The sequence below is a fragment of the Vigna umbellata genome, chromosome 3, assembly GCF_029865625.1.
Source record: "Vigna umbellata cultivar VRB3 chromosome 3, Vumbellata_1.0, whole genome shotgun sequence".
NCBI classification, from domain to species: Eukaryota; Viridiplantae; Streptophyta; class Magnoliopsida; order Fabales; family Fabaceae; genus Vigna; species Vigna umbellata.
The window spans coordinates 33621275-33693363 of NC_142167.1; the positions used below are offsets into that span (position 1 = coordinate 33621275).

At 39.8% G+C, this 72089-nt stretch overlaps 4 protein-coding genes, 2 long non-coding RNA genes and 1 pseudogene across 6 annotated transcripts; 1 reads left to right on the forward strand and 6 right to left on the reverse strand.

The window, feature by feature from the left end:
• Positions 1-8408: 8408 nt before the first annotated feature.
• On the reverse strand, positions 8409-10318 carry LOC148202304 (uncharacterized). The gene is made up of 4 exons (XM_088108401.1): positions 9686-10318; positions 9378-9601; positions 9021-9278; positions 8409-8922 (listed from the first exon to the last, which is right to left on the reverse strand). The coding sequence occupies exons 1-4, from the start codon at positions 10316-10318 to the stop codon at positions 8409-8411; spliced, it is 1629 nt and encodes a 542-aa protein (XP_087964527.1).
• Positions 10319-12946: 2628 nt separating this feature from the next.
• On the reverse strand, positions 12947-17320 carry LOC148202305 (uncharacterized). Its single transcript, XM_088109586.1, has 2 exons — positions 15207-17320; positions 12947-12989 (listed from the first exon to the last, which is right to left on the reverse strand). Exons 1-2 carry the CDS (start codon positions 17318-17320, stop codon positions 12947-12949), a joined length of 2157 nt encoding a protein of 718 aa, XP_087965712.1.
• Positions 17321-21145: 3825 nt separating this feature from the next.
• LOC148202306 (exosome complex component RRP41 homolog) lies at positions 21146-26824 on the forward strand. The gene is made up of 12 exons (XM_088108261.1): positions 21146-21601; positions 22744-22809; positions 23644-23690; positions 23776-23836; positions 24005-24040; positions 24131-24198; positions 24972-25050; positions 25136-25172; positions 25292-25408; positions 25533-25618; positions 26587-26676; positions 26777-26824. Exons 2-12 carry the CDS (start codon positions 22756-22758, stop codon positions 26822-26824), a joined length of 723 nt encoding a protein of 240 aa, XP_087964387.1. The 5' UTR covers positions 21146-21601; positions 22744-22755.
• Positions 26825-28299: 1475 nt separating this feature from the next.
• LOC148202307 (uncharacterized) lies at positions 28300-29311 on the reverse strand. The gene is made up of 2 exons (XR_015785296.1): positions 29070-29311; positions 28300-28954 (listed from the first exon to the last, which is right to left on the reverse strand). It is a non-coding gene; the product is annotated as an uncharacterized LOC148202307 (long non-coding RNA).
• Positions 29312-29393: 82 nt separating this feature from the next.
• On the reverse strand, positions 29394-31352 carry LOC148202308 (putative glucose-6-phosphate 1-epimerase). The gene is made up of 5 exons (XM_088109587.1): positions 31326-31352; positions 31175-31249; positions 30653-30709; positions 30114-30570; positions 29394-29493 (listed from the first exon to the last, which is right to left on the reverse strand). The coding sequence occupies exons 1-4, from the start codon at positions 31350-31352 to the stop codon at positions 30397-30399; spliced, it is 333 nt and encodes a 110-aa protein (XP_087965713.1). The 3' UTR covers positions 29394-29493; positions 30114-30396.
• A 1962-nt stretch (positions 31353-33314) lies between these two features.
• LOC148202309 (uncharacterized) lies at positions 33315-44853 on the reverse strand (annotated as a pseudogene).
• A 20346-nt stretch (positions 44854-65199) lies between these two features.
• LOC148202310 (uncharacterized) lies at positions 65200-66193 on the reverse strand. The gene is made up of 2 exons (XR_015785194.1): positions 66024-66193; positions 65200-65934 (listed from the first exon to the last, which is right to left on the reverse strand). It is a non-coding gene; the product is annotated as an uncharacterized LOC148202310 (long non-coding RNA).
• Positions 66194-72089: the final 5896 nt, after the last annotated feature.

Sequence of the window (72089 nt, forward strand, 5' to 3'; positions counted from 1 at the left end):
AATCTTGAATCTCTCTCCCAAGGTCTCCTTGAAATTCCAGAGCTCTCCTCTCACTCTTCAGATTTTTGCAGCAAAACTCCAATTCTTCTTTTCCCGAAATTGCAGCAAGCCTCTCCCTTCTCCAGATGCAGCATCCAACCCCTTCAATCCACGATTTCTACCTTTAAGAAGGAAGAAATGGTGCTCCCCATAGCCACTCCTCAGTGCTATGCCCACCAACAAAGGAGATGATGGTGTCTTTGGTGGCTGGAGCACTTTCAAAGTGGGAAGACCCCACCATCCACCAGCTGCTGTTGCCACTTGAAGCGCCCCCCACCACTACACGAACGTGCAGCCAGCCGCCCACTTCCATCGTGCAGCCGCCCCCTTCCACTTCCAGGAACGTGCCTCCCTTCCCCACCACTTCTCTGTTAGGTAGCCGCCCCTCCCACTTTCAAAAGAAAGTGGGACGTGCGGTCTTTACATTCTCCCCAACAACAAAAATTTTCGTCCTCGAAAATTAGGCTTTATCAGAACAAGTGTGGGTAGGTTTCTCTCATCTCGTCCTCTAACTCCCAGGTAGAGTCGCCCGTTCCACTGTTCCAGATAACTTTGACAAGTCTGACAGTTCTTCCTCTAAGTTGTTTGTTTTGACTCTCCTCAATCTTTATTGGTTGCACTTCAATTGACAAATCTTCTCTGACTTGCACATCGTCAACTTCAAGCACATGAGAAGGATCAGACATGTATTTTCTCAGTTGAGATACATGGAACACTGGATGCAAGTTTGCCAACCGAGGTGGCATGGTTATCTCATAAGCTACGGGTCCTACACGTCGTAGAATCTGGTAAGGACCAAGATATCTAGGAGATAGTTTCCTAGCACGAATGGCTCTTCCTACACCGGTAGTAGGAGTCACTCGTAGGAACACATGATCCCCAACTGCAAATTCTAACGGCTTGCGCCTCCGATCAGCATAGGACTTCTGTCTATTCTGAGACGCCCGCATCCTTTCTTGTATAAGCTTCACCTTCTCTGTAGTCTGCTGAACTATTTCTGGTCCCGTCAAAACTGCTTCTCCATCCTGAAACCAACAAAGAGGTGTTCTACAGCGCCTCCCATACAACGCTTCAAACGGTGCCATGCCGATACTAGTCTGATAGCTGTTGTTGTAAGTGAACTCAACTAGTGGCAATATCTCATCCCATACCCCTAGGTGATCCAAAATGCAAGTCCGCAACAAATCTTCAAGCGATTGGATTGTCCGCTCAGACTGTCCATCCGTTTGGGGATGATAAGCCGAGCTCATCTGAAGTCTGCTTCCCATCTCACTCTGAAGAGTTTGCCAAAACCTGGATGTGAACCTTGGGTCTCTATCTGATACCCCATGTAACCTCACTATTTCCTTAACATACAGTTGCGCCAACTTCGCCATAGACATCCTCAAATCGATTGCCAAGAAGTGGGCACTCTTGGTCAATCGGTCCACTATTACCCATATTGCATCATGTCTTCGAACAGTGCGTGGCAAATGGGTAACAAAGTCCATAGCGATGCTATCCCATTTCCATTCTGGAATTTCCAATGGCTGCAACAAACCTCCTGGTCTCTGATGCTCTATTTTAGCTTTCTGACAAGTTAAACAAGAGACAACAAACTGAGCTACATCTCTTTTCATACCAGACCACCAAAAAGACTCCTTGAGGTCTTGATACATTTTAGTCATGCCAGGATGCATGCTAAAACGGCTTTTATGACCTTCCTCAAGGATTAACCTCTTCATTTCTGAATTGCTAGGGATACAGACTCTGCCTTTGAACCTTAAGATACCATCAGCCCCCAAGGCAAAATCCTTTCCCTGCTCAGTCCCAATCAAACTAGATGACGTTTGGAGCTCAACATCCTTCGACTGCTCTTCTTTAACACGCTTCAACAAGTCATTGGACACCACCAAATTACTGCATCTGATGCTGTCAGCTTCAAATTCTACCTGCAACCTCAAATCTCTGAAGCTTTCTACCAACTCTAACTCTCTGACCATTAAGGCTGAAATATGCACTGACTTCCTGCTCAATGCATCTGCCACCACATTAGCCTTCCCAGGGTGATAAAGGAGATCAAATTCAAAATCTTTAAGAAACTCCATCCATCGCCTTTGCCTCATATTAAGCTCCTTCTGATCAAAGAGGTATTTCAGGCTCTTATGATCACTGAACACCTGAAATTGCGCGCCATACAGATAGTGTCTCCAAATCTTCAAAGCAAATACCACAGGTGCCAACTCCAAGTCATGAGTGGGATAATTCTTCTCATGAACCTTAAGTTGTCTTGATGCATATGCCACTACCTTCTTCTCCTGCATCAGTACGCACCCTAATCCCTGATGAGAGGCATCACAAAAAACCTCAAAAGGTTTATCTGTGTCAGGGATAACCAAAACTGGTGCACTAGTCAATCTGTTCTTTAGCTCTTGGAAGCTAGTCTCACAACAGTCTGTCCAAACAAAAGGTTGATCCTTCCTAGTCAGTTTTGTTAACGGCGCCACAATCCGGGAAAAGCTCTCAATAAAACGACGATAGTAGCCCGCTAGACCCACAAAGCTCCTGATTTCTGTAACAGTCTTAGGTCTCTCCCATTGAAGTACTGCTTGCACCTTAGCGGGATCGACAGCAATTCCTCCAGCTGAAATCACATGCCCAAGAAAAGGAACCTCTTCCATCCAAAACTCACACTTGGATAGCTTGGCATACAATCTTCTTTCCCTCAGCACTTCAAGCACTGCCCTAAGGTGATCTTCATGTTCTTCCCGAGTTTTAGAATAGACAAGTGTCGCAACCGGAATCGCGACGGGACAACGATCCGAAAAAGAAAACGCAGGGGTTTGAAAAAAAGATTTTTTGGGAGTCGCCACCATAGTTTATTCTGGAAAACTACAGAAAAATCATGAAATGATAAGGCATAGTCTGCGAAAATGAGATTCTAAATTCGGGAGTCGGTTACGTGTAGGGAAGGTATTATCACCCTACAACGCCTGCCCTAGGGCAGTACCTTTAACTAAATATGCGAATGTGATGTGGTTTTCAAAATGTTTAACTATCCCCTAAAATAAAAATTCTAAAGAAACAAAATATTTTTTAGTTTTTTGTGCTCGACAAAGATTGACCTTGCTCCTACGTATTCTCATTCAGAATGAGAAATCAGGGTTATGTAGTTCTTGTAGAAAACTGCTTGAAAATTTGTTTGCAAATTGTTTGAAAGATTTGTTTGATTGATTATGGATAAATTTGGATTTTTGGGGAAATGAACCTGACAAGGACTAGCCTTGCTCCTACGTATCTCCACTTTTGATGGAGAATCAAGGATCACGTAGTTTTGGCCAGAAAGATTGTTTGTTGTTTGAAAATGTGGATGTTTTTGGTTTTTGAAGATTTTATATTTTTTTGGTATTTTTTGATGTAATATTTAAATTTTTGCGTAATGAGCACTAGGCTGATGCGTACGATCGCACGAGCACTCACACGGCTTTTTTCTCTTATTGTTTGCGTAATGAGCACTAGGCTGATGCGTACGATCGCACGAGCACTCACACGGCTTTGTTTGTTTTATTTTATTTTTTGTTTATATTTTTTATGAACAAACCCAACAAAATATAAGATGCAATATACAAGAGTGGAGTTATAACACAAAGGGCTACATAAAGAAATAAAAATTTAAGAACAAAGCGAGAGAAACAAACCAACAAGAATAGGGGGTGCAGAGATAAAAACCCGGAGTGCAGAGAGTAGATTTGAAGCTCCTTTGTCTGTCAGGGGTGTAAAAATGAAAACAGAAGGGCATCCTGAAACGTGTGTCAGATCCAATTCCCCTTTCCTTTTTCTTTTTTTTTTTTATTTTGTTTGCACATAATGGGCTTAAGCCCAAACAAAAACGGGGTGTGAAACATGAAACCGTGGGTGCAGATAAAGTTATTTTTTTTTGTTTAAGGGTTTGGATGGGTCTGAGTCCAGGGAATGGATGCGGGGGTGCGCGGGTGAGAAAATAGGGGGTGCATGAAGGAGGAAAATGTTTTAGTATCATTATTTTGTTTTGATTTATTAGAGAGAGTTGGGTCGGAAAGAAATAAAAAAGAAAAGGCCCAAGGCCTTTCCATTCTTCAGCCAACATTCCTTGGGGTCTCCTTCATTCCACAATCTTAACTCAAAACAGAGACCTAGAGTCTTCTTCCAAAGTAGCCAACGGAGGTATCTCCACCCCGTCACGCACGCGCGCCACTGTCTCAGCCAGAAACGGCTGCCGCCAGCTGCGGCCCAAGCCGCCGCCAGTACGCCGACCACCCAGGGAGGGGTTCGTCTCCGATGTCTCTGTGCCGCGTCTGCCTAACTGGCCGCCTGATGGACAAATTTGTAAGCACCAAAATATGATGTCACAAACTTGTTTCACAATCGGCAAGTATGACCGAATCGTTCAAGTAATAAACTTGGTAAGACCAAGTATCGTTCTTCCCAAAGGACTCACGACCTAGTTTAGTTATGTGATTTGTTGATTAGCTAAGACTTACAAACAAAATAATTGGATTTTAATATGCAAGACGAAAAATAAACATGTATGCATGAAGTTTGATCAATGGCAAAGACAAAAGATAAACACTTTCAATGGAATATATGAATATGTTGTTGGGGGTCAATTTCATCTCATCCACTCTCATACATTTTAGGAATTCAACATTCAAATCATCATTGTTAATGCCACTCTCTAAAGTACCATTCTAGATGGCTTCTCCCTAATCACGAGTTCATACAATTCCTAGCATTCCTAATGATTAGTTCATAAGCGCAGGAGCTTAACGACAACCAATATAATATTGGGAGAAATTCCCCGGATCTAGACTTCCCCGTACGTGCCCGTATCGACAAAACCAATAATCATGCATTAGAATGAGTTAAACAATGCAAGCATTAAGCAAAGAGGAAAAACCCTAACTAATGATGAAAGAAAGCATATATCTTAATTCAAAGATGCAAGCATAAATTCCATATATGAGAGCTTCAAGAGATTACATTGATTCCCCAACAAACATACAAGGTTTAGTTCACCATATTCATGGTGAACCTAGATGAATTACAATGAAAGTATGAAAGAATAAACCCAATAAAGGTGAAGAGGTAGCCTGAGCATCCAAGATCCTCCTTCAAAGGGGTGGAAGAGAGAGTGTTAGCCTCGTTTCTGCCAAAGATACTAATTCTAGGACGTGCAAGTCCTTATATACTAATTTAGAATTACAAAAGATTACAAAAGCCCAAGTCCATAAAAGTGCCGCTCAGCGGTAAATACCGCTCAGCGGTGATTGCGCTTCACGTTTCTTCCCCTCAGCGGCCAGTTTGCCCCTCAGCGTGACTCCCGCAACCTCCTGAGTGCCGCTCAGCGGTAAATTGCCGCTGAGCGGTGCCTTCGGCTTCTACTTTTGCACTCTTTCTTGTCTTTTCTAATGTCATCTCTCTCCTTCTTCACTTCTTTCACCAAATTCACCTCAAAACCTGCACAAAAACACTTAAATCAAGCATAAACCTGTCCAGCTCTCTTATTTCTGAAAATATGGATAAAAGGCATGATTTCAAGCTAGTTTCTAAGTCTAAAGGTTGCTTTTAGTATCAATTTTAAGCATGAAAATAACAGTTTTTCAACTGTTATCACCGCCGCCTCCTCCAAGCAGACCGCCGCGAGTTGCTTCTGGTCTCTCTCCCTCTCTTCTATCTATTTTTTGCTTCTGTGCTTGATTGTTTTGATTGGGTTACTGTAACATCCCAAAATATAGTAATTACCATAATTCAGAATTAATTACAATTAACAATAACATAAACAGTCTTTGCATTAACTCAGTGTTTAAAAGCCGAACGACAACAGTACAAAATATAACGCACATCAGGCAAAATAGAACGAACGTTTTAAGTACATGTTTACAATAGATAAGGACGAACGTCCTCAAAAGCTAACATTTACAATCTATAAGTCTACGATCGCTCTAATCAAAATGAAAGACGGACGTCCTACTGCTCCGCTTTCACTTCCATTTCAACCAAGTTCTCTTCCTCAATAACGTCCTCCAGGGTAGCCTCGCCTTCTGCTCACATCCACACGGATGATCATTGCAAGACAGGACGAACGTACATAGATAGGAGACAACACAAGGAAAACGCAAGGGTAAGCTTATAATATTTAATTCATACAAGGTTTAATGTCTCCGTAGGTCCCTATTTTGGTCATGAATTTCAAATAGGTCCTCGTCATTTTCGGCGTATCAATTGAGTCCTTGTTTTTGTAAAATTGAATCAATTACAGGCCTGCCGTTAACTTGGACAAACGCCCGTTACGGTATTGGTTAGGTGGCATGGTTGAGTGCAGTAACTAATCCGACGTGGCATTTAAAACGGTTTTTGTATTAAATAATTGGTATGCACGTGTGTTTATTCAGTTTTGGGTAAGGGCATACTAGGAAATTTGAAAAAATTCAAGGCCAACAGGTTTTAATTGACGAATGCACATGAGATTGGGGGAAGAAATTGAGGGTTTTTAATATTAGGGTTCGCGTGAGAGGCCAAAAATGGGATCCTAAGTTGGATCCAAAAATCAGGTGTATCTTTGTTCGATTGGAAGTGGGAGGGTGCGCGTTCTTTGTTGGATTCGAAGTGGGAGGGTGCGCGTTCTTTGTTCGATTCGAAGTTGGAGGGAGCGCGTTCTTTGTTCGATTCGAAGTGGGAGGGTGCGCGTTCTTTGTTCGATTCGAAGTACGAGGTCGAAGTTGTAGTTTTGCGACGCAGCTGGGTGTAGTACTAGTTGTTCGAAGAGAATGTCGAAGGAGCACTCTTGGTGTTCATCGAGTTGCAGTGCCAGGCGGAAGGAAAATGGTACGCCTTCACCGATCTGCTACTGTGGTCAAAGTTGTGTGGTGAGAACTGCCAAAACTACGAAGAATCGGGGCAAGCAATTTTGGGGATGCTCCAAGTATAAGGTATGTTAGATTCAACTCAACCTAATCAAGTTCTGGTACTGTTTGTGAGAAGAAGGTGGTACTCCCTAATGAAGTTGAATGCTGTCTTTACAGAATGGTGGTGAAGAAAGTGGTTGCAACTTCTTCGAATGGTGCAATGATATTGGTGGTGACGAAAGGGGAAGTTTGTTCAACAGTGAAGGAAAGAAAGAAACACTAGTGAAGAGTGAAGACATGGATAGTACTAGGAAAATGATACTGAATTTACAAAAATCAGTTTTCATTGTTGAAAAGTTGATGAAGGTGGTGATGTTGTTGGTGTCTGTTTTATGTGTAATACAGATAGTTTTAGTTTCAATGTTGATGACGAAAGGATGATTCCTTGTAACTTTGTTGTAGGTTTTGTCTGTTGTAATGAAATGAATGAAATGAATGAAATGGAAGAGTTGTTATAAATTCAGTCCATATACTGTGTACAAAATTACTGCTAAATTAAACAATTGTTATAATGGTAAATCATATTTATAGAATAAGCAGTTTGATTGATGAAATGCTAAATTACAGCATTGTTATCCTGATCAGACCACAATTTGATTGTTACATTGCTGAGATAGTATTGACGAGCGTCCAATGCGGGTCCTATCTTGACGAGCGTCCACTGCGGGTCCTATCTTGACGAGCGTCCAATGCGGGTCCTCGCTGGACGAGCGTCAACTGCGCGTCTTCGCTGGACGAGCGTCAACTGCGCGTCTTCGCTGGACGAGCGTCCACTGCGCGTCTTGGCCGGACGTGCGTCCACTGAGCGTTTTTTCTACCGTGTGTATCGCTCGTCAAACTACGTCCCTGTTCCCTAGCGTTCGGTTTAGTCGTCCTCCCTCGTGTACCGCTCGTCCACCTACGTCCGTGGTCAAGACCTTTCGGTGTGGTCGTCCTCCCTTGTCTAGCGGTCGTCCAACTACGTGCGTGCTGAAGACCGTTCGGTGTGGTCGTCCTCCCTTGTCTAGCGCTCGTCCAACTACGTCCGTGCTGAAGAGCGTTCGGTGTGGTCGTCCTCCCGTGTGTAGCGCTCGTCCAACTACGTCCGTGTTGAAGACCGTTCGGTCTGGTCGTCCACCCTCGTGCATCGCTCTTCCAACAACCTCCGTGCTGCAGAGCGTTCGGTCTGGTCGTCCCCTATCGTTGTATATAAGACGTCCGTCCAAGAAGGAAATCGTAATATAACCAAAACATTGACAAAGTAGTTCCTGCTCATTGTAATACATCCAAAACAGTGTAATACATCCAAAACCATACATAGTTGGCATCATTGTAATACATCCAAAACCATACACACATCTATAGTTCAGCAAAATTACAAAGCAGTAAAACAATCAACCTTGTTCCTTAGACTATTACATAACCAAAGTTCCTTAAACTTGGCATCGTTGTCATTTATACAGACATCTATAGTTCAGCTTGCTCATCATTCATACACACTTCAGATAATTGCGATGATGGCATGATTGGTTCTTGGGTTGCTTTCGGGCAACGACTCCTGTTGTGCCCAACCTCCCTACATATCCCGCATCTCTTCCGCAAACCACCCTTGCTCACTCGTGAATCATCCTTTCTGATCTCCCACTGCTCCAGTCTTCTTTTCCTTTTAGGTCTTCCAGGCATAACCTTTTTCCTAGGAGGCATGACATCCGGATGTGGTGTTAGGTCCCACATGTTGTTGCCGTTGATGGGATATACGATTGATGCATAGGTTTCTTCATATGTGGACTTTAGAAAGCAAGCCGGAATGAACTGCTGGCCATCAATATTAAGAAACTTCATTGCGGCAAGGGAGTGACAACATGGAATTCCTGTGATGCTCCATCTCCTGCACGAGCATGAGAACTCGTCTATGTTTACAACAAATTTTTCTCCACTTTGGGAGACGTGTCTTACTTCAAACAGTTTGTGTGCTGACCAGCTATAAAGAAATAAAAAATTTAAACAACACATTTAAGTGTATGACATAAAGTTTACCAAGGAATGAATAAACATTTATGAAGTTATGAAGAAAGTTACCTAGGTATCCAATTCTTGGTTGCTTGGGATTCCTTTGTAAATCTGGCCTGGATCTTTGGACAAATTGGTCCTGAAAATGATTGTATCTTATCCCTGTTTTTTGCCCATCTTTGCATTATGTATACCCTAATTTCTTCCAGCATTGTTATGATTGGTTTAGTCCTGGTGTGAACCAAGACACTGTTGAAAGCCTCACTGATATTGTTGACCAATGTGTCACATTTTGGTGTTGGACTGAATCTGGACCTTGACCAATATCTACAACAGATGATATATACACATGTTAAAACTGCAACTAATATGGACAAACATAAAATAATATACAAAGGGCAAAAATAATTAATACAAATTGTCAACCTTGGAGGGATGGCAATCAAATGCTTGAATGCGTCTTCATTTATATCTTTAATGTTTCTCATCTCCCTTTCCCAGTTTTGTGGATGAGTGGCAGTAGCTGCCCTCCACATCAGCTGTTTCAGATTTTTACCAGGAAACTTTTTCCTAAAGTTTGAATATAAGTGTCTGACACAAAATCTCTGGTCAACACCTGGGAGTAACTGTTGTATGGCTGGTAGTAGACCCTGTGGTGTTAACGTAAATGATTTATCACCATATCAAATTAATGAACCAATATACGAAAGAAGCAATTTAAATATGATTATTACCTTTTGTTGGTCCGAGACAAAAGTAATTGAAGAACACACTTCTCCACCACCAAGATCATCAATTAAAAGTTCCAAAAACCACATCCATGAATCTTTGTTTTCGACTTCTACCACCGCATATGCAATGGGCAACATTTGATCATTTCCATCCCTCCCAACAGCCGTCAACAGCTCACCACCATACTTCCCTTTCAAAAAGGCTCCATCCAATCCAATTATTGGCCTACAGCAGACAAAACTGTCTTTGCATGCCTTCAGACAACAGTAAAATCTCTTGAAAATTAACACACCCTCATTATTCTCAACATGGACCTTAACTGTAGATCCTGGATTTCTTTCCAACAACTCATGCGCATAATCATATATCCTCTTATATTGTTCATTAAAGGACCCATCAATTTCATTAGAAGCAATAGCTTTGGCTCTATAAGCCATAGACCTTGATATACCTATGTTCCACTTCCTTTGAACTTTTTCACGAATATCAACACCCTTCATCTTAGGATTTTCCTGAACTGTTTTCACCAACTTTTTGCTCAACCACTTGGCGTCAACTAACTTCAGGTTGAACTCCCTGCTGCATGTATGAATGTCTTTTTTAGTTCTCAGCTGCCATGATTTTACAGCCTCCATATAACCAAAGTATATGGTCCATGGGCATTCTCCTTTTGCACCAAAGCACTTCATCCTCAATATGCATGGCACCTCTGTCATCAATCAATTGTTCCAACCTATTTTCCAACACTAAACCCCCTCCTAAACAGTACCATAAATCTTTAAAATTCTCATATCCTAAACTTTTCACTACACTGACAATCACAAAAAAACTCCACGTGTCAGGGTTAAAGGACAAAGTTGTTGTCTCCCCTTCATACTTTAGGGTACTATCATTAATGAACTTTCCTCCATGGTGGAACACACACACAATAGCGTCCTCCATTACGCACAACACACAATAAATATATCTACAGACCTATTATGAAAACATATCACGACAAAAAAAATATATATTAAAACAGGCACAGAGATCAAATAACTTTAAACATACGCACTCAGACAAAGTCAAATAACTTTAAACATACATGGGGGACCACCAAAATGCAATCAAAACCAGAGACCAAACCATACAGCAATGGGGGACCACCACAAGTGATTGTAGTTTCGATTGAATCAAAACGAATACAATAAAGCAGAAACACTTACCTCCACTGACCACGTGCTTCAGCTTCTTGCTTCCAACAACAAAAGGACCCACAGACACCGCCCACTGCATGCACTCTGCCGCTTCAGTCTCGAACTTACGATCGCGATTTTTGGCCTCTCACGCGAACCCTAATAATAAAAAGGTTTAATTCTTTCCCCAATCTCAGTTGCCCAATCTCAGTTGCCCTTATAATTTTTTCAAATTTCCTACTTTACCCTTACCCAAAACTGAATAAACACACGTGCATACCAATTATTTTATACAATAACCGTTTTAAATGCCACGTCTGCACTCAACCATGCCACCTAACCAATACCGTAACGGGCGTTTGTCCAAATTAACGGCAGGCCTGTAATTGATTCAATTTTACAAAAACAAGGACTCAATTGATACGCCGAAAATGACGAGGACCTATTTGAAATTCATGACCAAAATAGGGACCTACGGAGACATTAAACCTTCATACAATTAACACATACATTTAACATTCCCATTCACACATTCAACATATAACTTAACAATGAACAACATAGAAATATATATATATATATATATATATATATATATAAGACAGACCGTCCGGACTGTATGAACCATGTAGTTACAAGCGTCCTTGCACCCGAGTGGTGTAGTAACTGATCTAATCTCACAGCTGCCACTCGAGGTTAGTCCGTTCTTACGTCGCCCATGTTAACTTATGGACTAAGGACCTCCTGCCGTTCCCACACATGACTACCCTCCTCTACATGAAGATGAGCATCACGGAACATCAGGATGGACAGCGAGTCTTAACTTATCCATGTTCATACTTTACCAAATTTAACATTTAACATATCTGAGACGTTCCTCCTTGGAACGCTCGTTCAAATTCCACAATCGTATAACCAGTTAATACAGTGTTCGAACATCTTAACATTTCATGTTTATAATATTTTCATTCTATGTTCCACTCTCTGATAAAGACGAACGTTCAAATTTCTGAAGGAAGAGGACGAACGTTAAGAGCCAGATTTAAAAGAACCTATTAAAATGAGACAGACTCCAGAATAATAAAACCAACTCCAGAATATTTTAAGTACCAAGAGGTCAGACTAACTCAACTTGGATGAAGAGACGTCAAGGAGAATACTTAACTACATAGGGAACCTTTTATTCGAAAAGAACTGGCTGCCAGTCAATGACCGAACGCACCAATACTCATTTTACTAAATGTTTGAACGAACGCTATTTACGTTCGGTAAGGAATTAAAGATAAGGACGAGCGTTCAATCTAAGACCGAACACTTCATTAAAGCGAACGCTAGGTAAATGACCGAGCACCAATCAGGACGAACGCTTGGTATAAAACCGAGCGCTATTTAGGACGAACGCTTCGGTATAAGACCGAGCGCTATTTGGGACGAACGCTTCGGTATAAGACCGAGCGCTATTTAGAACGAACGTTCGGTATAAGACCGAACGCTATTTAGAACGAACGTTCGGTATAAGACCGAACGTTACGTATCTTTAAAGTTTAAAGTATTATATATCGCTGAGCTGAACCGAACGCTCAGATATTCAAATGGGGACGCTCGTTCTCGAGCAGAGTTCTTTCCAAATGAAAGAATTCCATTCTAAGTTATTTTAAGAAAAACCGAACGGTCTAAGACCGTACAGTGACGAGCGTCATTTATCAAAGGGCATGATTTAAGTGCAGATTTCTCAACCTTAACAAATTTTCCAGATTTCAACATTTTAACTTATACTTTATACTTCAGATGATTCTCAAATTTATGAACTTTATAACTTTCACTTCCAAATTTATTCACGTTCAACAATCAACATATTAATAACTCATACATTATAATATTCATCCATCATTCATACGTATCAAACCAACATGCAGTTCAACAACCCAGAAATCATATCCGATATCAGTGAACAATCATAACAGCTCAACCATCATACTTTTCACACATGCAATTCAGATCATACCACATGCAGGTATAAATTAAACATATAAGCTTCCCTTACCTGGATAGCAGTGTACGCCCTAATGCAAAAGTTGGGTTCGTCTCTTACGGTGTTCTACCCTCAGTTTCACTAACACTCTCACTTGATCTAAACATCAAAATCAGAGATGGCTCAGATATAGTCCATGCATGAACCGAGAATATGGTCTCGCATGAAACCCTAATGGACAACTACTAGAGAAGGGAACTTACCAGCTTGGATTCCAATTCTGTTCGGTCCAAAAGGAAGATAACAGCTGGACGAACGTTCCTACGGTGCTGAATGTTAAACGGAGAAGAGATGAATGAGTAACAGTAGAGAGAAGTTTTAAGGTTTCTAGAGAGAGGTTGGAGAAGATGAAGAGTTAAGTTCAGAGGTAGAAGATGAGTGGTGCAGGTGAGAGGAAGTGTTTTCGAAAATCTAGTTTTTATTTAACTCACGTTCGTTTGAACGAACGTCTCCCGAGCTGACACCTGCACACCAAACTCTGAATTGGAAGCTTCCAACGTGACAAGTGGCGTGTGTGCATGCACAGTTTGGTGCGTTTTAAAACCCTGCGCGTGTGACGTGGTGCATTTTTCAGTGCACAGCAGAGATGAATCAGAGTTGGGAGTGGTTTTAAATGGGATAAGTATGGATGTGGTGTGTATTAATTTGATGTGACAGGGAATTATGACTACTAATTATTTAGGGTTTCACAGTTACAATGTAGACAAAATGGTGATGCTTTCGGTGGTGGGTTTGTCCGAGTGGTTCTTGATGATTTCCAGTGAATGCAAGTGAGTATTGTGAGGGGTGGAGAATTGAATTTTCAAGTTTTGATGTTGGGGAGATGAAGTGGAAGTTGGGTGGAAGGATGGTGATTGAAGATTGTGTGGTGGCCGTGAGGTCTGGATAAAATGATGATGGGTGTTGGCCCTGTTGACAGAGAATGGAGGAGGATTGAGTGTTGTGTGATGCGGAGATGATTCTGTGGAGTGAATGGGATAGGAGTATGTGTGGTGAATCCTGGTTTGGTGTTTGGCCGTGGAGTTGGGAGTGAAAAGGAAATGGTTTGCTGTGGTTACGGCTGAGAGGAGCCAGTGCCCCCCAAGGCTGTGGTGATGAGGTGTTGTGATGGCTGTGAGGATGAAGAATGAGATGAAGATGGAGATGGTAACGGGTGAGGGGCTCAGAGGGAGCCAATGCCCCTCGGCCCTCTTCCCCCTCCCTTTCCTCGTGTGAATTATGTAGGCTTCAGCACAGTAAGAGATGAGAGTGTCGGTAGCTATGATTGGAGGATGAGGAGTGTCGGTAGCTGCGATTGGAGGATGCAGAAATTATTGGGTTGGTGGAATAGTTGGAAGCATAATTGGATGGTTGGTGAAGTGGGAGAAGGTAGAAGTGGACCGTTGGCAGATTGTGGGAATCATTACTGGGGCCGGAGGGGAGACACGAGAGAGTGATCAGGACGATCGGTCAGGACGAGCGTTCAGGACGAACGGTATACGGCGGAGTGACCTGGACGAGCGGTAGAAGAGGAAAATGGGGTAAGGACGAACGATAGAATGACGAACGACCATGTAAAAAAATTATTACTGTTTGGGCGAACGCTAAAACAGGACCGAACGTTCACGAACGTTCAACAATAAACACTTTAAAACCGAACGTTCTACAACATCAAGACCGAACGTTCAACCACATTAAGACCGAACGTCCAATAGCAAGTAAACATGACCGAACGTTCACTAACAAATAGACCGAACGTTCAACCACAGACCGAATAGCTGAACAATTTAGGATGAGCGACCGAACGTCTTTGGGGTCGAATGGTTCGAGGCCGAGCGGCCGAACGCAATTGAGGTCGAACGTCCGTGAGGCTGAAAGTGTGGACACGTGAGACCAGTAAAGGACGAGCGTCTTGATATTGTCAACAACGAACGGTTACGCATGGTGGAGGACGAATGGTCTCTCAGAGTAGCGGACGAACGGTTGTGCAGAGTAGAAGACGAACGGTCGCTCAGAGAAGAGGACGAACGGCTCAGTCGCACAGCAAAAGGCCGAACGCTCTGTTCTTTTTTTTTATTTTATTATTTTGTTTTATTTTATTATTCATTATTTTTCATTTTTTTTATTTTTTATTTTACACTCATGATGAAAATAAAATACAGCAAACCTATTAGTCCATCCGGACGAAATTGGGTGTTGACAACAAGTATGTCATCTATAAACACCACCACAAACTTGTCCAAGAAGGGTCTGAAAATTCGATTCATATAGTCCATGAATATGGCTGGAGCATTAGTCACACCAAAAGGCATAACCACATACTCATAGTGGCCATACCTGGATCTGAATGCTGTCTTCTGCACATCATCGTCTTTCACCAAAATTTGATGGTAACCCGACCTCAAATCAATCTTGGAGAATACCGTAGCCCCGTGTAATTGATCCATCAGATCATCAATCCTTGGCAAGGGATACTTGTTCTTGATCATAAACTTATTCAGCTGTCGATAGTCAACGCACAACCTCGAGCTACCATCCTTCTTCTTTACTAGTAATACTGGCGCACCCCACGGCGAAGCACTCGGCTGGATAAACTTTTTCTCTAATAACTCTTCAATCTGCTTCTTCAACTCAACCAGCTCAGCTGGAGCCATCCGATAAGGGGCTATGGATACTGGTCCTGCTCCTGAGACCAGATCAATAGAGAACTCTACTTCTCGCGGAGGAGGTAAACCAGGAACTTCTTCAGGGAAAACATCCATGAAATCATTCACAACCAGAAGGTCTACACTCTGGTTCACAAGCGCTGAAGAATTTAAACTAGGAGTCCCGTCCTTATGGAACATGATTAGGAAACAGCTGGCACCCTCGAAGATGTCCTTCCTCAATACACCGAGCGATAATGACATGTCTTCATCTTCTTCGGGAAATATTAGCTTCTTACCACCGCAATCTAAAAGAATACGATTGGCTGCTAACCAATCCATTCCCAAAATTACCTCTAACTCCTGCAGAGGTAAGCAAATAAGGTTCACTCTGAACCTGCGACCCTCTACCTCAATAGGACACCTGGAGCACACATTAGATGTCCTGACTAACCCAGCTACTGGTGTAGACACCACCAGATCACACGGAAGCTCTCTGACAACTAAACCAAGCCTCTCCACACAAGCTTTAGACACAAAAGAATGTGTCGCCCCCGAATCAAACAACGTCACACACGAAGCTCCAAATAACAAACAACTGCTGACAATTAAATTACCTGCGCTGGCTGCCTCAGTTCCGGTCAACGCATAGACTCTCCCTGCTGCTTGAGGTCTGTGCCCACCCCTCTGAATAGATCTGCCAGCCTGGCGTGGCTGTGGTCCTACCCTCCTAGTAGTAGGACAGTCTCTGGCATAGTGTCCTTCTTGCCGGCAGATATTACACCTCCTATACCCTTCTAACTGAGGGCAGGAATTCTGGAAGTGTGGTCCACCACACCTGAAGCATCTAACGGAACTGGCAAAACTGGATTGCCCCGATGACCGAGAGGAAGAACCCCTGGATCCGGAGGAAGAAGGTCTAGAGAAAGGGGTCCTTCTAGAAATGGAGCCTCCCCGGGATATCGCAGGTCCACCAACCTTAAGTGGTTGGCTCTGTTGTTTCTGAGGCCCTTCTGGTTCTCCCTTAGTCTTTTCCATATCATGGGCCATCTCTACCAAAGCAGAGAATTCTCTAATGCGCAATCCCTTCACTAGTAACTTTATATCCTTTCTCAAGCCATTCTCAAACTTGCGACACTGCCATTCTTCATTTATTGACATGGTGTAGAAGCGAAGCAGGTGTTTAAAACTATCTGCATACTCCGATACTGATTTGTTGCCCTGAGCCAACTCAAGAAACTCTATCTCCTTAGCAAACCTGACACTGTCTGGGAAGTATTCAGTGTAGAATTTAGTTCTGAACAACTCCCAAGTGATAGCAGTCCCGTTCCTCTCCAAGATCGTCTTCACACTGTTCCACCAATGTCCAGCTTCACCTGTCAGCAAGTATTGGGTGTAGGCTAGCTTCTTCTCATCAGGACATCCCTTGGCTTCGAATATCCTCTCCATGTCCCCGAACCAGTGATCAACTTCATCAGGGTTGCACTTGCCAGTAAATCTTGCTGGGCGATGTTGCAGAAAGCTCTCCAAGCTCCACTCTTGCGCAGGAATAACAACAGAAGAAACACTTGGAGGAGTCCTAGCATTAGTCATCATTTCCATGAACTCCCTCTGAGTGTTCTCGGAAGACACTCTTGCGTTCTCTGCCGATATCCTTGCGGCTTCAAGATTTTGTAATGCAAAGGTATTCTGTTGAACCAACGCAGCATTCTGCTGTTGCAACGTTTGGAGTACCGCATTCAGCATCTGATTAGAGTCAAGTTGATCGACTCGCGGAGGAGAACGATGAGGAGATGTAGGTGCCATCTTCTGTCCACACAGAGAGAAAGACCATTAGCTTGACTCAAACTAATACAACTTCCTATACGAGGTTAGAGTACGCAATCACAAACGAAGCACACTCACAACCTACAGGTTTCTAAGGAAGGAACTGCTCTGATACCATTAATCTAACGTCCCAAAAATATACATCATGCATATATAATAAAGACGTCATCATACATAATATAAGAAAGCAGTCAAGAGTAATTTAAGGATTACAGTCATCCTTAGAATAGTGTGGAATTGACAACAAGAGTATTTAGAATTTCTCCATGAAAATCACAGAGAATTTAAAATTTAAAATACACACGAGTTATTCCAAACATTAAGAATTATGAAATAAGACTAGCTAATCTAGGCTGCAGCACTGTCGTCTTCATCAAGAGCTGCTTCCAAAGTATTCTCCTCGCCATCTGCTCCCATCCAAGTGGATGATTGTAAGACCCGTAAATTTTGGGAATGGTGGGGACATGGTGGGCACCACTTTTTCATTTATTGGGCTGCATTATTGAAGGGGCAGGGAGGAAGCTGAGAAAAGTGGGTGTCTTCATTTTGGCATGGGAGAGGGAGCGAGAAAGCAGCCAGAGGAAGGAAGCCTTCCTTCCTCCATTTCCAGCCGTCCAAAGAACACCATGGGAAGCTGTACCAACTTCGGAAGGGCTGAGAGGAGGAGCTGGGATGGGCATCTGGTGAGAATGGAGTCCTTGCAGTAAGATCTGGGAGAGGAAGTGAAGAATTGTGGAGGATGCAAAGAGATCTTGATCTGCACGTCTGGAGGAAGATGGATCACAAATTTTACAAAGAAAGTCTTCAAGAGGTAAGGGGAGCTAGATCTTTTGTTTGATTGATTTTATATGCTTTGTATGATGCAAATATGGGAAGAAGGGGATGAAAATTTGAGGTTGTTCTTGGTTTCTGGGTTTTCTGGAAAACTTGCAGAAATTCTGAAGAAACGCCGTTCGTCCAATTTGATTTCAAATTGGACGTTCGTCCAAAATAGCTAACGTTGCTGAACGTTCGTCCAAGTGAAATTGGACGTTCGTCCAAATTGTTCGGTGGTCGTGAGCGTTCGTCCTAAACTTAGTATTTTAGTGGGACGTTCTTGAACGTTCGGCCTTGGTCTCAAGACGAACGTCCATAGGTTGTAAGTATAGCGTTCGGCCTTGATTATTTTCGCATTCGGTCTTTATTGAGTAAAGTGATTTTAGAACGTTCGTACAATGGGCTTTGAGCGTTCGTTGTTAAATTGTTATGCATAGGTTTCAATCTTGAGCGTTCGTTGGTAAATTGGTAACTGTAGCGTTCGGCTTAATTCGGTATAATCAGGCTTGAATCTTAAAACGTCCGCTGTGTTGAAATAGTGATCATAGGCGTTCGTCCTTCAAATGATGTCCGTCCTGATGTTGAACGATAGGTATTGGTTTAAGTCAGATTTTGAACGTTCGGCCTGATATTTGGAGATAACGTTCGTCCAGTTTATTTGGTGACGTTCGGTCAAATGGTGTTCGGCCATTTACTTGTAAATGGCGTTCGTTCGTTTTGGTGAATAAGTAATTTTAGACGTTCGTTCTTATCTTGGTAGTTCAGGAAGCGAGCGTTCGATCTGGATAATAATTATTTTAAGTTAGTGATCGTTCATAACGAACGTTCGGTTTTGATGACGTTATGTTCAGATAGAGTTCTCCATAAGCAGCGTTCGTCCAAGATAGTTTTGTGAGCGTTCGTCCAAGATAGTTTTGTGAGCGTTCGTCCTTGGTTTTGTTAGCGTTCGTCCTTGGTTTTGTGAGCGTTCGTCCTTGGTTTGTGAGCGTTCGGCCTGTTGATCTCATAGCGTTCGGCCAAATAGTGTTGAATCCAATATGACGTTCGTTTTTAGCGTTCGGCCTAATTGTGTTCAGGCGTTCGGTGTTAGCGTTCGGTCAGTTTTTGTTAGCGTTCGTCCAATTGGCATAGTTGCGTTCGGCTTATAACGCTCGGTGGAATAGTGTTCGTCCATCCAATGGTCTGCAAATGGTAATGGGTTCTAAGTTCCTTTGCTCTTGGATTGAATTATGTGTACCAATGTTTGGAATATATGCTGTAACGTGAAATATGTGAAAATATGTGAATGTATGAGATATGTTGGATTTGTTGTGATAATATGGTAGTATATGGTTATTCATGGCTTGGGTTAAGGTTCAAAGTAACAGTATGATTCATGGACGTAATTCCATGATCCTCAAGGAGAGGATACATGGTGGTGTTTTGGGGTTGTATAGAATGATTACATGGTAGCTCAGTTTTGGGGGTCATCCTGAATCTCCAATGGTCTTTCTTCTCATGTAGAGAGGATTGAACATGTGGTGAGGAGTAGCAGGAGGTCCTAGTCTTGGATGCTTCCATATGATCCAAGGTGAGTGATAACGGATTAACCTCGTGATTGTGGCCGGGCGGGAGTGCCCAAAGTTCCATCAGGCGGTAGTGCCTAAAGTTCCACCAGGCGGTAGTGCCTAAAGTTTCACAAGGCGGTAGTGCCAGGGCGGGAGTGCCCAAGTTTCATAAAGCCACCACGAGTGCAAGACCCGCCATAGCTCGGTAATCATTCTAGTCCGGACGAGTCGGTCTATAAAGGAACAAGTCGGGGTATAAAGTAACAAGTCTTGTGATGTCAGTTTACCATGTTTGGGTGAATGTTTACATGTCATGGAAGTATGTGAAATATGGATCAATGAGTATGCTTTAATTGTTCTTTTATATGAATCTATGAATGATTGCATGAATTAACTGTGCTGTATGTATAACATGCTTTTTATATCTAGCTCACCCTTGCATTGTTTGTGTTGTGTGCCAATTTGGATATCTTTCTTTGGCGATGATCATCCACTTGGATGGGAGCAGATGCTGTCGAGGAGAGTCCTTTGGATCAAGAGCTAGAGGTTGCTGATGTTGCAGAGTAGTCTTCCTAGAAATTTCCTGATTGAACACTTGTAGTGATCAATCCTTTCAACTGTTCAAGTTTAAATTTTCGCTCATTTTATTTGGATGATTGTAATTTAACAATTAAATTACACGTCATATTCTGACTGTTCTCTATATTTGAATGTTATTATATAATATTGGTTATTATATAATTGGGATGTTACAATGATCATCGCCAAAGAAACATACCCAAACAGCACACAACACAAACAATGCAAGGGTGAGCTAGATATAAAAAGCATGTTATACAATCCAACATGATATGCAAAAGTCACAAATACATGGTAAACTAACATCACAAGACTTGTTACATTAAACCCCGACTTGTTACTTTATAGACCGACTCGTCCGGACCAGAATGATTACCGAGCTATGGCGGGTTATGCACTCGTGGTGGCCTCTACTGCTTTGCAAAGCCATTGCCAATGGGTTCCACCCTACCACCCTTACGAGGTTAGTCCGTTCCATGCCCTGGAGCATACTGGAAGCCTCCAAGACTAGGACCTCCTGCTACTCCTCACCACATGGATCAATCCTCTCTACTTGAGAATGAAAGACCATTGGAGCGTCAGGAAAACCCCCAAGACTGAGCTACCATGAAATCATTCTGTACACCCTAAATCACCACCATGTATCCTCTCCTTGAGGATCATGGAATTACGTCCACCACCATGTATCCTCTCATGAGGATCATGGAATTACGTCCATGAATCATATTGTTACTCCCGAATCACTAGATATCCATTTTATCACAGTAAATCCAACACACCTCATACATTCACATAAATCACTTCACAGTATATATTTTCCAAACCTTGCACGTAATTCAATTCAAGAGAAAATGAATTTAAAATCAAACATTTGCAGAATACTATTTGGACGAGCACTGTTCACCGAGCACAGTGGACGAACGTTACTGAACGAACACTACCTTCCAACCACTAGGCCGAACACTATTTGGACGTACGTTCGTTATCAATCAACAGGCCGAACGCTGTTGGACGAACGTTATCAAATCCTACACTATCAGGCCGAACGCTAAACCATCGAACACCAGTACTAAATTCAATACTTGGACGAACGCGCAACGCTTGGAACCTAAGAATACTACTCAAGGCCGAACGCTCAACATTGCTATCCGAACAGGTTTAAACAAGTGACCTATTAAACCTATTTAGTGACCTATTTAAACACCGAACAGCGGAACCTTGCCTAGACTAGGCTCGTTTGCAGTGCGCGGACCAACTTCCGTTCTCGCCGTCGCCACACAGAGCGTAACAGCCACCGTCAAATCTCGCCGTCAGTCAGGTACTTTTCCTTTTCTCTCTCTCTGGTCATCAAAGTTCAAACCCTTTCAATGTTTGCGTTGTCATGTGTAGTGCCTTGCAGTGTCACCACTCACCACCCAATCCCTATTTTCTGTTAAACTCGTAAAAGTTGCTATGCTTTTCTAATTTAATCAATTCAACATTTACAACCAAGAAAAATGGAGTTTACGACAGCTTTGTATAAGCTTCAAACATTGAACATCTTGATAACCAATTACTCCTATACTATATCGTTCTCTCAATCAAACTTATAACCCTTCCTTGCCCTTTGTATCGATCTCACAAAAGCTCTTCTTAAAAATCCTGCACCTTGAACTTGCATACCACTCAACCATAAAATTGATCTATAGCATAACCGAGTCACTAAAATCATTGCTCTGTGTTATTAGTTTATTAAGTGGGAAGGGAACACTGTCCTTCTCATATATAATTGACCCAAATCTTTCTTCTGTAACTATTAAACTAAAAGCCTGCTCATTCTCCTTTAGAAATTTGTTGAAATTCGGGGAGTGCTAGAATAAAATAAAAATAATAACAGTATGCAGATTGAATTTGCTTCGAGAACCACCCCTTTACAATATCTTTCTGTCCGTGGTGTACTTTCCTCTTTTTCTTTGCTTGCAGTAAGATTAAGAGCAAACTTAAATGTTTAAAAGGGTAGGGACACGACCAGATTTATTTTCTTCAAATGCGTTGTTATTTTGTTGTTTGCTGATTTCTAATATTTATTTCTGGTATATTATTTACCTAGTGCCCCACTTATTGGGTAAATGTTTGTTGTTGTCTATATGATATTCATTCAAAGTTCAGATTGCTTGATTTTTTGTAACCTTGTTTTCATCCTAATCTTTACAGAGCAACTGGAGTTTGTTCGGTATGTTTTCAATTGAGCAGTGTTATTAATTCGAACTGCCCTCTCACTCATCTCACTGCATGACCCACAAACTACTTGAGCCAACACAAACTTTTAAATGGCTCAGATTCTGCAAAATCTCACCATTTTGTTTCAATAACTTTAGTAGAAAATATCATTTTTTTTTGGAAGCCAAGAATATAAAGCAAAATAAAACAAAATCCAGCTGCTTATGTCTCATCTTTGTCTCCTTTTTGTCTCTGCCATAGATTGACCTGAGGATGGAATACGTCAGCCCAGAAGGACTTCGACTGGATGGTCGCAGACCCATGGAGGTACAGCTATTATTTTTTTCTTGGGCTTTTTTTTTTCCTCCTTTTTTCTTCACTTAATATTCATTCCAAAAAAGGTTCCTTTAGATCTTTCAAGAATACTCATGAAGCGTATGAAATGCGGAGTATTAATAAATAATAATATCCTACATGAATTCTTACATAGTCATGAATTACTGAAGCTTTATGTTAATTAGTATATATAAGATCTGCAGATAGTTCTGCATATGGGTTATACATAGATGAGCCATGCCATGGGTAATGGAAATGTGTAAGGGCACATTTTGAACTGCAAAAAAACATATAAACAGATTAGAAGCAGTCAATAACCTTAGTTCTGATAAACATTAAAACCTATCACTTAAAAGCTACAAATGTTGTAGTTTGCCAAATGATAAAAGTAAGAAAATGGAGGGTTCTAACCCTAAGGATGTCTAACCAACCTTTTTTAGTGAGATATATGAACTTGGTCCTATGACAAAATGAGCTAATTGAAAGCAGCATTTTAAGGTCTGGCCTATGGAATTCAGTCCTATTTAACAGCTGTGATTTGGACATGATTTTGGGATTCGACTATTTAAAATGAGGAGATGCACTTTAGAGGATAAGGTGAAGTTATTACTATTTATTAAAAATTTAGTATTTAAGAGTGTGATAAAATATATGTACATGTATAAGAAACTATGAAGTTATTAAAATCTCAATGACTATTACTGCAGTTTATCCTCTAAAGTGTTATTCCTTCACTGCAGAGGATCTAAATCTATGATTTTATATTTCTTTCTCTACTGATCTTTTGCCTTTAACTTTTTCTCCTCTCTTTATGGTATATTGTAGATGCGACAAATTCGTGCAGAAATTGGTGCTGTATCCAAAGCAGATGGGTAAATGAATTTTAGCTTTTTAGAAAATTAAGTTGTGATATCATTTGAAGCATTTGACCATAAAGTTTTTTTATTTTGAAAACAGTTCTGCTATGTTTGAGATGGGTAATACAAAAGTTATTGCTGCCGTCTATGGCCCTAGAGAGGTACTGTTTAATTATTTACCTTGCTAATGAAAATTTGTCTATGTAATTTAAGGATTGTTAACTATCCTTTTTCAGTGTTAGTTGGTTTAGACATTTAAAAAACTTTGATGTTGTAGTTGAGCTTTAGATGATTTGCTGTTTTTCTTTAGTAACTTCTCTGCATTTCAGGTGCAAAATAGAAGCCAAATAACCAACCATGCTCTGGTAGTTTTTTTTTTCTAAGTTATGTTGTCTGTATTTATATGAATTGTAACAAAAACTTAATTGTTGCTTATGTGCAATGTATGTCTATAGGTTCGGTGTGAGTACAGCATGGATAATTTTAGCACTGGAGATCGCATGAGGAAATCAAAGGGTGACAGGTTTTGCTCATTTACTTGCTTTTGTTTAACTTCCTATTCTTTTTGACCTTTCACTTATTTTTTATATATTCGTAGTTTTATACTTATCAAAATGGTATTGGAGCATAGACTACTAGGATGATAGTGAATGTTGCATTAGTAGAATCTATCTTAAGAGTGCCTTGTAATTTGTAAATTGGACTTTTTGATCTTTTTACTGAGGTAAGAATTTAATAGCAATGGTGGTAATGCATGTTTAGACTTTTAGAGTATAAATTTTGATTATTAATTAGTAATATATATATTATTAATTAGTAATATATATATATATATATATATATATATATATATATATTGCATTTGTTCATGTGATACAGTATAATTTTTTTTTAATCTTGCATTCATAATTTTCTATGTAACAACTATCTTGCTATCCACTAACGTATTGTAGTGTTTTTGGGGCTGGCTGCTCCATGCCTTTGATATAGCTGACTACAGGCTCAGCAATGGGTTATGTATCATAAAACAATGAAAAGCTTAACCCCATGCACCCTTTTACTGCCTTTTCTCATTTTTAATCTTTTTTGCAAGCTTTGACTTTTTTGAGTAATCTTTGGCCAAAACTCACTGAATAGTTTTGAATGGCTTAACCATCAATGTTTGCAGATATAAATGTTATCCTGTTTTGCTTTTCCTTCATAGTTTTAATATGGTTCTCATTGTATTCTCTTACAGAACGATAATAGGATCACTTCTTATTTTTTACTACGTGATTTGAAGTTCTCATTCTACAGGAGATCAACTGAAATTTCCCTGGTTATTCGGCAAACCATGGAAGCATCTATATTGACACATCTATTGCCTCGATCTCAGGTTTTATTACACATTAAGAACTTATTTTGTCATGTGCTTTGCTTTCCCCTAGTCCTCCCTAATGTTTTACTTATTAAATTTGCAGATAGATATATATGTCCAAGTTCTCCAAGCAGATGGAGGTAACTAAGACTTGATAATGGGATCTTGTGATTCTCTTCTGTCATTGCCATTTTATTTTCTCTCTTTACTCATTTAATATGTACATTAATTTTGGGTGATGTTGACATGTCTTTTATAGGAACTAGATCTGCTTGTATAAATGCTGCAACTTTGGCCCTTGCCGATGCTGGGATCCCTATGCGTGATCTTGTAACATCCTGCAGTGCCAGATACCTTAACAGCACAAGTCTGCTTGGTATATATCTGTTTTTACTCTAAATTTGAACTGGCTAAATACAAGTGTGGTATGTCTGTTTTGTTTCTGTCTACTTCTGATGCACGGGCTGCCCTAATTATTAAAGGTTTCTGAATGTGTACAGATTTGAACTATGTAGAAGACAGTGCTGGAGGTCCTGATGTAACCCTAGGAATTCTGCCAAAGTTGGATAAAGTAACACTGCTTCAGGTTAATTCATGTCTTGTTATTTTCTCTGTATCTATTGTGTAGTCAACCAGGTAAATTAGTTCAACAGAAAGGAAAACTTTTTATTGCTCTCTCAGTCATTGGTACTCACGTAGTAAAGAGTCTGGTGGTGTTGAAGCTGTAATTCCTCTTCCTTCAAAAACTATTCTTGTTATTAGAGATTTTGGAGAGAACAGTAGAGTTTTAACCCTTGATTACTCGAGGGAATAGGTGCATGTTCGGAAATCCCCAAAAGAAGCTTATCTAAGCTCGCCTCAGATTTAACAACTTAATAGTTTGCTGTACACATGAATCTTTTTTCAAATATCAGTTGTTTTTTAATCAACAGATACTTCTTACGAAGGTTCCTGATAGAGTGATTTGCTGTTGTACCCTTTGATGGAGTTATGTCATGACAAATCTTCTTTTTAGTCTGAGTTAATGTTTGATCAAGTGTAACTTAATTTTCACTAGTATCATACTTGGTAACTCTTTATTTGGAATTCCAGTTCAGCATCTTTTACTTTTTTAGTTGCAGATCTTTTGTTGATACTTTAAATTTTGACTGAAGAAATATAGTTGATATATTCTTTCCGCCACCTTATTATAGGATGAAATTCATGTATGGTCCACAAAACAGAGAGGGAGGGTAACTTCATTTGGTGGGGCTGGCATAGATTTTTTCCAATGACAGTTTATCAGTCAGTTTATTGCTCCCATTCTTAGATTGATATTATGGAGTTAAATTTGTTTCGAACACGTGCCACTATGTAAAGGCTGGTTGAGATTGTGAACCTTCAAAGTTTTAATCAGAAATTTACTACTATCATTATTATGAAAAGCATGCAATGCTTTTCTTTTCTCATCCAGCTTATTTCATTCGTTCACTCCCTGCCATATTCCGTAGTTTAGAATGGAAAAGCTCCTAGTTTAATTTTATTTGCACTAATTTCTGTTGTTACTGTCTATAGATGGATTCTAAACTACCAATTGACATTTTGGAAAATGTTATGCAACTGGCAATCGAAGGCTGCAAAGCAATAGCAAACTACATTCGAGAAGTAAGAACCTGCTGACACTTTTGTGATTATACTAAGAGGAGTCCAAACAAGTTTTACATTAATTTCACTGCTTAAATCCTGTTTCTTTGTTGGCTGGCAGATTTTGCTGGAGAACACAAAGCAATTGGAGTATCGACGAGGTGTATAGTTTTTATAGCAGAAATGATGCTATGATTATTATTACCTGTGGTCACGGTTTTCCAGATTTGTAGGTCCGTTCTTTCAGCATTTGTGCTTTTTTTTGGTTATGGAGGAGAATTCTCTTGTATTTACGTGGAACAATTTTGTTTTTAGCATACGGTGCTGAATAAAACGGAAAATTGTTGTAGAATTCGTTTCTCATTTCTGTCACCTTATCACTATGAATAAAAGGTAGCAAAATTATGATTTATTTTGGGACCACTTTCTGAATTTCCACCAATCCCCCAAAATAAGACGTGTAGAATGGAACTAATGATCTGACACTTCAACGAATGAAGAATTAATGATTGAAGTTAGAATCAAAATAATCAGTGGGTTGGTTGAGTGTGTGTACATGGTGATTGCATCCTCAGAAAAAGCAATGACATCAGTATTGACAATTTAATTGCTAACTAATTTCAATGGTTAGTTTCCTAAATTTCCTTTTTGGGTACGATACAGTTTGATAAAGACAGCTTTGGTGTTAAATGTTTGTATTGCAGTTAAAGTCTTGATATAGCGAGTTAAACTGATTAATTATGTAAATATAAAAAGTAAATAATTTATAGTAATTTCTAAATCCTGGTAAATATAAAGTAGTTTAATTAAGTTAACATTTTTTTATTTCTTTTAAATACGTATGCTAGAGTGGAATACTGAAGTTTTTTGGTAGAGTTGAATACAGTAAGTTTGAAACATCACTAATACAGATTTAGAAGAAAAAAAAGTATTTGAAGTAATAATATTGTATGGAAAAATGTTAATTTTTCTGGGAAAAAAATTTCACAGAAAAAGTTAACCTGAAAGTTAATGATCAAGAGAATTTTAGGATTATTTCTATGGTAAAGGAAAGTATTTTGGTGGTTGAGTTTGTTTTCAACTAATACCAGACTTCATTAAAAAATATATTATAATACTAACTATTTATAAAAATAAGTTTGAAGTTATGAGAATTATGACTGAAGAGTGATATAACGAGAATATAATTGAACAAAAAAATTTTACCTCTTAAAAGAAACCACTGGTAAATGATGAAAAAATTAAGATAATTATAAGTGCAGATGAACATATGAAGCTCAGTTGGAAAAAAGTAAATACCGATTCATAGTTTGAATAACCAACCGCAATGTCTCGAATCTCAGCAACTTCAACCTTTTAATGCACAGCCCATCGGTCCCATTTGTACAAAGCAGGAGAAGTGCTATTGCTTTTTGACGCACCACTTTTGACCCACTTTATTGAATACAGACATGAATTCAATTACATCACAGTCAACATCAGAATTCTTGACAATGTCATTCAATTGTAAACATCATTTATAATAAAAATATTGACTTCTAGATTACTTTAAAAGCCATTTATAGCATAATTCAGCCAACTAACCATGAAATAAAAACAGTGATAGTATACAAAATTTATGTGAAGGTTATTGAATTATGGACGTATCACTGTAAAATGGAAAATGCCAAAAAAAGATGCATGATCACATTGTCCACTAATCACTCGTTTTATCTCTGTCATGAGAGGCAGATCATAGCCGTAACCATCCAATATAAGCAAATTGGAACACCAAAGCTAAATTATCCATGCCGTGGAACATATCATCAAATCCATGGAGAGAATAAACTCGGCACCAACTCAACAAATCTAATGCTTAAAGAAGGAGCATCCATAGCAGAACAGAAGGAACCAACTGACTAATGACCTGGTAACACTTGAAAGCCATTCTCACAAAAAACATAGGCCTCTATAAAGCACTATTTCTAGCCTAAGATCATAACAACATAAAACCTGACACTCCTACTGAACAGCACTATTTCTACAACTAGATGCTGCTACATTGCTGGATGTAGTAGCAGCATTAACTCAGACCCATTTTGTACAATTCCTCAAAGACCACTTCTGTCAAGACCAAGACGCTCACTGCAAAAACTTGATGGCACAACTGATAGCTGCAGCCGACCGGTCCATTCCTCTCCCGGCTTCAAGCTCACCGGTTTCTCTATCACCGCCCCGTCAACACAAAGCATCTGTTTGTACTCTTCATCACCAAAATCTACCATGGATTTTGATTTCTTTTCCCATGGATTCCACACAGCTAAACACACCATAAAAGTTAAGATGAAAAGGACTGATTTTATATTTTCTACAACTCGAAACCTTATCTACGTTTGTATTTTGTTTGTGGAAAAAATTTGCTACTTAGAGCTTACCAACATCAGGGAGACCTTCCTTCCTTATAACAAATGTTCGCTTCTTCTCATGATCTAGCACTGCAATTATGTTTGGAGAGCTAAGATAAACTCGATCCGCCTGCCATGAAGGAAGTATGGATATTAAAAACATCTTCATTAGCCTTCATTGTGTCAAAACCAAAAGACTTTAGTAGTGGATACTGTGTGTGATTGACAAAACTGCAGCATAGGCCAGGAATATAGTGCTCTATTTATCTCAACCTGAAGTATTAGCTTAAATTGCAGCATGGAACTATAAATGTCTACATTTTGTTAACATCAATATAACCTAGAAGGGTTTACCTCAGATTCAAATGTTATTGCATCTTGTTCAGTAAATCGTTCTTTTTTGAAAAGGTTGTCTAGGTAGTCCAGTGTCTCCAGACCTTCAATCCTTATCTCACTATAAAAATTGTTAATGTGACGTTAATAATGATTGTCAATCTTAAAATAAAATTTCCTGTTCTAAAACAATCAAAAGAGAGGTAGTTCAAGTAAAAATATGTAAACAAGAATCTATATAGGTGGTAACAAGCATTGCAAACAGTAGTTTGCTTCAAATGCTTACAAATTCTATAGGCTGTGTAAGAACTTTGTACTTTCATTACGACTGATCACTTGTTTACATATTTCCCGATAACTGACATGAATAAAACTCATAATTCCAGTATTCGGAGAAGAATCCACCTAATATATAGAGTATCCATGCTAGTTTCAAATGATTAGAGTGTAAGTTGTTATTAGTTTCTAAAGAAGAGAAACAGTCCTCTAAGATCTGCTTGAATGTTAAAATCCCACAATTTAAAGCATTCAGCAAATGCAGAAACTACACGTTTCAGAACAAAAACCAAATATATTTGTCTACTATAAATATTGAACAAGGAAGTACCATTAGTGCTAATAAAACTCCGATGAAGTGTTCAGCAATCAATTTACTATGGAAAAGAAAAATGATGGTTGGACATCATCCCACACACTCAGAAAAGGGAATGCAGACCAAGTACAACAAAGAATTATCCATACCTAATGTCAGAAACCAATAAGTATGTGTGATCCGCGAATGAGAAACTAAATGGCTTGCCATTTATATTCCTGACTCTAGATATCAAAGTCAAGTCCCCATCTGCTGCAAGAGACACCCGAAGACGGAATTCAAAACTGGTACAATTATTAAACAATCGTTAGATTACTACTGCTTGAAATTTACTGCCAAACACAGGAAAAAGTAATATCGAGTGCATATATGCCAGATTCAAATTATCAAACACATGGAGAGTGGATATCCCTGTTATACTGTCACATCATGCTATTCATACCTGTGTGGCCAGCACTTCATATCTTCTTCAGATGATTTTAGCACCAGGTCAATGAAGGATTTCCCACTGGAGTCATTCCCAAGAAGAGGAGGAGGGTTTTCATCAATTGCCCACATTCTATTTCTTGCAAAACCATGCTGCTCCAGCGATCCACAGTTTCCAAACTGTGAAACAAATTCAGCTCAAGATATGTAAGTATGCATGTTACAAGTTATATAAAATGAACGTAAAAAGGAATAAGCTTGCCTGTGGAAAACACATGGGAATTCCTCCTCGAATTGCTTTTGGAGCCTTGAAAATTGCCTACAGATAATGGAAAAGGAAACAAAACAGTTAGTTATTACTACTTGCCTCTTTAAAAAGTATAATTGATTAAAGTTCTGTGTTCCTACAAAAGCATCAGTTAAGAAGTTGGTTTTGCCGTCAAAGTTTTTCATTATACCAGTATTCAACCCCAGTGGTTCCAAAGGACAAAAGCACTACAATGCACCATTCTTCCCTGTTTTTCTCTTGCATCGATGTGATTGATGGACAGCATAGAATACTATGATTCATCAAAATCCAAACTCTTCTTAAATTTATTGATTATTTGGGCAAATGCCCTTCACATGCCAGTTGCAATATAATGCAGATTATCCCAAAATGAAAATTTTCAGAAAGCAAGATTATGAAATATTGACATGTTTTCCTTATCAGCGCTGACAACTAACAAAATTCATATAATTTAAAATGTACAAATTGATTTTCAATCAAAATTGAAAGACATACCTTGCTGCTTGTGAATAGAAGTTCTTCCCCGTGCTCATTCCGCCATGAAGTGACCTGCGCCCCATGTAAGCTTACCTAATTTCGAGAAAAAACAGTTAATCTAAGTAATCGTAGTAATTAAATTACTCAAACTACAAATATCTTTACAGACCAAGTTATCCACATCAAGAATTCGCATTGGATGTCATAGTAAATTTTAAAATCATAACTTTACCAAATGTTAAAACCGACACCAGTTTTGCAATGAACAATTTCTCACCAGTGCCGAAGAACCCCTTGGGGTCCGAAGCAGAACTTGATCAATTCCATTCCAGTCCTTTGTAATTTCAGTTGCTGCTCTATAGTCCCATACGGCTGCAGAATGCCCCATTCAAATTAATGCAGATCCTAAATTTCTTCAGCAAAATCCTATTAAGCTTCTCAAATTCGGAACATGCAAATGCCAGAGGATTGAAGGGGTCTCCACCTCACACCTATACCGTAACAAACACGTGAATTAGCCTCCTCGTCAGTTAAATCCAAAATCCCAACACCCAATTTCACTCAAAATTTCTTCTCACTGGTATGATTCAGATCTACGGAACAATAAACCTATTTAAACAAGAATCTGGAATGTGTGATAGAATTCCACGAAAACTCCAGAAAGCCAAGAGCAGAAACATTACACTGAACATTTAGCAATTGAATACCAATCTTCCTGGTACACATCCAAACATGTCCTTAAAACTTGTCAGATTCACAGCAGAAAAAGACAATTAAACACTGAAAAAACATAATAACTATCAGTAAATAAATAAATCACGCACGCATACATACATATACATACACACACATACATATATTACAGCTGTAATAAAATTAAAATTTTCTTTAATATAAGCATAATACAATAACCATAATTTCTTCAGGAAAATTCAAATTAAGGAAGAAAAACCAAACACTAATAAATCTCAAGAGAATACTGAATAATAAATCTCCCATTAACCAAACACTGGTAATAAGTTTACTTACTTCAACAATCCGGAATCAGGAATTCTAAGTCTAAACCGACACCAGGTCTTGGATGCAGAGAGAAGCAGCAGTAGGAGCCAGAATAATGCATGACCTCTGTGAAATGAGTTAAGAAAATTCACACATCCAATGACACGAGGCAGCACATGCTCATCAAGTACATAGATACATACATGACGAAGAAGAAGCGTTCAAAAAGTTGAAAGGTACCCTTTTCTTAGAAGTATGCATTCAAGACCATACTTGCAATTGAATCAAGAAAGTTCAGAACTTTCAACAACCCCAAGATTTGAAAAACCAAATGTTATGTAATAAGGATATTTATGTAATAACATAAATATCTTAGATATTTTAGACAGTTAAAATATTGGTCAAAGCCACTAACCACATTTTTAGGTAAGGTGGTTATTCTTAGTTTACTTATAAGTACAGTGACAGGACCAAAGTCCAGGGACGTTCTTTTTATGCTCTAGAGATCCTGAATAATATTTCAGAGCAATATCCAATTATTCTCTTGAGAGCTTCAGCTCCATAACTCATATCTGACTTGAGCGTCGGAGTATCTTTGCAGGTACCTCCCCCTCCTTTGGTGAATACGAAGGACAACAGTTGAAGAAATGCAAGCATCCCAAACATCCAGGAGCAACAGAGACACACAGGAAAATGTATACCGAAACATTTTGGCGCCCACCGTGGGGCCGAGGGCCATCCCAATGAAACCACAAGAGGAGCCTCGGCCTCAACCCAGCATTCCTTCGGATAAAACTTCTCCAAATTAAGTTACTGCCACATCACCCCCAGGGAATCTCCTCCGTGAGTCATTAACACCACCGTAAGCACCTCCGCGAAAGCGCACTAGTGGGAACCTCAGCAAAGTCACACCCCTCTGCGGGTCAGATCCAGCACAAAAATATATCTGTTCTATAGGTTTGTATCAGCAAGCCACTGTCATTGCCAGATCGAGTGACACCTCCAGCGAATTTCTCTCCTTCCTCCGCCACCACTGATGTCGTCTTTATCAGGATACAATTCCCATGCCAGCACCAATTACTGTGACAATTGGTTCGGCGTTCTCTACGACCATGACTCTCGCTACCACGGCGAAATCATCCTCCATCGCCGCCTCGACTCAGACAAACGCCGCCTTCACCAGCGGCAACACCAGCAGCCTCTCTGCACTCCCACACGCTAGATCAAAACCACAATTCCTAATTCCCCAAATTCCCAATTACACCAGAAATCGCAGAACAAGGGAAAACCCTAAATCCCCAAATTGAGCTCAGGTTCTCACTCTTCGTCTTCAATGGCAACCACTTTTCTGAAAATTACACCCAACGTGTTCTCACTCTTCGTCTTCAATGGCAACCACTTTTCTGAAAATTACACCCAACGTGTTCCAAAGACAGCCCCAAATCGGGTCCGCCCATCAGCCTCCGTCGCACCATCAAGTATTGCTAAGTCATCTCCAGCTTCTCCATGATTGCACAATCCGCAAATCAAAAAACCCTAAATTCCTAAATCACCTCCCAAACACCATCCCGCTAATCCCACGACGACGGTGGAGACCACGGAACTCCTATCCACGGAGTATCTCAACAAGAACAGCCCACACCAGCACTTTCAACGCCTGTTTCTTCGCTCTCTTTCTCTCCACGCCTTTTCGATGGTGCTGTCGAGGTTTGCCATATTCGAGTACTGAATCTCACTTATCTTGGGGGGCATCCGCCACCACGCCAGTGCGGTCACACAGTCACAACCGAGTCTGCGATTCTGTCAGGAGCTCAGTTCCAGTCACATGAGCAGACTCGCCGTTTGCGCGGAAGATTCCCACACGAAAGATCCCCAAATAAATCGCGGACCCATTCTCCACGTCTTCCGCAACACTCGCGCCATCCACGCGTTGTCCGGCTCTGCCTCCACGTCATCCAACCCCGTTTCTATTTCCCAAACTTCAAACGCCAGACGAGCGTTCAACATCTGTACGAGCGTTCAACAAAATATGCGTCGAACGTTCAAACGGCTCAGCCTCGCGTTCGTATAGGACGTTCGTCCGGAATCTTCCCAAGCTCAGGCTCGCGTACGTCAAGGACGTTCGTTTTGGAATGTCTCAAGCCCGCCTCGCGTACGTCAAGGACGTTCGTCCTGAGACGTCCCGCAATCAGAGATCTCTACCGCTCGATCAAACTTCAACACGAGCGTTAACAAGCCATATGACGAGCGTTCAAACCGTCCTCACCCCCAGCCGCTCGACACTCCACTTAGTTTAGGCCGCTCTACAAACCATGGGACGAACAATCAAATCACCCCCGACGTTCGTCCACGTAGTCCAAAACGTTCGCCCGCTCGGTCACCAGCGACGTTCATCCACTCTGCTCTCAATGATCAGCCACACGGAGTCAATGACGTTCGTCCTCGCCTTCAGAGACGAACGCCCGACAATCAATCACTGGACGAACGTTCGTCAATCGATTTCAACCACTCGGTCATCAACGTTCGTCCCCAACCATTCGGCCATTTGTTTCAATAGCGTTCGGCCGACAATGCTCGCCACATTGACGTTCGGCCTATAGCGTTCGTTCCAACTCGACTTTCGAAACCGAACGCTCGACAATCAATGCGGACGAGCGTTCGTTCCAACTCGACTTTCGAAACCGTTTCTATTTCCCAAAATTCAACCATTCGGCAATTCGACGCCACAGCGTTCGGCTATCCGACCAAACTCACGCTCAGTTACGGAACCACCATAACGTTCGGCCACTATTCTCTCTGGTGGCCGTTCGGCCTAGAGCGTTCGGTTCACGGACATTCGACCCTATTGATGGTCCGCCATTCGGTGCAATTAACGTTTGACCCTAGTGACGATCGGCCATTCCACTTAACTTGCTCGACCATTGAACCTGACGTTCGCCCTTTGGTTTCGAACGTTCCACTCGGTCCCCAACGACGTTCGTCCACTCCGCTCTCAGTGATCAGCAACGTTCGCCCTCGACGTTCAGAATCGAACGCTCGACAATCAGTGTGTACGAGCGTCAAAACAATTAGCCATTCGTCCTCGGACCGTTCGTCCTCGCCTCCTGGTCACGACCGCTACACGCCATCAATATTAGCCACCACCTAGGTCGTCCACCTTGGTCGACAGCAAGACAGAACGTCGACCGTGACCGGTCAACAAAACCTTCCTCATCACCGTTCGACAATATCGGGATCGACCATCAAGAACGAGCCGCACTCCACGGTCGTTCGTCTAGGTCGATCGACAAGGGCGAGTATATCTCACGACCATTTCGTGGCCGCAATCGTTCGTCCAGTCGGCATCTTGGCCAACCGTTCGGCCATGTGGTCTCACTGCCGTTCGGCAATTTTCAACCTCGAGTGTTCCTGCTTTTGGCTACTCAGCCTCATTGACTCTCGGCCTTTAGGAATATGTCGTTCGGCCACCAGTTGTCCCAAGCTTCCCAATGTTCAGCAATTCGGCCCCCTTGACGTTCGGTCACTCGACCTCTACCGTTCGGCCATCCGTATCTCGAGCGTTCCAGAATTCGGTCACAAGGACGTTCGTCCTTACTAATGACCGCCCATAGGTCCTGGCATTCGCCATCTTGGCATTGGGCCATCCTCGATCGCTGACCCTTCTGAACAGACCTCACGTTCATTCAGTAGCCATGAGCGTTCCACCACTCGTTCATCCAGCCTCACATATTGTCAGGTCGTCGTCCTCAAATACTCCAACGTTCGGCCATCCGTGGTTCGACCATCCGTCTCATCGACGTTCGACAAGTCGGTCTCTGGCGCACGGCCATGCACCGAAGCGAGCGCTCCAGAATTCGAGCGCCACGGCCGTTCGACCCAATTGATGATAAGCCATCCGGCCTCAATGTCATTCGTTTTCTTGGCTTCAGTAGTCGTTCGACCAGTGTCTCCCGTGTTTAAACAATAAACCGTTCGGTCATGCGGTCAGCCACTCGACCTCAACCGCTCGGCCATTCGGTCTGATTGCCGTTCGGCAATTTTCGACCTCAAGCGTTTCTGCTTTCGGCCACAGCCTCATGTACGTTCGGCGATTCGGCATATTTCGTTCGGCCACCCGTGACATCAAACTTTCCAACGATCCGCCATTCAGCGCCCTGACGCTCGACAGCTTTTCCTTGACCGCTCGGCCTTTCTTATAGACGTTCGGCCTAAAGCGTTCGGCAGCTAGGTCTCAACCCTTCAGCCTCAATCGCTCGACCATTCGGCCATACTCTTGTTCTAGGCGTTCGGCATTTCGCTTTTCATGGACGTTCGGTCTTTATCGCTCAACCATACTTCAACACGAGCGCTCCAGCATTCGGCCATACTCTCATTCGGACTCACTGTCGCTCAGCCATCCAATCTATTTGACGCTCGGCCTCAAGCGTCCAACATTCGGCCTAACTAACGTTCGACTGCCAGGTTTCAATCGCAACCGAACGGACTTATCTGTATTTTATATATTATATTTCTCATGCAGGTCACAGTAGACGGTCAACCAAAAACCGAGCGTTCTACGGGATACACTCCCATGGGTCACTGTTCGCCCAAGAACACCCAGTACATTCGGGATACACTCCCATGGGTCACTGTTCGCCCGAGAACACCCAGTACATTCGGGATACACTCCCACTGGTAGATGTTCGCCCTAGAACACCTAGGAGCATCAAACAAAGGGACACACTCCCGCTGGTAGATGTTCGCCCTAGAACACCCAGGAGCATCGAACAAAGGGACACACTCCCACTGGTATATGTTCGCCCTAGATCACCCAGACCATCAAACCTAGGGGACCATCCCCATAGCCTAGCTTATGTTCACCCAAGAACATCAACTTTTCAAAGATTCTGTCGTTCAACATCGAAAGCGTTCGTCATTTGGTCTCATAGCTCGACATTCAATTGTTCACGAGCGTCCACTCAATCAGCGTTCGGCCTCAACGCTCGACATTCAATTGTTCACGAGCGTCCACTCAGTCAGCGTTCGGCCTCAACGCTCGACATTCAATTGTTCACGAGCGTCCACTCAGTCAGCGTTCGGCCTCAACGCTCGACAAACAAATGTCAACGAGCGTCCACTCAGTCCGTCGTTCGGCCTCAACGCTCGACATTCAATTGTTAACGAGCGTCCACTCAATCAGCGTCGGCCTCATTTGCTCCAGCTTTTTGCCGTTCATCTTCGCCTCCTTTTGGTCCATCAAATTCCTCACTTGCACACGCTCTCTAATTACAGCGAAGACAGCCTCCCTCAAACTCATAAGTCCTATAGTTACCACGTTCATAAAACGGAACGGCTAACTCGGACTTGGGGGGCATGTTATGTAATAAGGATATTTATGTAATAACATAAATATCTTAGATATTTTAGACAGTTAAAATATTGGTCAAAGCCACTAACCACATTTTTAGGTAAGGTGGTTATTCTTAGTTTACTTATAAATACAGTGACAGGACCAAAGTCCAGGGACGTTCTTTTTATGCTCTAGAGATCCTGAATAATATTTCAGAGCAATATCCAATTATTCTCTTGAGAGCTTCAGCTCCATAACTCATATCTGACTTGAGCGTCGGAGTATCTTTGCAGGTACCTCCCCCTCCTTTGGTGAATACGAAGGACAACAGTTGAAGAAATGCAAGCATCCCAAACATCCAGGAGCAACAGAGACACACAGGAAAATGTATACCGAAACACCAAAAAAACTACAGCAAATGGTAGGTGGCAATGTTGTGTGAAGGCGAGATAAAACTTTTACAGAAGCTTAAGATAAGGAGCAAAAACCGGTCTTGTAAATTCTGTGTCTGTTGGCTGCTGAAGAGATCTAGTTCTTGGACGTGGAGATACGAAAAGTAAATGTACACATGTACAAACCGTTAAAAAATTTAAACATTTTTTAATGACAATTAAACTACATTAATTTTGTGTACAAGATTTAAAACCAGAATAAAATATACACCATTCCAGTACAGGGTTGAAAGCTACTTTTTCTTTGGACTGTGGTGGACAGAATCAAGAGTCACATACACAACACACATGTCAGGCCTCGGAAATGACGTAGCTTGGTGGAGTCCAGGTGGCAGCTGCAGAACGAGCCACCTCGGCACGCACATGGGCAGCAGCATATTCTGGCACCCACTAACGCACATGGAGGTGAGACGCAGTGGAGAACGTGCGTGCAGAGGTAGTGGGATACACGTGTCCGTGTGGGAGTGGACGTCCGTCCAGCGTGGATCAAGAAATCGGTGGTGGAAAACACGTGGCGACCGCTGAGTGGACGACCGTTCAGCATGGGTAGTCAGAAACCAGAGGTGCAGAACGTGCGCCTGCCAGCATGTAACGTGCGTCTGTCATGGGCTGTAAGTGGAATGCGTTGGCAGAGTGGAAAAGTGCGCTGGCGGAGTGGAAAGCAAATCTGAGATTTTTGAATTTATTCTCCACTTCCCCTTCACGCATCCCTTTCCTTCATTTCCGAAAACTCTTTCTCTCCTCCTTCTCTCTGCATTCTCTGTACCTTCTCTCTCTAAGAAGAAACCACCCAGTTCATCTACTCCAACCAGTATTCCAGCACCAGTGAAGGACGCTCGGCGTCAAGGATTTCCAGAGAGAACGTTCGGCTAGTGAAGCTGGTAAGTCTTTCCATTCGTCTTTGACGTTCGTTTCAATGCATGCGAACTCAATTCTGAGTTGTGCGTTCGTCTTTTCTTAAGAGCAGCGTAATTCTGAGTCTGGTGTTGGGGTTCGCTAGTATAGTGGATTAACGAGCGTTGGCTAGTGGAATTTGAGTGGAGAAGCGTCTGTGTGCGTTTGTGAACGTTCGTTCATTTCCAGGTAAGGGAAGCTTATTTGATTTAATTCATGTTGTGTGCTTCGTTTGAACGTTCGTTAATTACTGTATGAATATATTGCATGATGTGCTGTGATTTGAGTTGCATGAACGTTCGTTGTTTACTGAGTGAAAATGAATATGACTAAGTTTACGTATGTTGTATGTGTTGGAACAATCGGTACCGTTATAGAGTTGCGCAGCGGAATAAAATATTCGGAAAGCGTGTTACGGTCACAAATCAAGTTTTGATGGTTCGTTTTAGAAAAACAATTTTCTTAGAGAAAATTAATCAAACAGTTAACATGCGTAAAAGGTAAAGAGTATAGAGAGTAGAAAAATTGATACACTGGATTTTTATCCTAGTTCGAATCAAAAGATTCTACGTCCAGTCGTTAATCACTATAAATAGTGATTAACCTTTTTCACTAAAAATGGTTTCACAGATTACAACAAATAGTGAATAAAGCAGATAAATAAACCTTCCTTCGACGAACGAACAGGAAGAAGAACACTCTGCCAACTCGAAGAGAAACGCTCCGAATATCGACAAACGAAACGCGAGCTTCTCCTATTCACGAGACCAGGCAGAGCACCTTGCTAACTCGAAGAGAGCTTGCTCCGACTATCGACACACGACACACGAGCCTCTCCTGTTCACGAGACCAAGCAAGGGAACTTGAACTATAGCTTCTGAGAACTTCCTCTGACAAACAGTATTCTACAAGAGCTTCTGTTCAACAACGTTACCTTCTGATTTCTCCAAATCAAAATATATAGCCAAGTACACTGAATGCCAAAGGACAGCTCCCAACTGCCATGAATAATCGATTATTGTAAGTGATAATCGATTATTCAAGTCCGTTACAGGTTTTCAAAGATGTGATAATCGATTATATGAAGTGATAATCGATTATTCAAGTATGACTTGTGATAATCGATTATTGCTTAATGATAATCGATTATTGCAGGTTAAAAATACAAGTTTTACAAGGTTTACAAGAATTTCCTACTACATTTAATTTCTACAACTTGCTTTTAACTAATTCTAATATCTTCTTCAACTAAAACTTCTTGTAGCATCATCAAAACAAATTTCTTCAAGATTTACTAATACTCCTTATTGGTAACAATCTCCCCCTTTTTGATGATGATCAAAAATTCAATTTTAAAAGCAAGTTTGGCTTACCTGCAAAACATACAAGCTAACAAACAACAACAAGGTTAGCAATACCTGTAATAATTTATACTTCTCCCCTTGTATTATTCTTCTCCCCCTTTTTGATCAGAAGCAAAAAGATCAAATGTTAAAGGCTCCCCCTAAATATGATCTCCCCTTGTATTATTCTTCTCCACCTTTTTGATCAGAAGCAAAAAGATCAAATGTTAAAGGCTCCCCCTAAATATGATCTCCCCCTCAATTAATCAAAGGATGCATATAATCAAGAGATCATTTTATTTATGAAAATAAAGATTGCATTGGAAGAAGACACATAACAGACTGAATTATAACATAGATGAAATGGCAAGAAAACAACAAAACAGTCTAACAGAGAACCTATATCTAAAACTCAGGACTAGGAGATCTCTCGGGAGGTTGAATGTTGAGATGATGCTCGATGTTAGATAGGCGAACATCAAGATCAAGAAATTGATCAACCATGTACTCATCAACAGATCGTTGCCAATCATAAATCTCCTCAAAGTGAGTCTTTTGTGCAAGACTCATATCCTCCAATTGTTTAGATAACCTTGCAAAATGTTCTTCCATAGAAGTTGAGGAAGAAGAGGGTATGTTTGATGGTCCAGCATCAGATGGAGCAGCAGCACTTACTGGGTCAGCCATATGAGTGTCAATGTCATCATCTTCATCTACATCAGGATGATCATCATCTTTGTGAATGAGGACTCTTCCTCTAGTAATGAATCCCATTTGACGAAAGGTTGTATCTCCAATTTCTGATCCCACAGCTTCAATATTTTGAACTAGTTCTCCTTCAACAGGTACACCTTTGAATTCTAAAATCCTAGAGATAAGAAGAGCATAGGGAAGTTGATATGAATGGGATTTCTTGGCTTTTACCATTGTGTCAGTAATGAGAGCAGGCCAGTCGATGTGTATGTGATTTAGAATCCCATACAATAGAAGTAAATCCTGCTCAGAGCATTGAGCATGGTTGGTTGCTCTAGGACATAAAATCCAGACAATCAAGTAGTGGATCATCCTTTCTTCAACTTTAAAACCTCCAACCAGTAATTGCCTTCTATTTGTTTGTCGTTCAGGATGACGTAGGAAGGATTGAAAAGTCATCATCCTGTTGAAATCTTCAAGTCCTAAGTGGACTTTGACAGCATCATCCCAGATGGGAAGTTGAGCAACATTGGTCCATATGTCATCATCTAAAATGATGCGTACTCCCTTGACCTTAGTAGATATTATCCCATCTCGACAGCGCAAGTTGAAGTAGAAGACTCTTATCAGATCAGGATAAATGCAGCCTTTTTGTTCTAACAGATGCGTTAACCCCTGCTCAGCAAAAGTGTTTGGAAATTGAAAGCCGTAGAAGCGGAAAAAGTCAAGACGAATAAACTTTACCGCCATGATCTTCCTTTCTTGCCAAGAATTAACAAAGTCTGCGTGTTTCCCTTGATCTGAAATCCATCCATCTATGTTTGCAAGACGTGGTTGAGAAGAAGAGGAGGCTCCAGCTGTTCTGCGACGATGCCTTCTTGAGTCAGCCATGGAGGAAGAATGGGAAAATGAGATTTTGAGAAGGTGAAGGGAAATGAAGAAGATGTGAGCTCTAGATTTGATTTCAGCAGTAATTGGGTGCAAAGGAGTGTCTAATAATCGATTATGGGGGGCTTTTTATAAGAAAAATGGACAAACTAGCCGTTTATGGTCGTTTATGGCCGTTATGGGATGCTCCAACGGCTCTATTTTTGAAACTGTCAGCGTGATAATCGATTATGGCTCGAGATAATCGATTATCAGTTCAATAATTACTGCCCAGAATTGCATGATAATCGATTATGCATAATGATAATCGATTATCTGCTCAAGATTTTCCAGAATTGAATTTGATGCATGAATAATCGATTATAACTTAGTGATAATCGATTATGAAGCGTTAAGTTTACGAAAAATACAAAAATTTGCATAGATTTTGATTCTAAGATATGTCTGACACTCCTAACTCTCTTCTAAGCTCAAAAAATCTATCTCCAGGTTTAACAAGAAAGCATTTCAGCTAGCACAATCAGTTCAAAAACTAATTTTGACAACACAAATTTCAACTTATCAAACACCAACTATGTTTCATGCACTCTCATATCCCAATTTGTTCAACTTCATATATTCAACTATGCATATCAAAACAACATATGCAAAAATTCAATCACAAGAGCTGATTTAGGTGCTATTTTTCAACATTTTTTAAACAAAATAATTTACATCAAAATTATGCAAATTTGATAAGTTCATTTTCTGCATCCAGGCTCTCAATGTATATTATCATAGCTCATTCGTTATGCATTTGAACTTAAAAACAAATCTCCACAGAACCAACTTTGAAATAGAAATGACAATTTAATTTTCACATATCTTAATCATCAAGAATTGCTAATGAAAATCTGTCAGTCAACTCATTTAAATGACTTTTTCATAGTTTTTGATGCTTGACAGAGATTACACCAAAGTAACTTCAAAGTACTCATGAAATTGAATACTAAGCCAGTTAAACACAAATTCAATAGATAAATATCAACAAAGCACTGAAATAACAATGCACATGGCTTTACATGACATGAATGAAATTCAACACATGAATATTTTAAATAAATGAATTCACTTGATCAAAATGTGTAACCAGACATGAACATACCACAGGATGAATGAAACAGCGATCAACATATCATTTTCTCAACCAGGCATGAATATAACAGTAACTAAATAATGGAAGATCAAGTAAATACAGGATGCAACATCACAGTTTAAACAACACTTAGCTCAATTACTTGGTGCTTGAATGAAGGCTTTTGGATACCACTTGATGGAGTTACATCCTGGTTTGTAGCATCACTTCAAAGAGCATAATACCATAGAGCTCTCTTATCCTTTTGAAAACTTAACCTGCAAAGTAAAAACAATAGATTTTTGGTCCCCATAATCTCATTTGGGTCCTTTGAGGTTAGAGACAATTTACTTTATAACAGGAATCCAAGCATATTTTCCATTTGGAACATCAAAATGTTTAATTTTACATTTGTTAGAAGTATGTCCCTTTTTCATACAATAAAAACAACAAACATCATGCACCTTGTTTTTCACAAAAGTCCCTTTCTCAACCCAAACTCTACGAGTTCTCTTAACTTTAGACTTTTTATGAAGATGCATGTTTCCACTTCTAGCATTGCTTCTCTCAAAGTTTGTTTTGGCATGTGACTTAGACTTAGTTGCCTTTGCAAGTAAATTCTCAAGAATGTCAATATCAAACATATGACTTTTACACGATAAACATTCAACAGGTTGTACAACAACATCAGATTCAAATAACTTAGTTTCTAGATTACTAACTTTGTTTCTCAAAACAACTTCGTCATCTAGTACTTTTTCATACTTCAATTTCAATTCATTATGCTCTTTCTTTAACTTTTTATGAGCAACATCAAGTTTTTCAGATTCATTTAACAAATCAAGAAATGCCTTTTGTAAATCAAATTCATCACTTGACTCTAAGCTAGAATCACTTACTTGGCTTCCTGCATCTTCTGAGTCTGCCATTAAGCACAAATTAGCTTCTTCATCTGAATTGCTTGAACTTGAAGAACTAGAAGCATTGTCTTCCCAAGCTATGTAAGCTTTCTTCTTCTTTGAAAATTTTCTCTCCTTCTTTTCTTCACTTTTCCTATTATTAGGACAATCAATCTTCATATGTCCTCTTTCTCCACATCCATAACATTTAACGCTTGATGGAGATCCTTGATTTTCTTTCCTTTCTCCACGGTATTTGTCTTTTCCCTTTGCTTTCATAAATTTAGCAAACTTCTTAATCATAAGACTCATGTTTTCCTCATCGTTATCGGAATCATCATCCTCAATTCTCTTATAACTTTTTCCTTTTGAAATTTCAGATTTGAAGGCAAGTGTCTTTCTTTTGCCTTGATCCTCTTCTGTAGTTAATCTTTTCAGCTCAAGCTCATGCTCACGAAGCTTTCCAAAGAGAATCGCCGTTGACATTTGAGTGAGGTTTTGAGACTCCTAGATGGCAGTCACCTTTGGTTGCCAAGACCTGTCTAATGATTTCAAAATTTTCACATTCAATTCATCAGTGTCAAAAGTCTTACCTAAACCTGTTAGGTGGTTCACAATGTGAGTGAAACGCTTCTGGACATCAGAAATTGGTTCTCCAGGTTGCATTCTGAACATCTCATACTCCTGGATGAGTGTATTCTTCCTTGCATGTTTCACCTCGTCTGTACCCTCATGTGTGACTCTGAGGACCTCCCACATTTCCTGTGCTGTCTTACATACTGAAATTCTATAAAATTCATCAAGTACAACAGCAGATGAAATAATATTACGAGCCTTAATATCAAATTGGGCTCTTCTATTTTCCTCAGGAGTCCAGTTAAAGTATGGTTTTTCTACTTCTACACCATCAACAGTTCTTTTAGGAATATAGGGACCATTTAGTACAGCTTCCCAGATGCCTCTGTCAACAGACCCCATAAAAATTTCCATTCTGACTTTCCAGAATGCATAGTTATCACCAGTAAAGAGTGGTGGTCTGTTGATGGAAGCACCCTCGGCATATACTTGAGTTTGATGACCGGCCATTTTTGAAAAGATTTGAAAAAATATCAAAGCAAGCTCTGATACCAATTGTTGGAACAATCGGTACCGTTATAGAGTTGCGCAGCGGAATAAAATATTCGGAAAGCGTGTTATGGTCACAAATCAAGTTTTGATGGTTCGTTTTAGAAAAACAATTTTCTTAGAGAAAATTAATCAAACAGTTAACATGCATAAAAGGTAAAGAGTATAGAGAGTAGAAAAATTGATACACTGGATTTTTATCCTGGTTCGAATCAAAAGATTCTACGTCCAGTCGTTAATCACTATAAATAGTGATTAACCTTTTTCACTAAAAATGGTTTCACAGATTACAACAAATAGTGAATAAAGCAGATAAATAAACCTTCCTTCGATGAACGAACAGGAAGAAGAACACTCTGCCAACTCGAAGAGAAACGCTCCGAATATCGACAAACGAAACGCGAGCTTCTCCTATTCACGAGACCAGGCAGAGCACCTTGCTAACTCGAAGAGAGCTTGCTCCGACTATCGACACACGACACACGAGCCTCTCCTGTTCACGAGACCAAGCAAGGGAACTTGAACTATAGCTTCTGAGAACTTCCTCTGACAAACAGTATTCTACAAGAGCTTCTGTTCAACAACGTTACCTTCTGATTTCTCCAAATCAAAATATATAGCCAAGTACACTGAATGCCAAAGGACAGCTCCCAACTGCCATGAATAATCGATTATTGTAAGTGATAATCGATTATTCAAGTCCGTTACAGGTTTTCAAAGATGTGATAATCGATTATATGAAGTGATAATCGATTATTCAAGTATGACTTGTGATAATCGATTATTGCTTAATGATAATCGATTATTGCAGGTTAAAAATACAAGTTTTACAAGGTTTACAAGAATTTCCTACTACATTTAATTTCTACAACTTGCTTTTAACTAATTCTAATATCTTCTTCAACTAAAACTTCTTGTAGCATCATCAAAACAAATTTCTTCAAGATTTACCAATACTCCTTATTGGTAACAGTATGAAATACATGAGATTTGGATGATATGAACTATATGAAGATTGTAAATTGTACCATGACATGAACGAATGGAATTTATGAAACTGTATGATGAGAAATGAACTGGAATGTAAATGAATTGAAAAAGAGTTTCCCCTTCATATTGAACGTTCGTATTGAACGGTCTTTGACCGTTCGGTCTCCCTTTTTAATAGTCAAGAATGGGATTCGTTCATTTGGAATGATCCCTGGACGAGGACGAGCGTCCTCATGTTCCACTACCTTGTTGAGCGTTCGGTCAAACACTGTTGAATCTGGTATTTTTGGATAAACTTCTTTCTTTGGTAATTGTATATGTATATGTAACAGTACACTTTCCGTTCGTAAACACTTCTTCAAAAGTTCCTTAGTAAACCCATCAATTCTGTTACTTTAAGTTATTGAACGTTCGGTCTTACACCTCACGTTCGTACTTAGGAGTGTTCGGTCTTAAACCGAACGCTCGTTCTAAAATAGGTTCGGCTCATAACGAGCGCTCGCTCAAAATGGTATTCGCGCTCGCTCAAATTGGTGCTCGGTCTCACACTGAGTGTTCGTCCAAAATGGCGCTCGGTTTTGAATTGAGCGTTCGTCTAATAAGTACTCCGAATACAGCGTTCGTCCAAAATGGTGCTCGGTCTCACACTGAGCGTTCGTCCAAATGGTGCTCGTTTTTGAATTGAGCGTTCGTCCAAATAGTGCTCCGAATTGAGCGTTCGTCCAAAATGGTGCTCGGTCTCACACTGAGCGTTCGTCCAAATGGTGTTCGGTTTTGAATTGAGCGTTCGTCCTAATGTGCTCTGTTTAAGCTGAGCGTTCGTCCTTAATGGTGCTCGGTTTCACACTGAGCGTTCGTCCAAATAGGGTGTTCGGTTTTATACTGAGCGCTCGTCCTAAAATGGGGCTCGGTCTTATGCTGAGCGCTCGCTCTAAATGGTGTTCGGTTTTATTGAAATAGCGTACGTCCAACTTCAGATTTACCACGTTCGGTTATTGATTCACGAGCGTCCGTTCATTCAATTGTTTCTCAAAGTAAATAACGTTCGTCCAATGAACAGTATAATATGTATTCCCGTACGTCATTGAAGTCCTGCCGTTCGTCCTCGGTCTTATTGGGGACGGAACGTTCGTTTTTGATGGTTTCCCTATGAATGATGAAATTGATTATGGAATGATGAATGATGTACAGTATATGAAATGAAATGAAAGTATGAATATTGAACGAGCGTTCCGGGGAGGAATGGCTCTTGGATGATTATGAGAATTTATAAAGTATGACCGTGGCCAGACTTAGCAGCGATTCGATCCTGATATTCCGTGACTACTCGTCCTCACATAGAGGGGGTATGTGATAACAGTTGAAAAACTGTTATTTTCATGCTTAAAATTGATACTAAAAGCAACCTTTAGACTTAAAAACTAGCTTGAAATCATGCCTTTTATCCATATTTTCAGAAATAAGAGAGCTGGACAGGTTTATGCTTGATTTAAGTGTTTTTGTGCAGGTTTTGAGGTGAATTTGGTGAAAGAAGTGAAGAAGGAGAGAGATGACATTAGAAAAGACAAGAAAGAGTGCAAAAGTAGAAGCCGAAGGCACCGCTCAGCGGCAATTTACCGCTGAGCGGCACTCAGGAGGTTGCGGGAGTCACGCTGAGGGGCAAAATGGCCGCTGAGGGGAACAAACGAGTCACGCAACCACCGCTGAGCGGTATTTACCGCTGAGCGGCACTTTTATGGACTTGGGCTTTTGTAATCTTTTGTAATTCTAGAATAGTATATAAGGACTTGCACGTCCTAGAGTTAGTATCTTTGGCAGAAACGAGGCAAACACTCTCTCTTCCACCCCTTTGAAGGAGGATCTTGGATGCTCAGGCTACCTCTTCACCTTTATTGGGTTTATTCTTTCATACTTTCATTGTAATTCATCTAGGTTCACCATGAATATGGTGAACTAAACCTTGTATGTTTGTTGGGGAATCAATGTAATCTCTTGAAGCTCTCATATATGGAATTTATGCTTGCATCTTTGAATTAAGATATATGCTTTCTTTCATCATTAGTTAGGGTTTTTCCTCTTTGCTTAATGCTTGCATTGTTTAACTCATTCTAATGCATGATTATTGGTTTTGTCGATACGGGCACGTACGGGGAAGTCTAGATCCGGGGAATTTCTCCCAATATTATATTGGTTGTCGTTAAGCTCCTGCGCTTATGAACTAATCATTAGGAATGCTAGGAATTGCATGAACTCGTGATTAGGGAGAAGCCATCTAGAATGGTACTTTAGAGAGTGGCATTAACAATGATGATTTGAATGTTGAATTCCTAAAATGTATGAGAGTGGATGAGATGAAATTGACCCCCAACAACATATTCATATATTCCATGGAAAGTGTTTATCTTTTGTCTTTGCCATTGATCAAACTTCATGCATACATGTTTATTTTCCGTCTTGCATATTAAAATCCAATTATTTTGTTTGTAAGTCTTAGCTAATCAACAAATCACATAACTAAACTAGGCCGTGAGTCCTTTGGGAAGAACGATACTTGGTCTTACCAAGTTTATTACTTGAACGATTCGGTCATACTTGCCGATTGTGAAACAAGTTTGTGACATCATATTTTGGTGCTTACAAATTTGTCCATCAAGTTTTTGGCGCCGTTGCCGGGGACTCGTGGTTTAACTGGTTAATTTATGTGATTATTGATTATCTTTGACTTTAATTTTGAATTTCTGTTTTTATTTTTCTGTTTTTATTTTATTCTATCTTTTTATCTTTTTAGATTAGATTAGATTTTATTTTATTAGATTAGATTTGATTTTATTTGATTTTATTTTATCTTTTAGGTTAGGTTAGATTTTATTTTATTTTATTTTTTTTTTAGATTAGATTAGATTTTATTTTATTAGATTAGATTTGATTTTATTTGATTTTATTTTATCTTTTAGGTTAGGTTAGATTTTATTTTATTTTATTTTTTTTAGATTAGATTAGATTTTATTTTATTTTATCTTTTAGATTAGGTAAGATTTTTTTTTTTTTTTTTAGATTAGGTTTTATTTGATTCTATCTTATTTGATTCTATCTTCTAAATCTTTTTATCTTCTGAATATATCTTTTCTTCTATATCTTTTTGTGCTAACAAATCTTTTCTAGGGTTTTGTTTTCTTGTGTATGCAGGAAGCAATTCGAACTAGAAGTAAGAAAACAACAGAACCACTTCTTGAAGGTCTAGACGAGAGTAGAAGAAGGAGAAGAATCAGAACGTCTAGAGAACTTTTCCCTTCTCCAGAAACTCTCCTACAATCATCACCACAAGGTTCTGTTTATAGCACAGGGAGTATGGAGAACAATAATAATGCTAGAAGAACTCTTGCAGATTACACTAATCTTGCTGGACCTCAGCACTTCAACAGCATAGCTAGACCTAGAGTCAATGCAGCCAACATGGAGGTCAAGCCAGCATTAATTCAATTGGTGAAGAGTAATCAATTTAATGGGTTATCTCACGAAAGCCCATATGAGCACCTTACTACCTTTAATGAGATCTGCAACACGGTCAAAATTAATGGGGTGCCAGACGAAGCTATCAAACTTAGCTTGTTTCCTTTCTCATTGGGAGGCAATGCTAAGCTTTGGTTGAACTCTTTTCCAGAAGAAAGTTTCACAGAGTGGGAAGCAGTGGTTACAAAATTTTTAAATAAATACTTCCCACAATCTAAGGTGACTAAGGGCAAGCAAGAGATTTCTTCATTCAAGCAGGGCATGGAAGAATCACTGGGGCATGCATGGGACAGGTATAAAAGCTTGTTACGTAAAACTCCCACGCATGGCTTTGAAGATCAAGAAGTAGTCTTAACTTTCCTTGGAGGGCTTGGTTCACAAACCAAGATGATGCTGGACGCCTCAGCTGGAGGCAATATCAAATGGAAAACTCCAGAGGAAGCAACTGAAATAATTGAAAACATGGCTACAAGTGATAATGAGCTGCACAGTGAAAGAGGAACTCCTATGCAACAAAAAGGGGTTCTTCAATTGCAAACACATGATGCCTTGCTAGCCCAGAATAAGATTCTAACTCAACAGCTGGAAACTCTGACTAAAACTTTGGCTCAATTACCTAAAGAGTTGAAATCTGCTGCACAGATACAAACCCAGTTGTGCGAATTATGTGGAGGTGATCACATCAATGGCCAGTGTGCTTTTCCAGTGGAAGCCGTGGAAGATGTTAATTTCATGGCTAATCAGTTTCCATACTGATAACAGTTGAAAAACTGTTATTTTCATGCTTAAAAGTGATACTAAAAACAACCTTTAGACTTAGAAACTAGCTTGAAATCATGCATTTTGTTTATATTTTCAGAAATAAGAGAGCTGGACAGGTTTATGCTTGATTTGAGTGTTTTTGTGCAGGTTTTGAGGTGAATTTGGTGAAAGAAGTGAAGAATGAGAGAGAGAACATTAGAAAAGACAAGAAAGAGTGCAAAAAGAGAAGTCGAAGGCACCGCTCAGCGGCAAACTACCGCTGAGCGGCACTCAAGAGGTGGCGTTGGAACCGTTGAGGGGCAAATGGCCGCTGAGGGGAAGAAAGAAGACGCGTAACCACCGCTGAGCGGTAAATGGCGCTGAGCGGCACTTTTTGGGCTTGGGCTTTTGTAATCTTTTGTAACTCTAGATTAGTATATAAGGGCTTGCACGTCCTTTAGTTAGGCATCTTTGGCAGAAACGAGGCAAACACTCTCTCTTTCACCCCTTTGAAGGAGGATCTTGGATGCTCAGGCTACCTCTTCACCTTTATTGGGTTTATTCTTTCATACTTTCATTGTAATTCATCTAGGTTCACCATGATTATGGTGAACTAAACCTTGTATGTTTGTTGGGGAATCAAAGTAATCTCTTGAAGCTCTCATATATGGATTTGTTGAGTACATCTTTGAATTAAGACATATGCTTTCTTTCATCATTAGTTAGGGTTTTTCCTCTTTGCTCAATGCTTGCATTGTTTAACTCATTCTAATGCATGATTATTGGTTTTGTTGATACGGACACGTACAGGGAAATCTAGATCCGGGGAATTTCTCCCAATATTATACTGACAATATTATATTGGTTGCCTTTAAGCTCCTGCACTCATGAACTAATCATTAGGAATGCTAGGAATTGTATGAACTATTTGATTAGGGAGAAGCCATCTAGAATGGTACATTAGAGAGTGGCATTAACAATGATGATTTGAATGTTGAATTCCTAAAATGTATGAGAGTGGATGAGATGAAATTGACCCCCAACAACATATTCATTCATATATTCCATTGAAAGTGTTTATCTTTTGTCTTTGCCATTGATCAAAATCCATGCATACATGTTTATTTTCTGTCTTGCATTTTAAACCCAAATATTTCGTTTGTAAGTCTTAGTTAATCAAGAAACCACATAACTAAACTAGGCCGTGAGTCCTTTGGGAAGAACGATACTTGGTCTTACCAAGTTTTATTACTTGAACGATTCGGTCATACTTGCCGATTGTGAAACAAGTTTGTGACATCATATTTTGGTGCTTACAAATTTGTCCATCAAGTTTTTGGCGCCGTTGCCGGGGATTCATGGTTTAACTGGTTAATTTGTGTGATTATTGATTATCTTTGACTTTAATTTTGAATTTCTGTTTTTATTTTTCTGTTTTTATTATTTTTATCTTTTTAGATTAGATTTTATTTTAATTTCGAATTTTTATTTTATTTTATTTTTCTGTTTATATTTTTCAGTTTGTATTTTATTTGATTTTATTTTATTTTTTCTGTTTTCTGTTTTTCTGTTTTCTGTTTTTATTTTCTGTTTTTTATTTTTCGGTTTTTATTTGATTTTATTTTATTTTTTTTTAGATTAGATTTTATTTTATTTTATTAGATTTTATTTTTTTTTATCTTTTTAGGTTAGATTTTATTTTTATTCTATCTTTTAGGTTAGGTTAGATTTTATTTTATTCTTATAGGTTAGGTTAGATTTTATTTTATTTTATCTTTTAGATTAGATTTTATTTTTTTAGATTAGGTTTTATTCTATTTTATTTCATTCTATCTTCTAAATCTTCTATCTTTTTTTTATCTTTTTATCTTTTGAATCTATCTCTTCTCCTATATCTTTTTGTACTAACAAATATTTTCTAGAGTTTTGTGCCTAATGTTTGCAGGATGCAATTCGAACAAGAATTTAATAGGCACTCAATTCTACTAAGGTAATTTCAATCACTGGTGGGATCTCACTCAAGCATGGATGATGATCAATTTTGGCAAGCTGTCGAACAATTTAAGAATCTACCACCACAACAATGGCAGCAACAACCCTCTCCATCAGTAAATTTGGATGACACCCAACAATTTTTGAAAAATTTGGAGATGCACCTTAGTTTCATTAGTCAAAAATTGAATGTTAAGGTTAATACTGAAGTTAACCTTAAGGAGGAAGGTCAAGTCATTGTCACTGAAAGTGACAAGATTTTTGCTGAGAAAGAAATAGAGAGAGATGAGGAAAAGATAGAGAGAGAAGAAGAAGAAGAGTTGAGTGAGAAAGATAAAGATGATGAAAAAGAAAAAGAAGTAGTTGAGAGAGAAGAGAGAAAGAAAATTTGTGTGAAAATAAAGAAGTTGAGGAGAAAAAGAGAAAGGAAAAACAGAAAATTTAGGGAGAGAAAAAGGAAGAAAAAGAAGATGAGAGGAAAGAAGAAGAAATCACATGAAAAATCACATCCTCATCTAAAGAAGAATCATAGGAAGGAAAAGAAATTCAAGTGCTTTATGGAAATCTTCAAGAAATTGGAGATTAAAGTTCCTATGATTGAGACACTGCAACAGGTTCCTGGTTTGATCAAATTTCTGAAGAAGTTCAGTAGGAAGAAGAAGAAAAAGAAGAAGGAACTTGAGCTTTACAGGGTCAAGCTAATGACGTTAAAGAAGCGCTTGCTGGGAGGCAACCCAGTAGATTTACAAACTTTTGATTTGGTTTTGTAATTTGTAATTTGTGAACATTATTCTGGACATTATTTTGTTGAATCTAGCATCTACTGAAGGATGCTATGTGGTCAAGTATCTACTGAAGGATACTAGGTTTGTAACACCTACTGATGGGTGTTGGTGAGAAGATTTTGCACCTACTGATGGGTGCTGGTAAGTTGGAAACACCTACTGATGGGTGTTGGTGGAATTTGGGTCAGGCTCGTGACATTAAACAAGCGCTACCTGGGAGGCAACCCAGTTGATTGATTGTTTTCTGTTTGTTATTTTAGTTAGGGTTTGCATAAGCATTTTTAACATTGAATTGCAGGGAACCTATGAGGGGTATGCTAGGAAGGCACGTAGGTCAAGAAAAGAAGGAGAAGGGCACATCACGAAAGTGCCGCTGAGCGGCAATTACCGCTGAGCGGTACTATCGCAGATGGGCTTAAGTTCCCCTTAGCGGAACCCGAGCCCATTGGGGTAATTTTAAACCCTAAGCTGCGCGTTTTTACATTCTTTCAAGCTCTTCTCTGCACTAAAACACTTCCACACCTCTTCTCCTAGGTTTTCCACATCTTTCTACTCTTCCCTCTTTAGAAGATTTCTCTTCCACTCACTTTTATACTAGTGTGTCATCAAAGTTTGGGGTTGGAAGAGAGCATTCTAGTTGGGAAGCATTCTCATATCATCTAGCATCTCCACCTAAGTAAGTAAAATGCATTTTGTTCATTCTAGGGTTCTTGAATTTGAATGTGATTGTCAAAGCATGAATACTTAGGGGTTTTAGTTTTTATGCATGATTTGATGATATATTTGATGTTTGAACCGATTAAACTGCTTGATTATGAACTGGAAAACTGAAAATTGCATTTGGGTGGAGTTAGGACTGTTTTAAAAAGAGATTTGCAAAAATCTGCAGATCACCGCTGAGCGGCATTTACCGCTGAGCGGCACTCTGCCAGATTTGTTTTTTTTCTGGTTTATTGCGTGTTTGAATGTGGCACTGGTGGCGCTGAGGGGAAATTCTGGCCCTCAGCGGTGGTTTAGCTTCGAAAGGAGTTGTGTTCTGAGTTTACTAATGATGAACATCATGTTCTGTGGTTTTGGATTTGTGTTTGAATGCAGGAATGGCATCCTCTTCAGGAAAGAGATTGAAAACCATGGCAACCAAGAGAAAGGAAAAGGAACCAGAGCAGCCCCATAATGGCAGGTTCCTCTCTAGGAAACATGAGAAGCACTTTAGGGTGGTTCAGGACAGGAGACTTCTAATGGAGAGAAAGGTTGGAATGATACCTAACTTTGCTCCTCAATTTGGAGAGCAAGTGTTAGGGAATGATTGGGGGAAGCTAGCCACTTATCCATCACCTGCCAACATAGCTGTGGTGAAAGAATTTTACACCAATGCAAAGAAGATTGGTGATTATCCAGCTGAGAATTATTTGGGCTATGTTAGAGGCCATGCTATCAGGTATGATCCTGACTCCATAAATAACTTTCTGGATACTGTGTGGGCTGGTGAGCAATGCCAGTTTGCTCTTAGCATGGAGGAAGGTGCTGATTATGAGGATGTGGAGAGAGTATTGTGTATACCTGGAGGACACTTCCAAAGGAATAGATCTGGCTCAGTGGTTAACATTAGGAGGACAGATTTGACTCCTCTTGCAAAGTATTGGATGGCGTTTTCTCATGCCAACATTCAGCCATGTTCACATGTGTCAGATATTACTCTCAGCAGGGCACTATTCATCTACTGTGTTATCAGAAACTTGAATGTTAATATTGGGCAGGTGATAGCTGATGAGATTAGTGTGTGTGCTAACACCTCAAACAACAAAGCACCACTGGGACATCCTTCTTTGATCACTCACCTTTGCAAGCTAGCTGGGGTGGACACTTCTGTTCCACCATTTGAGAGGCCAAGAAAAGCTATAGATGAGGCCTATTACAGACAGTACTGTGGAGGTGAGGAGGCAGCCCAGCCAGTGCCACCACGCCAGGCTCGTAGAGAGAGAAGGCCAGCACAGAGCAGGACTTCTGCTGATACTCATGAGGCAGAACCATTCCAGATGAGGGACATGTATATGTCTCTTATAGGTGCTCAGTTGCAGTCCATCCACAGAGGGCAGGTGGCCACGGCTGAGATGATAGTGGGGATGTATGATACCCCTCCAGCACACAGGTGGACTATGGATGAATTCCATAATGTGGTAGCGTGGCCAGAAGAACCATGGCATGGAGGAGCTGAAGCAGCTGAAGCTTCAGCCCGAGACATGGATGAAGATGAAGCTGAGGAGGAGGATGCATTTGATGAAGATGATGATGAAGAGGAAGAGGAAGATACAGAGAGCTCGGACTGGTGAGGAGCTGAGATAGCATTTACTGATGAATGCTATCATATGATTATGCTTTTGTGGTTTAAGTTTTCTGAACTTATTTGTTTTTGTTTTTAGATTAGGGTTTGATGTACTCTATTGAACACCTGGTTTGTTATGATGGTTTGCTATTAACTGTGATTGTGTGATAAGTAATGCTTGATGATGCTTATTGATTGATTGATGTTGAGATGATGTGCACATTAAAATGCTTATACAGGTGATTCACAAGCTTTGTGAACAAATGCATAATATCATGATTGTGATTGTGAAATTAAGCAGGATGTGCATGTCAAATGTGAATGAGCTTATATGTGAGGTTTTGAGCTCCAGAGTTGTTATTGTTGAATACTATTACTTTGAAAGCATGAATGACTTTGCCCAGGTTTTCTATGATTGAATCAATTTCTTGTTTTGCATCATATGATCAAAGGCCGTGTTGTTGAAACCCTTTTTATTGGCCAAATTCATAAAGTTAGCCTTCTAAAAGAGAACACGTTGTGTTCTATCCTTTGAACCCTTAGCCTTAAACATACACTGAACACCCTTGATTGAAAATCTTTACCTTGAGTTAAGTAGAAGATCTTGTGTGGTATTGTTAAATGTTCAAGTTTGGGGTTATTGGGGAAACATGAAAAAGGAAAAAGCATTGAGCTAAGAGCTAAAAAGTAAGAATATGCAAAGAAAAGAAAAGAAAAAGAAGCAAAGCTCAATGCAAATGCAAAAGCAAAGGCAAAAGAAAGTTGGGAATGAATAAGAAGATTATGTTGTTATGACTCTCTTAACTCAAGGATTTTGTGATCCAGAAAAACCAATTTTCTTGTTAGCCCAGCCACATTATAAGCCATTGAAAAGTCCTTGTGATGATGCATGCTTGTGAATGTATTTGATTGTGGTTAAATGAAAGGCAAAGTTGATTCATGTGACATTGTGATAGTGGAGTGAATGAGTGAAACACTTTACCTCTTATACACTTGTGTGTTGAGTGAAACACTTTACCTAGTGAGGAAATATTCCATAAGCACATGAACATCCATGCTTAATTGATTGATCATTCATGAAAAATAGCATTTCTTGGAACTTAAATGACTTTGTGAACACTAAAGCATGTGCACATCTTGAATTAACTCTCGGTCATAAGTTTGAGTGAAGTTTTTACTTATCTTGAAAATAGGATTTTGAATGAGTGAACCATCATATGAATTGGTTGGAGATGGAGTTACATTTTGTTTGCTTGAGGACAAGCAAAGTTCTAAGTTTGGGGTTGTGATAACAGTTGAAAAACTGTTATTTTCATGCTTAAAAGTGATACTAAAAACAACCTTTAGACTTAGAAACTAGCTTGAAATCATGCATTTTGTTTATATTTTCAGAAATAAGAGAGCTGGACAGGTTTATGCTTGATTTGAGTGTTTTTGTGCAGGTTTTGAGGTGAATTTGGTGAAAGAAGTGAAGAATGAGAGAGAGAACATTAGAAAAGACAAGAAAGAGTGCAAAAAGAGAAGTCGAAGGCACCGCTCAGCGGCAAACTACCGCTGAGCGGCACTCAAGAGGTGGCGTTGGAACCGCTGAGGGGCAAATGGCCGCTGAGGGGAAGAAAGAAGACGCGTAACCACCGCTGAGCGGTAAATGGCGCTGAGCGGCACTTTTTGGGCTTGGGCTTTTGTAATCTTTTGTAACTCTAGATTAGTATATAAGGGCTTGCACGTCCTTTAGTTAGGCATCTTTGGCAGAAACGAGGCAAACACTCTCTCTTTCACCCCTTTGAAGGAGGATCTTGGATGCTCAGGCTACCTCTTCACCTTTATTGGGTTTATTCTTTCATACTTTCATTGTAATTCATCTAGGTTCACCATGATTATGGTGAACTAAACCTTGTATGTTTGTTGGGGAATCAAAGTAATCTCTTGAAGCTCTCATATATGGATTTGTTGAGTACATCTTTGAATTAAGACATATGCTTTCTTTCATCATTAGTTAGGGTTTTTCCTCTTTGCTCAATGCTTGCATTGTTTAACTCATTCTAATGCATGATTATTGGTTTTGTTGATACGGACACGTACAGGGAAATCTAGATCCGGGGAATTTCTCCCAATATTATACTGACAATATTATATTGGTTGCCTTTAAGCTCCTGCACTCATGAACTAATCATTAGGAATGCTAGGAATTGTATGAACTATTTGATTAGGGAGAAGCCATCTAGAATGGTACATTAGAGAGTGGCATTAACAATGATGATTTGAATGTTGAATTCCTAAAATGTATGAGAGTGGATGAGATGAAATTGACCCCCAACAACATATTCATTCATATATTCCATTGAAAGTGTTTATCTTTTGTCTTTGCCATTGATCAAAATCCATGCATACATGTTTATTTTCTGTCTTGCATTTTAAACCCAAATATTTCGTTTGTAAGTCTTAGTTAATCAAGAAACCACATAACTAAACTAGGCCGTGAGTCCTTTGGGAAGAACGATACTTGGTCTTACCAAGTTTTATTACTTGAACGATTCGGTCATACTTGCCGATTGTGAAACAAGTTTGTGACATCATATTTTGGTGCTTACAAATTTGTCCATCACATACCGTCAAGGAAATTATAATCAAGGATGGAAACCACATCCAAGCATTGGCCAAGGACAAACTGGGCAGGCTAATCAATATAATAAGCAGCAGCAGCAACCAACCTTGTGGCAACAGTTAGCTATGCTTAATGAAAGATCAACAAGGTTGGAAGAAACTCTTCAGCAATTCATACAGAAAACTGAATCCTCTCAAAAGAGCACTGAAGCTGCTATAAAGAATTGGGAGATTCAAATGGGTTAGATTACCAAGCAATTGGAAGAAAGGCCAAACAGAAATTTTGGGGCTAATACTGAGGTTAACCCCAGAGAAGAGTGCAAAGTAGTCAAGAGTGTGAATGAAGAGATAATTGAGTTAGAAGAAGAAGAAACAGAAGAGAGAAGAGAAGTAGAAAGAAGAAACACTTTTCTTTTCCCAACAAATCAAGAGAAACCAATGGACTTCACAGATTTATTCAGAATGGTTGATAATGAAGCACCTTGGGAACAAATTCTACAGAAAATAGCAGTTTATACAAAATCTGATGAAGGAACCTCTACAAAAAGAAGACGTAGAGATGATGAGGAAGAAAAGTGTATAACTGTTAAGAAAGAGTCATTCCCACCAAAAGCAGCAGATCCAGGTAGTTTTTCTATCCCTTGCATTATAGGGAAGAAAAAGGTAAAGAAAGCTCTCCTTGATTTAGGATCAAGTGTTAACTTGATGCCTTATTCTCTATTGGAGCAAATTGGCAAAGTTAAAATGAAACCTGTAAAGGTTAATTTAGTAATGGCCGATGGATCTTCAAAAGAGCCATGTGGGATTGCAGAAGACATTGTAGTTTGTGTGGGCAAACTTCAGTTCTTGGCAGACTTTGTGGTGATGAAGATGGAAACCGAGAAGATACCTTTTATACTTGGAAGACCGTTTATGAAAACGGCCAGGGCTATCATAGATGTGAATGAAGGTATAGTGGTTCTCCAAGACAGAGAGGAGAGAGTGGTGGTGGATGTCTTCAAAGATGAAAAACAAGCAGAGGAGGAAGAGGCTAGTTACAAAGCTGCATTTCGAGATGCACCCATGACTAGAGGTAAGGATGAAAATCTTGAAGTTTTAGATAACCATTGTTTGTTTTTTCAGGTACCCAAGGTAGAAGAGATTGGAAAAGGAGAAGAAGTTCCTAGAGACTGGAAGAAAATAAGACTCCAACTTGGCACACCTGTAAGACTCAAGAACAAGTTGTGGGTTATAAAAGGCTTTAAAGAGAAGGAGATGATAGAGATAGAGTCTCCATATTCTAGAGGATCCAAAACAGTCCAAAGGAAGCAGTTGAAAGGTTGGTGGAAGGACTACATCAACTATAAAGAAGATGGAACATGAGCTTTAACAGGGTCAAGCTAATGACGTTAAAGGAGCGCTTGCTGGGAGGCAACCCAGTGGATTTACAAACTTTTGATTTGTTTTGGTTTTGTAACTTTTAATCTGTGAACATTATTTTGGACATTATTTTGTTGAATCTAGCATCTACTGAAGGATGCTAGGTGGTTAAGTATCTACTGAAGGATACTAGGTTTGTAACACCTACTGATGGGTGTTGGTGAGAAAATTGTGCACCTACTGATGGGTGCTGGTAAGTTTGAAACACCTACTGATGGGTGTTGGTGGATTTTGGGTCAGGCTCGTGACGTTAAACAAGCGCTACCTGGGAGGCAACCCAGTTGATTGATTGTTTCTGTTTGTTTTATTTTAGTTAGGATTTGCATAAGCATTTTTAACATTGAATTGCAGGGAACCCATGAGGGGCATGTAGGGAAGGCACGTAGGTTAAGAAAAGAAGGAGAGGAGCACTTCACGAAAGTGCCGCTGAGCGGCAATTACCGCTGAGCGGTACTATCGCAGTTGGGCTTAAGTTCCCCTTAGCGGAACCCGAGCCCATTAGGGTATTTTTAAACCCTAAGCTGCACAATTTTTCATTCTTTCAAGCTCTTCTCTGCACAAACACTTCCACACATCTTCTCTTAGGTTTTCCACATCTTTTCACTCTTCCCTCTTTAGAAAATCTCTCTTTCACTCACTTTTTCACTAGTGTGCCATCAAAGTTTGGGGTTGGAAGAGAGCAATCTAGTTTGGAAGCATTCTCATAGCATCTAGCATCTCCACCCAAGTAAGTAAAATGCATTTTGTTCATTCTAGGGTTCTTGAATTTGAATGTGATTGTCAAAGCATGAATATTTAGGGGTTTTGATTTCTATGCATGATTTGATTATATATTTGATGTTTGAACCGATTAAACTGCATGATTATGAACTGGAAAACTGAAAATTGCATTTGGGTGGAGTTAGGACAGTTTTAAAACGAGATTTTCAAAAATCTGCAGATCACCGCTGAGCGGCAGTTACCGCTGAGCGGCACTCTGCCAGATTTGATTTTTCTGGTTTGTTGCGTGTTGGTATGTGGCACTGGTGGCGCTGAGGGGAAATTCTGGCCCTCAGCGGTGGTTTAGCTTCGAAAGGAGTTGTGTTCTGTGTTATACTAATGATTAACATCATGTTCTGTGGTTTTGTATTTATGTCTGAATGCAGGAATGGCATCCTCTTCAGGAAAGAGATTGAAAACCATGGCAACCAAGAGGAAGGAAAAGGAACCAGAGCAACCTCACTCTAGCAGGTTCCTCTCTAGGAAACATGAGAAGCACTTTAGGGTGGTTCAGGACAGGAGACTTCTAATGGAGAGAAAGGTTGGAATGATACCTAACTTTGCTCCGCAATTTGGAGAGCAAGTGTTAGGGAATGATTGGGGAAAGCTAGCCACTTATCCAGCACCTGCCAACATAGCTGTGGTGAAGGAATTCTACACCAATGCAAAGAAGATTGGTGACTATCCAGCTGAGAATTATTTGGGATATGTCAGAGGCCATGCTATTAGGTATGATCCTGATTCTATCAACAACTTCCTGGATACTGTGTGGGCTGGTGAGCAATGCCAGTTTGCTCTTAGCATGGAGGAAGGTGCTGATTTTGAGGATGTGGAGAGAGTGTTGTGTATACCTGGAGGACACTTCCAAAGGAATAGATCTGGCGCAGTGGTTAACATTAGGAGGACAGATTTGACTCCTCTTGCAAAGTATTGGATGGCGTTTTCTCATGCCAACATTCAGCCATGTTCACATGTGTCAGATATTACTCTCAGCAGGGCACTATTCATCTACTGTGCTATCAGGAACTTAAATGTTAATGTTGGGCAGGTGATAGCTGATGAAATTAGTGTGTGCGCTAATACCTCAAACAACAAAGCACCACTAGGACATCCTTCTTTGATCACTCACCTTTGCAAACTAGCTGGGGTGGACACTTCTGCTCCACCATTTGAGAGGCCAAGAAAAGCTATTGATGAGGCCTATTACAGACAGTACTGTGGAGGTGAGGATGTAGCTCAGCCAGTTCCACCACGCCGAGCTCGTAGAGAGAGAGGACCAGCACAGAGCCAGACATCTGCTGATACACATGAAGCAGAACCATTCCAGATGAGGGACATGTATATGTCTCTTATAGGTGCTCAGTTGCAGTCCATCCACAGAGGGCAGGTGGCCACTGCTGAAATGATAGTGGGGATGTATGATACACCTCCAGCCCACAGGTGGACTATGGATGAATTCCATAATGTGGTAGCGTGGCCAGAAGAACCAGTACATGGAGGAGCTGGAGCAGCTGAAGCTTTAGCAAGAGATATGGAAGAAGATGAAGCTGAGGAGGAGGATGCATTTGATGATGATGATGATGAAGAGGAAGAGGAAGATACAGAGGACAGCTCAGACTGATGAGGAGCTGAGATAGCATTTACTGATGAATGCTATCATATGATTATGCTTTTGTGGTTTAAGTTTTCTGAACTTATTTGTTTTTGTTTTTAGATTAGGGTTTGATGTACTCTATTGAACATCTGGTTTATTATGATGGTTTGCTATTAACTGTGATTGTTTGATGAGTAATGCTTGATGATGCTTATTGACTGATTGATGTTGAGATGATGTGCACATTAAATGCTTATACAGGTGATTCACAAGCTTTGTGAACAAATGCATGATATCATGATTGTGATTGTGAAATTAAGCAGGATGTGTATGTCAAATGTGAATGAGCTTATATGTGAGGTTTTGAGCTCCAGAGTTGTTATTGTTGAATGCTATTACTTTGAAAGCATGAATGATTTTGCCCAGGTTTTCTATGATTAAATCAATTGCTTGTTTTGCATCATGTGATCAAGGCCGTGTTTTTAAAACCCTTTTTATTGGCCAAATTCATAAAGTTAGCCTACTAAAAGAGAACACTTCGTGTTCTATCCTTTGAACCCAAAGCCTTGAACATACACTGAACACCCTTGATTGAAAATCTTTACCTTGAGTTAAGTAGAAGATCTTATGTGGTATTGTTAAATGTTCAAGTTTGGGGTTGTTGGGGAAACATGAAAAAGGAAAAGCATTGAGCTAAGAGCTAAAAAGTAAGAATATGAAAAGAATAAGAAAAAGAAAAGAAAAGAAAAAGAAGTAAAGCTCAATGCAAATGCAAATGCAAAAGCAAAAAGGCAAGTTGGGAATGAATAAGATGATTGTGTTGTTATGATTCTCTTAACTCAAGGATTTTGTGATCCAGAAAAACCAATTTTCTTGTTAGCCCAGCCACGTTATAAGCCATTGAAAAGTCCTTGTGATGATGCATGCTTGTGAATGTTTTTGATTGTGGTAAAATGAAAGGCAAAGTTGATTCATGTGACATTGTGATAGTAGAGTGAATGAGTGAAACACTTTACCTCTTATACACTTGTGTGTTGAGTGAAACACTTTACCTAGTGAGGAAATATTCCATAAGTACATGAACATCCATGCTTAATTGATTGATCATTCATGAAAAATAGCATTTGTTGGAATCTAGATGACTTTGTGAAACACTAAAGCATGTGCACATCTTAATTGAACTCTTGGTCATAAGTTTGAGTGAAGTTGTTACTTATCTTGAAAAGAGAATTTTGAATGAGTGAACCATCATATGAATTGGTTGGAGATGGAGTTACATTTTGTTTGCTTGAGGACAAGCAAAGTTCTAAGTTTGGGGTTGTGATAACAGTTGAAAAACTGTTATTTTCATGCTTAAAATTGATACTAAAAGCAACCTTTAGACTTAGAAACTAGCTTGAAATCATGCCTTTTATCCATATTTTCAGAAATAAGAGAGCTGGACAGGTTTATGCTTGATTTAAGTGTTTTTGTGCAGGTTTTGAGGTGAATTTGGTGAAAGAAGTGAAGAAGGAGAGAGATGACATTAGAAAAGACAAGAAAGAGTGCAAAAGTAGAAGCCGAAGGCACCGCTCAGCGGCAATTTACCGCTGAGCGGCACTCAGGAGGTTGCGGGAGTCACGCTGAGGGGCAAAATGGCCGCTGAGGGGAAGAAACGAGTCACGCAACCACCGCTGAGCGGTATTTACCGCTGAGCGGCACTTTTATGGACTTGGGCTTTTGTAATCTTTTGTAATTCTAGAATAGTATATAAGGACTTGCACGTCCTAGAGTTAGTATCTTTGGTAGAAACGAGGCAAACACTCTCTCTTCCACCCCTTTGAAGGAGGATCTTGGATGCTCAGGCTACCTCTTCACCTTTATTGGGTTTATTCTTTCATACTTTCATTGTAATTCATCTAGGTTCACCATGAATATGGTGAACTAAACCTTGTATGTTTGTTGGGGAATCAATGTAATCTCTTGAAGCTCTCATATATGGAATTTATGCTTGCATCTTTGAATTAAGATATATGCTTTCTTTCATCATTAGTTAGGGTTTTTCCTCTTTGCTTAATGCTTGCATTGTTTAACTCATTCTAATGCATGATTATTGGTTTTGTCGATACGGGCACGTACGGGGAAGTCTAGATCCGGGGAATTTCTCCCAATATTATATTGGTTGTCGTTAAGCTCCTGCGCTTATGAACTAATCATTAGGAATGCTAGGAATTGTATGAACTCGTGATTAGGGAGAAGCCATCTAGAATGGTACTTTAGAGAGTGGCATTAACAATGATGATTTGAATGTTGAATTCCTAAAATGTATGAGAGTGGATGAGATGAAATTGACCCCCAACAACATATTCATATATTCCATTGAAAGTGTTTATCTTTTGTCTTTGCCATTGATCAAACTTCATGCATACATGTTTATTTTCCGTCTTGCATATTAAAATCCAATTATTTTGTTTGTAAGTCTTAGCTAATCAACAAATCACATAACTAAACTAGGCCGTGAGTCCTTTGGGAAGAACGATACTTGGTCTTACCAAGTTTATTACTTGAACGATTCGGTCATACTTGCCGATTGTGAAACAAGTTTGTGACATCATATTTTGGTGCTTACAAATTTGTCCATCAGTATGTCATGCGTGGGAATGGCAGGAGGTCCCCGTCACATAACAGTAATTTGGACGGAACCGTCACATAACAGTAATTTGGACGGAACGGACTAACCTCGGGTGGCAGCTGATGAGAGTGCCAGCGACTACACCACCCGGGTGCGCGAACGTCGTAGCTACACGGGAAATCATACAGTCCGGACAGTCAGTCGTGTGTTGAGTTTTCTATTATGGGTGCGTTGAAATAAGCATGTATGTTGAATTGTGTTCATGTCTGATGAATTGATTTTTATGAATTTGTATGTTGACGCATGAGTTAAATTACATAAGCTTACCCTTGCGTTTTTCCTTGTGTTGTCTCGTTTTGTACGTCCGTCTTGTCGTTGCAATGATCATCCGTGTGGATGTGAGCAGAGGGAAACAAGCGTTTGGAAGAGGCATTGAACGAAGAGAATCTGGTTGAAGTTGAAGTGAAGACCGAGTAGTGAGACGCTCGGCCAATCCTTTAATTCTATTATGTATGACCGTTCGGTGTTTTCCTGTGTGAACCGTTCGGTCAGGTTTTAAATTTTTTACGTTCGGTTGTAATTCGTGACAATTGTATGAACGTGCGGTTTTGCGCGTTCGTTATTTATTGTTGTAAGATTATATTCAAGGACGTTCATCCTTGAGTGTTTCGTTTGGTTTTATTTTAGTTGGAAAACTGTACTGTTTTATTATTAATTGTGATTTTCTAATTATATGGTTTATGACTGTATTTTTGGGATGTCACAACACAGCACAACACAATCGAAGGTGATGGATGAATCCATCTCAAGATGTAAACAAATAGAAAAAACAAAAAAAAAAACACTTTTGTCTTAAACACAGAACACACAACACAGAGGCACAACATCAATTCAGCATACTATTATAAGGGCATGCGTAGATGTTCGGTATTTCTTCCAATGAGGTGTGCAAAATGGATTTGTCACCGCAATCCCGGGCTTATCTTTCAATTTCTCTTTCTTTTTTCTTTTAGCACGGAAACACTGACCATTTTCTTTCTTTTTAATATACTGAGACAGAGCACACAAAAAAAGAAATTGAAATTCCCACAATAAAAATAGGTTTAAAAATAGGATGGTCACTTCTCGCCTTCAAAATTTGCCAAATTGTTTGATCCTGAAGCTTCCTGGGACAAGGTTTGTTCTTTCAGTACATCCTTCATATATCCATTCCTGGACGAGAAGGAGAAGGCGTGGCGGTTGAGGAGGTTGATGTAGAGGGCATAGGCGGTTAAACCCGTCATCCCTAATTTCTCATACTTCCCTTCGGTGTGCAAGTTCAACCTGTCATCCTCGCCCTGCGACGAAGACACTTCCCTAAAGTCCCTCAAAAACCTGTGAATAGCATCGTTCACGTCTTCCACCCTTATGTTAGTGCCCCACACAAAGGTGGACCTGGCGTCTTCCATGTCGTAGCCATCGCCGCCGTCAGACGAGGCCGCCGCGTCATATGTTGTGGACGTAGGTGTGACGGGAACGCGCCCACCTCCGCCGACGCCTTAGCGGGAGCGCGGCGCGGTTGGGGTGGCTTCGGAGGAGGCGAATCGAGATCAGCGCTCCGACGGAGTGGCGAATGCGGAGGGAGTGGAGGAGCGGCGGCGGCGGCGCCTACTTCCCGGAGAAGAGAAGGTGTTGCTGATGGGGCTGGAAAGGGAGTCGTCGGGGGAAGAAGGACCTATCAGAAAGGAGGTTTGAATAAATTAACAAATCAGAAAATTCGGAAAATGAAAACCGAAAGAAGAGACAGAGAGGAGCGGCACGAACCGTTGTTGAAATTCGGAGAAGAATCGGAAGCCATAGATTTGGTTGTCGGAGAAAATCAGATACAGAAGCAAGAGGGAGTGATATAGAAAGGGAGGTAACTCACCCGTCATCCTCACCCTTCATACATCCTTCATATATCCTTCATAGAGGTCGATGTATTCAGGTCAGAGACTCTGCCACCTGCAAATAAAATGATACGTGAGCATGTCTCCTATTTAAAAAATTAACGCCGTTCATTGTATTTAAAAGAAAAGGTATTATTATTTAATTATGTTAAATTAGGGATTCAATTGATCATTTCTAAAATTAAAAGATTCAATTAAAACGAACCCGTAAATACAGGGACTTCCGAACCTATTAAAAAAAAAATATTAGCTGCACTGAACCGTTCGGCCTACATGGAAAGATTCATTTTAATATTGGTAAAAGAAAAGAAAATAGAAGATCATAGGAAAAGGAAAGATTCATTTTAATATTGGTAAAAGAAAAGAAAATAGAAGATCATAGGAAAAGGATTTGTGGCTGTATTCAGCCTTTTGGTCTAAAATGTGAACTTTTAAAATAAAAAAAGTGATGATTAAAATGAAGTTAAAATAGTTTTAAATCAAATTCCAATATATTTACATATTTTTAATATTAAAAAAATTATTTTCGTACATTCTGATTTAAGGATTGAAAGTTATATTTTGTTTTACAAATATATTGAAAGAATAATTACAAAACAAAGATTTTATATTACTTCAATAACCATAACATTGTTGATGCAATCAATAACCAACATATTTTAAATTATAATGCTGAATTTGGTTCTAGGTAAAATGTTTGGTGGATTACATTATAAACAACGACAAGGCCATTTTCTTTCCTGGCCTAACCTCAATAGTCCAAAGACATTAATGAGTTGCGATAACTAGTCTTCAAATACATCACAGAAAAAGTTAACCTGAAAGTTAATGATCAAGAGAATTTTAGGATTATTTCTATGGTAAAGGAAAGTATTTTGGTGGTTGAGTTTGTTTTCAACTAATACCAGACTTCATTAAAAAATATATTATAATACTAACTGTAACGTCCCAAAAATATACATCATGCATATATAATAAAGAGTCATCATACATAATATAAGAAAGCAGTCAAGAGTAATTTAAGGATTACAGTCATCCTTAGAATAGTGCGGAATTGACAACAAGAGTATTTAGAATTTCTCCATGAAAATCACAGAGAATTTAAAACTTAAAATACACACGAGTTATTCCAAACATTAAGAATTATGAAATAAGACTAGCTAATCTAGGCTGCAGCACTGTTGTCTTCATCAAGAGCTGCTTCCAAAGTATTCTCCTCGCCATCTGCTCCCATCCAAGTGGATGATCATCGCCAAAGAAACATACCCAAACAACACACAACACAAACAATGCAAGGGTGAGCTAGATATAAAAAACATGTTATACAATCCAACATGATATGCAAAAGTCACTCATACATGGTAAACTAACATCACAAGACTTGTTACATTAAACCCCGACTTGTTACTTTATAGACCGACTCGTCCGGACCAGAATGATTACCGAGCTATGGCGGGTTATGCACTCGTGGTGGCCTCTACTGCTTTGCAAAGCCATTGCCAATGGGTTCCACCCTACCACCCTCACGAGGTTAGTCCGTTTCGCGCCCTGGAGCATACTGGAAGCCTCCAAGACTAGGACCTCCTGCTACTCCTCACCACATGGATCAATCCTCTCTACTTGAGAATGAAAGACCATTGGAGCGTCAGGAAAACCCTCAAGAATGAGCTACCATGAAATCATTCTGTACACCCCAAATCACCACCATATATCCTCTCCTTGAGGATCATGGAATTACGTCCACCACCATGTATCCTCTCATGAGGATCATGGAATTACGTCCCTGAATCATATTGTTACTCCCGAATCACCAGATATCCATTTTATCACAGTAAATCCAACACACCTCATACATTCACATAAATCACTTCACAGTATATATTTTCCAAACCTTGCACGTAATTCAATTCAAGAGAAAATGAATTTAAAATCCAACATTTGCAGAATACTATTTGGACGAGCACTGTTCACCGAGCACAGTGGACGAACGTTACTGAACGAACACTACCTTCCAACCACTAGGCCGAACACTATTTGGACGTACGTTCGTTATCAATCACCAGGCCGAACGCTGTTGGACGAACGTTATCAAATCCTACACTATCAGGCCGAACGCTAAACCATCGAACACCAATACTAAATTCAACACTTGGACGAACGCGCAACGCTTGGAACCTAAGAATACTACTCAAGGCCGAACGCTCAACATTGCTATCCGAAAATACAATGTTAAGAACGATCGCTCAAACTCATTAATATTATAAGGCCGATCGTTAAAGATTTCAAATTATAATATCCAATTATGGCCGAACGCTCACAATCACAAATATCCATGAACGAACGCTTATGATCCAAACTAAGGAATCCAAATTAAAATCGAACGCTCAGAAGCGAGAATACCTTATCAAAACCGAACGTTCAACAGAATAAGACCGAACGCTCAAAATTCCAAAACTTAAAACTATCAAGCCAAGACCGAACGCTCACAATTAGAATCAAGGAAAGACCGAACGCTCACAATCAAAATTAAACCAAAACCGAACGCTCACAATGAGAATTAAACTATGACTGAACGATCAAAATCCAATCCTAAGAATACCAATTAACGGCCGAACGCTCACAATCACAATTAACCAAGGCCGAACGCTGACTAATACACCGAAACCGAACGTTTAGAGATCCAGACTTAATAGTATCAACTTAAGGTCGAACGATCAAGATTAAACTTAAGAATCCGTTAAGGACGAACGACTGCAATTTCTATTACCAAATACCGAACGCTCAAGATCACGTAAATATCAATTTAGGGACGAACGCCTAAAATTACTAATTCTTGTATACAATTGGGACGAACGTCTAATATATCACTGCAAACGAACAAACGCTCGTTAACACAAAACCGAACGCTCATGCTATTTTGGTCGACCACTAATTGGTCGAGCCATTTGGACGAACGTCCAATTTGGCTCACCAAATTGGACGAACGCGCGATCTGCAGAATTCTGCAGAATCGCACCAGATTTCCGGAGAGAAACCAGAAACCCCATTTTCATCCCCTTCTTCCCAGATTTGCTTGAACAACAATATTCTACCATCACTCATACAGATTCATACACAACAAAGTCACTCTAAGTACGAAATTTGTTCATCAACGACACTATATTATAGATTTCAGTACACACATACATGGTTCATAAAATCCAGAAAAAAGGATCTAGCTCCCCTTACCTCTTGAAGACCTCCTTGAATCTTGAATCTCTCTCCCAAGGTCTCCTTGAAATTCCAGAGCTCTCCTCTCACTCTTCAGATTTTTGCAGCAAAACTCCAATTCTTCTTTTCCCGAAATTGCAGCAAGCCTCTCCCTTCTCCAGATGCAGCATCCAACCCCTTCAATCCACGATTTCTACCTTTAAGAAGGAAGAAATGGTGCTCCCCATAGCCACTCCTCAGTGCTATGCCCACCAACAAAGGAGATGATGGTGTCTTTGGTGGCTGGAGCACTTTCAAAGTGGGAAGACCCCACCATCCACCAGCTGCTGTTGCCACTTGAAGCGCCCCCTGTGACACCCGGGCACGGAGACGAGGGCGGGGAGTGACGCCGGTGCAAGAAGCATGGTGCAGGGGGCACAGACAAGGAGCGGCTCCTGGCAGCTTCGGGTGGAAGGGGTACATGGATGAATCGAACATACACCGGAATGAGAGGGATTTGGAGACTGTATAGGTATGGGACTATACAGTTGAAGGATAGCTTAAAGGAATTGATTTGACTACTCATATCACCAAAATGCATTTACTTTTCGGTAGCCTGACTCATAAGAACTCCATGGTTAAGCGTGCTTAGCCTCGAGTAATTCTGGGATGGGAGACCTTCTGGGAAGTTTTCCCAGAAAGTGTGCGAGTGAGGACAAAGCACACTGGAAAGCCTGGTGGTGATCTGTGGGGGCACTCAACGGTCCCTGTGAGTTGCCGCCCACTTCCATCGTGCAGCCGCCCCCTTCAACTTCCAGGAACGTGCCTCCCTTCATCCTTGGTGTGTCTAAGGAAGTGTTTGGAAGAGGTGTTCATCCTTCGTGAAGTATTCGGAGGAAGTGTTTCATCCTTTGTGAAGATTCAAAGGAGGTGTTGTTTCATCTCTTGTGGCATCAAGAGAGGTGTTTTCTAAACTTTTACAAATTGTATCTTTGTGATTGTAGTTTGTAATTTTTTTGTGATTAGTGAATTGTTTATCTTGGTTTGAGATAAGCGACTGGACGTAGGATTGGTAAGATCCGAACCAGGATAAAATCATCTGTGCAAATTTCTCTCAACCTTACTCTATTTTATTGTTATTATTAATTGCTAAGTAAGTTTAATTGAGTAGAAATTTTTAAGGCACACGTTTTTAGTAAGAACCAATTCACCCCCCCTCTTGGTTTGTTGTTCCACGCTAACCCATCCGCTGCAGCCGCTCTGACAATTGGTATCAGAGCTTGCTTTGGTAGTCATTCAAATGGCAGGATCACATCATCAAACCTTTGCAGAGGGTGCCTCTATCAATAGACCACCACTATTCACAGGTGAAAATTACGCATTTTGGAAGGTCAGAATGCAAATCTTTATGGAATCTATTGATATAGATATTTGGGATGCTGTTGCATTTGGTCCTTTTGTTCCAACTAACAATATGCAGGAACCAAAACCCCGTGACCAATGGACTGCTGAAGAAAAGAGAAAATTTGGTAATGATGTAAAAGCTCGTAATATTATTTCATCTGCTTTAACTGTTGATGAGTTTTACAGGATTTCTGTTTGTAAAACTGCACAAGAAATGTGGGAAGTACTAAGAGTAACCCATGAAGGTACAGATGATGTTAAGAGAGCTAGAAAGAATACCTTAATCCAGGAATACGAGATGTTCAGGATGAAGCAAGGGGAAACAATAGTAGATGTTCAGAAACGCTTCACCAACATCGTAAACCATCTTATTGGACTAGGTAAGTCTTTCGATACTGATGAGCTTAATATAAAAATTTTGAAATCTTTAGACAGGTCTTGGCAACCAAAAATGACTGCAATTTCTGAGTCACAAAATCTCAACACAATGACCATGGCTGCATTATTTGGAAAGTTGGGAGAGCATGAACTTGACCTCGGAAGACTAGATGAAGAAGAAGCAAAAACTAAGAAAAAGACTCTAGCCTTCAAATCTGAGGTTGAAAGAAGCAAAGGTAAATCGGAAGATGAAGACTCAGACGAAGAAGAAAATTTAAGTCTTGTGATCAAAAGGTTAAACAGGTTCATGAAGTCTAAAGGCAAAGGAAAATTTAGATACGAAAAGAAAAATAATCAAGCATCTTCCTCAAATTACCGATGCCTGTGGAGAAAAGGGGCATCTAAAAGCAGACTGCCCAAATCAAAAGAAGGGTGAAGACAAAAAGGAGAAAAGATTCTTCAAGAAAAAGAAGGCATACATTGCATGGGAAGACGACAATGAGACCATTTCAGATTCAAGCGACTCAGATGAAGAAGCAAACATCTGTTTGATGGCAGATGATGATAATGTCAGCCAAGTAAATAGTAGTTCACACTATTCTGATAATGATAGTCACATTGATGAAGATGAAATACATGAAACATATGCTGCATTATTAATTGAATCTGAAAAATTAGATATTTCCCATAAAAAGCTGAAAAAGGATTTTAAAAATTTAAAATCTGAATTTAACAATCTTCTTAAAGAAAATGAAAATTTGAAGTATACTTCTGAAAATTTCTCTAAAATAAATGATGATTTAAAAACTGAATTTACAAATTTGTCTGAAGAAAACAGAAGTTTGTAAAATAAATTTTTATATCAAGCAGAAGAAATCAGAAATTTAAAAAGTAAAATTTTATATTATGAAAAAGGTAAATATACTAGTAGTGATGAATGTGCATCTTGTATTAATTATAAGAAACTACT

Coding starts and splice junctions, on each gene's coding strand:
- LOC148202304 (XM_088108401.1), bottom strand. CDS start 10,318: ATGGAGGCTGTAAAATCATGGCAGCTGAGAACTAAAAAAGACATTCAT. Junction 9,602..9,685: donor TTGTCTCGGACCAACAAAAG/GTAATAATCATA, acceptor TTAACACCACAG/GGTCTACTACCAGCCATACA. Junction 8,923..9,020: donor ACCAAGAATTGGATACCTAG/GTAACTTTCTTC, acceptor ATTTCTTTATAG/CTGGTCAGCACACAAACTGT.
- LOC148202306 (XM_088108261.1), top strand. CDS start 22,756: ATGGAATACGTCAGCCCAGAAGGACTTCGACTGGATGGTCGCAGACCC. Junction 23,837..24,004: donor CCGTCTATGGCCCTAGAGAG/GTACTGTTTAAT, acceptor TCTGCATTTCAG/GTGCAAAATAGAAGCCAAAT. Junction 25,409..25,532: donor TAACAGCACAAGTCTGCTTG/GTATATATCTGT, acceptor GAATGTGTACAG/ATTTGAACTATGTAGAAGAC.
- LOC148202305 (XM_088109586.1), bottom strand. CDS start 17,320: ATGGCACCTACATCTCCTCATCGTTCTCCTCCGCGAGTCGATCAACTT. Junction 12,990..15,206: donor AAGACAGCATTCAGATCCAG/GTATGGCCACTA, acceptor TTTGATGTTTAG/ATCAAGTGAGAGTGTTAGTG.
- LOC148202308 (XM_088109587.1), bottom strand. CDS start 31,352: ATGCGAATTCTTGATGTGGATAACTTG. Junction 31,250..31,325: donor TTCTTGATGTGGATAACTTG/GTCTGTAAAGAT, acceptor TCTCGAAATTAG/GTAAGCTTACATGGGGCGCA. Junction 30,571..30,652: donor TTCCCATGTGTTTTCCACAG/GCAAGCTTATTC, acceptor TTTGTTTCACAG/TTTGGAAACTGTGGATCGCT.